Source organism: Aegilops tauschii, chromosome 4, assembly GCF_002575655.3.
Source record: "Aegilops tauschii subsp. strangulata cultivar AL8/78 chromosome 4, Aet v6.0, whole genome shotgun sequence".
Classification (NCBI taxonomy): Eukaryota; Viridiplantae; Streptophyta; class Magnoliopsida; order Poales; family Poaceae; genus Aegilops; species Aegilops tauschii.
Window position 1 is genome coordinate 508,055,048 of NC_053038.3, and position 72,089 is coordinate 508,127,136.

Below are 72,089 nucleotides of genomic sequence, written 5' to 3' on the forward strand. Positions count from 1 at the left end.
GCGCCTATCTGACCCACTGACGAGCTGACACGTGTTTCGTCTGGCCAATAAGAATTTTACACGTGGAAATTTCCCATTGGTCGGGGCTGTTAACGGGTTATCGGATCCAAAACCCGACCCGATAGCTTAACGGCGTTCTGTTACGGTGGATGCCACGTGTCAGTCACCCTTGATGAAAGCACTTCTGTGGCGCGTGATTTATCGTCATGGAAGTGGACACTTCCGTGATGATAATTTTGGTAATGTCATGGAACACTTCTACGACAGCACAGGTATGACTATCTTGATTCTGTCATAAAATCGTCATGGATGTACATGCATGACAAAACACGCGACCTACTGTGACAAACACATATCATCACGGAAGTGTATTTTTTTGTAGTGAGCACACCAACCCACATAGGGCTAGCGCGCCCCTCCTCATGGCAGGCAGGCCTAGGGAAGGAAAGGAAGGAGGGCTAGCCCCTCCTGCCTTCTCCTCCACATGAGAGAAAGGAAAGGGGGGGCGCCTCCCCTCCTGCCTTCTCCCCGAGCGCCAAGAAAGGAAGGGGCGTACCTAGGGCAGGCCACTAGGGCTGGTCGCCGGCCCCTTTAGGGGCGCCCTAGGGCTGCCTCCCCTCTATATATATATATATATATATGAGAGGAGGGAGAGGGGAAACACACACCACGATCCCCAAGCCGTGTGCGGCACCCCTTGTCGGTGTCAAAACCGGCGGATCTCGGGTAGGGGGTCCCGAACTGTGCGTCTAAGGTCAATGGTAACAGGAGACGGGGGACACAATGTTTACCCAGGTTTGGGCCCTCTTGATGGAGGTAATACCCTACTTCCTGCTTGATTGATCTTGATGAATATGAGGATTACAAGAGTTGATCTACCACGAGATCATAATGGCTAAACCCTAGATGTCTAGCCTGTATGATTGTGATTGTCTCTACGGACTAAATCCTCCGGTTTATATAGACATCGGAGGGGCCTAGGGTTGTACAGAGTCGGTTTACAAAGGAAGGAATCTACACATCCGAACGCCAAGCTTGCCATCCACGCAAAGGAGAGTCCCATCCGGACACGGGAGGAAGTCTTATGTCTTGTATCTTCACGGCCCATTAGTCCGGCCCATGTTACATAGTACGGATGCCCGATGACCCCTTAATCCATGACTCCCTCAGTAGCCCCTGAACCAGGCTTCAATGACGATGTGTCCGGCACGCAGATTGTCTTCGGCATTGCAAGGCGGGTTCCTCCTCCGAATACTCCAAAACAGCCTTCGAACACAGAAAACGTGTCCGGCTCTACAAAACAAGTACCACTCACACCTGCAGAGAGTATAATATTTCACTAGTCCAATCTACCGACAACTTTTGTAGCGTGACATCACGTCGCTGCCCGGTCATTATTTTGAACCATTTTTAGCCTCCCGCTCCATGTTTCAAGATGCGGTTTTATTGGCACGTCTTGTCGAAGCAGAGATCGTGTCCCCTTATTGCGGGATTCTCATCAATACGGGCATGGGTAATCCAACCGCGTCGTCTGCACAGCTCTTGGGGAATAGGCGAGTTTTAAGGCAAGTGGGGAGGCGCTTGATATTCGCTGCCTTTATAAGGAGATAAGGATTCACCCTTTTCACCCACGCCTTCTTTCTCTCTGCCTACCCATTCTCGAGCTCCAACACCCAAGCTCTCATCCTCTCCGCCTCAGAAAAGCACTCCGACCATGTCCGGATCTGGAGCACAGGGCAAGTGGATGGTTTCCTCCGTCAAGGAGGAGGACATCAACAAGCTTCGAGAAGCCGGGTACCTAGCCCAGGAAATCACCCATCGGCTTCCAGCAAAGGGGCAGATCATCCCCACCCCGGAGCCCCATGAGAGGGTGGTATTCATCCCCCACTTCGTCCGCGGATTGGGATTCCCTCTCCACCCATTCGTCCGCGGACTCATGTTCTACTACGGGCCGCATTTCCACGATCTGGCCCCCAACTCCTTCCTCAACATCTCGGCATTCATTGTCGTGTGCGAGGCCTTCCTCCGCATCCCACCCCACTTCGGATTGTGGTTAAAGATCTTCAATGTGAAGCCGAAGGTGGTGGGCGGTCAACACGCAGAGTGCGGAGGCGCCATGGTGAGCAAGATGCCCAACGTCTCATGGCCCAAAGGTACCTTCGTGGAGACCGTCAAAGGGTGGCAGCATGGTAGACAAGAACATCAAGCTTGTCAATGTGATCCAGGTGATGCTTGTTCGCCAGATCCTTCCGTGCAAAAGCCGGACTTGCCATTTGTGGGAGTTCGATCTGGCCGAGCACCAGACCTTGCAACAGTTCTTCGGCACTACGCATGAAGACATTTGGAAGGTGCTCTTTAAGGCCAACGAGACGTGGCCGGCGTCGACCGAGGACCGTGGGCACGACCTGGCCCATCCCGCCAGTCCGGTAAGTTTTTCGTATTACAAGGTGTATCCTTTACTTTCATACTCAAGGAAGACGCCTAAGCTTCCCTATTTGTTTTTTCAGGACTGGACAAAGAAGGCGGAGCGGATTCAGTGTCCGGCTCCACTACCCGAAAACCCAGCAATCCCACTTCTAACGAAGATGTTGGTTCCGGCGCCCTACCAAGCGCCGGAGAAGAAGGCCAAGAAGAAGGCCAAGGAGACCAGAAGTGGCCTCTGTCGTAAGGGCACTTCGGACATGACGTACGAAGACGCCGAGACCCACTCCTCCCCCACCAAAGACGACGAGGAGGAGGAAAGCAACTCTCCCCCAAAGGGGGGAAGGAAGAAAAGGGCGGCATCCACGCATCTGGAGGCAGAGGCGTCCAAGAAGGGGAAGGTCTCCCTCGCGGATAACTCCGCGTGGGACATCGATAGCAGCTCCGAGTGGCGCCCCAGGGATAAGCCCCTGGCCGAATCGTAAGTACTCAAAGACGCACTCATATATCCAACTCCTTTACTTCATGGTATTAACATGTTGAATCATGTGCTGCAGCCCGGCCCGTTCCGACCTCCAGCGGTCCTCATCTTCGGGGAATTCGCTGGATCCGAAGGTGATGAAAGCGGGTCCCTTCCGGCGGCCTCCTCTCCCCAGGCCATGGACGACGTCGAGGTGCTGTCCCGAAGGACCTCCCCAGGCTAGGGAGAAACGCAGGGGGCCGTCAGGGTGGCACTAGAGGGTAATACCTCGCCCGTCGAACACATGGGGGAGCAAATCCCCATGGAGACTGGCGATGGGGGCCATATCCAATTCGGCCCCCAGCCGAATACAATTCCGGAGACCTATACAGCTCCGGAATCGGGCAAGCAGCCTCCTTCGAAAGAAGGAGGTGCACCGATTCCACTGGTGACCTCTGTCCATCCAGAGGCACCGGATAATCTACTGGAAGCGCTGCGAAGTGCTTCCATTGTTGATGAACACCGTACCCTCATGGGTACGGTGATTGAGAGGATTCAGTCCGCGAAGAGCGGACTGACTGAAGCCTGCACAAGCCTTCTAATAGGCTTTGAGGTATGAAACGCAATTTATGCAAAAGGAATGTCATAGTATAGACAGTAGCCCCTGAGACACTGTCCGGTGTTCAAAAAGAAAAGCCGGACAGAGGATCAAATAAGTTTCGCAGGAGACTAACCATACGTGTCTATGTGAATAAGCAGGCATCTTTGCTGGCTGCGACCTCTCATGCTGCTGAGGTCTCCGGACTGAAGCAGAGTCTGGAGCGGACCGAGGAAGAGCTCGGCCGTGTGAAAAAATAGCTCGAGGACCATCAGGGTATGCAATGACCTTGTGTAGATTCAGAAAGGATGAATGATTTGTGTTGACCATAGTGACATGATATTTTGTAGGAGCGGCGACCGAGGTGGAGACCCTCAAGAAGGCGCTGGCTGAAGCCCAGGAGAGAGCGCTAAAGGAACAAGCCACTCGCGAGAAAAACGAGGCCAGGGTTGGTGAGGTCCAGCAGGAGCTCCAAGACGCCGTGAAGAAATGCGAGTCCTTGGAGCGCAATATTGCGGATCAAGAGTCTGAACTTGCCAAGGCCCGCCAAAGTGCACACGATGCCCGGGTTGAAGCCCAAGGCGCCCTCCAGGAAATCCAGGAGGCTAGAAAAATCGCGGCGGGTAAGGCCTTTATTATGCAGAGCAAGTATGTGAAGAAAAGGTTCCTCTTACTGACCCGGATTTGGAGTTCTCCAGGGGCGTTTGCGGATCTGCCGCGCAGTGTTGCCGACGCTGCGGAATTCTTCCGAGCCGAAGAGGGGAGCTCAACGGAGAAGCTATTCTGGTCGCAATACCTTGCGCCAAAGCATCCGGTGCCCTTTAGCGATCAGCTGAAACAGCTAACCGAACTGCATAGGGTGGCTGAACTGGCCATGAAGGATTTGATAATCCGTCTATGGCATGCCGAAGCCATACCCAACAGTTACTTTGGGCTTGTGAAGCGGCTAGTTAATGCCTGCCCTCGGCTTGATTCCATCAAGCGGTCGGTCTGCATTGAACGTGTGCGGATGGCCTTCGCCCGTGTCAAGGTGCAGTGGGCGAAGATGGACACCGTCAAGCTCGCGACCGAGGAACCGCCCGCGGGCAAGGAGCACCGCACGCCCGAGCGGTATTTGGATGATGTCCTGAAGGGATCTCGCATTGTAGAGGGCCAGTGTTCAAAAGACATTATCTTTGAATGAAGTCATTCATATTACCCCTTCTTGTATTATGAAACAAAGCCGTTATGTAAATATAATGCTTGTTATTTTTGAAATTTTACCTCTTGTGCGGCCGTTTTGTTAAATCTGAGAGTTGGCCAGTCGTCGGCTTCAGCCCCCACGTAGGTAGTACGGGGGTGTTCGGGATGGAATCTAAACACTCTTGATCCAAAAGGTTGGTCCTTGAAGGAGGTGTTTAGCGCAACGATCCAGGCAATCGGACTATGTGGCTTTATCACACTCACTTAGCCATAGGAGTTTGACAATGAAAATTTAGGCGCATCCCCTGGTTGGGATTTTGTTAATCCGGACTAGGGTGCTGTAGACACCTGATCGGGGAAGCCGATCCATCGCATAATGCAGAAAAATTCGCAAAAGATTTTAACCGCCGAATAGCTGACCAGCTCTCGCCGCATCATGACAGTCAGTTTTCGGCTTTCTCTACTGAGGTGTTTGCTCAGATAAACCAGAAACACAATCGTAGTAGTTCTCCCTTTACTACCCTAGCCGCTAGGGCGGAACGTAAGGTAGTAAGCACAGGAGCCGGGCAACCCAACTATTGACCAAAGACATGATTCGGAGCCGATGCATATAATGCTAAAATTCGGGGTGCCGAACTGTACTGTAAAAAGTGTTCGGACTTTGTTGCCGTAGTATGGAGCATAATGAAGCCCCTGGCGAATTAAAGCATACCAAAGTGTACGGGTGCAATCGATAAGAATAGCGAAATAGAATGAAGTAGTAAGCTAGTGCCACGTAAGTTGGGCCGCAAACTGTTTCCATTATAGTTTGATTAATACGTCAAAGCGTATTTGTACAAATAGTGCGATAAGCAACCTGGCTATTTAACATGCCAAGACCAAGGGGGGTCTGTGTGCGGGTCCTGAAAACAGGTAGAATGATCGTCAAGAAGAACATCTAGGGATTCCCCCACACGTCTGAGCTGTTTTCCGCCTTGGTATATCTATCCTTCGAAAGGACCGATGGTCAGGCCGTCGGGAGGGGCCTATAGAGAAGAAAACCTGAAAAAGGGGGAAAAGGAAAAGGAAGGCATGTGTGCCCAGGTTAGGTTAAGCCGTATTATGGGCCACCATCTAGTTATGCCTCCGTCTCTGTCCATGGTATTTTGAGTGCGTAGTTATGTACGCACGGTACATACGCCGCCATTTGGTCGGGACTGAGACGGAGGCTGGATTGCTAGTCTAACTCCTGACGAGCCAGACTGTCATGCTGCGGAGTAGTCCGGACTCGTTTGACAGTGTCCGGGAGCTTGGCCGCTGAATTAAAGTTCTGCTTAATAAGGCCGCTCTGTACTTCCGCTGCCAGGGCCGCGGTGTGCTCCTCGGTGCGGAGGGAGCACTCCGTGTTTCCATTGACTGTTATGACACCGCGTGGTCCGGACATCTTGAGTTTGAGATAAGCATAGTGTGACACCGCCTTGAATCGAGCAAATGCAGTTCGTCCGAGCAGTGCGTGATAGCCACTGCGGAAGGAGACGATGTCGAAGATCAAGTCTTCGCTTCAGAAGTTGTCCGGGGATCCGAAGACAACTTCCAATGTGATTGAACCCGTGCAGCGGGCCTCTACACCTGGTATTACTCCTTTAAAGGTAGTCTTTGTGGGTTTGATCCTTGATGGATCGATGCCCATTTTGCGGACTGTATCCTGATAGAGCAGGTTGAGGCTGCTGCCACCGTCCATGAGGACTCGCGTGAGGTGGAATCCATCAATGTTTGGGTCAAGGACCAGTGCGGCTGAACCACCATGACGGATACTGGTCGGATGGTCCCTGCGATCAAAGGTGATCGGGCAGGACAACCATGGGTTGAACTTTGGGGCGACTGGCTCTATCGCATAGACGTCCCTAGGCGCACGTTTGCGCTCCCTCTTGGGAATATGGGTAACGTATATCATGTTCACCGTTTTAACTTGGGGGGGGGGGGGCTTCTTCTGTCCCCCTGTGTTCGGTTGACGGGGTTCCTCATCGTCGTCCTCACTATGCGACCCCATCTCCTTGTTCTCGGCATTTAACTTGTCGGCCTGTTTAAAGACCCAACAACTTCTGTTGGTATGATTGGCTAGTTTATCGGGGGTGCCGTGGATCTGACATGGACGATCGAGTATGCGGTCCAAGCTGGATGAGCCTGGGTTGTTCCTTTTAAATGGCTTCTTCCGCTGGCCGGATTTGGAGCCACTGAATCCGGCGTTGACGGCCGTGTCATCGGTATTTTCACCGTTGTTTCGACGCTTGTGCCTATTGCGTCGGGGCTTGCCGTTGCTATTTCTGGCTTCAGAGGTGCCAGGTTCGCTTGAATTATTATTGCTACGGGCTAGCCAGCTATCTTCGCCCGCGCAAAAGCGGGCCATGAGTGCTGTGAGGGCTGCCATGGACTTTGGCTTTTCCTGGCCAAGGTGTCGGGCGAGCCATTCGTCACGGATGCTATGCTTAAAGGCCGCTAGGGCTTCGGCATCCGGACAGTCGATGATCTAGTTCTTTTTAGTTAAGAACCTAGTCCAGAATTTCATGGCTGACTCTCCGGGCTGTTGAACTATGTGACTTAAGTCATCGGCATCCGGAGGTCGAACGTATGTACCTTGGAAGTTATCGCGGAAGGCGTCTTCCAAGTCCTCCCAGCTGCCAATTGAGTTTTTAGGCAGGCTGTTCAACCAGTGCCGAGCTGGTCCCTTGAGTTTTAGCGGGAGGTATTTGATGGCATGAAGGTCATCACCGCGGGCCATATGAATATGGAGAAGAAAATCCTCGATCCATACCGCGGGATCTGTTGTTCCATCATACGATTCGATATTCATGGGTTTAAACCCTTCTGGGAATTCGTGCTCCATTACTTCATCAGTGAAGCAGAGAGGGTGTGCGGCGCCTCTATACTGGGCCAAGTCGTGACATAGCTCGGATGGAGTCCGTCTGTGGTTTTCGGCCCGGACGTGATTATGCTAGTCACGTCTGGCTAGATAGCCGTCGTCACGCGTCGGGGCACGCCCCCGGGATCCGTAGATCGATCTGGTCTGACCTGCTCTACTGTCCAGGTCCTGACGCAGGTCATATGTATATCCCCGAGCTGTTGTATCTCTACCTTTACGACGAGGTAGTGTGGGCTGGAGTTCGGCTTGGATTGCCGTTTTGTCCCTGCCACGTGGTGGTCGGTCAGCCGCATTACGTGCTGATGGTATGGGCTCGAGGGCCTCGTCGTCAAATTGGGGTAGCAATTTACGCTTCGGGTAACTTTTGGTTGGGCGTTCGAGGCCGTATTCTTTGGCTGCCAGGACATTAGTCCACCTATCGTTGAGCAGATCTTGATCAGCTTGAAGCTGCCGCTGCTTCTTTTTCAGGCTGCTTGTAGTGGCAATTAGCCGGCGCTTAAAGCGCTCCTGCTCAAGAGGTTCCTCAGGCACGATAAAATCCTCGTTGCCGAGGCTCACCTCATCCTCGGAGAGAGGAAGATAATTGCTGTCCTCCGAGTCTTTGCTTTTAGCCTGTTCATCAGGGCTAACTTGCCCATCTTCCCGATCGTCCTGTTCGAAAGTTGGCTAGACAGGGTTTTCTTTGTCTTCGGCATCGTCCGGAATGTTGTCGTCTCCTGTGCTGGCATTGCTGTCTTTTCCGCGGCGTGATTTAGAGCGGCGCCGCTGACGTCGATGCTTTGGTTGTATCTCAGGAGGTTTATGCTCAACTGGATCCTCTTTGTCATCGCCGTCACCCTTTTTGGGTGTTTCCACCATGTACACGTCATACGAAGAGGTGGCTGTCCAGCGGTCGGTAAACGGCGGGTTTTGGGCCTACTCTTCTCCGGCATCGTCGTCCATACCGTCGATGTCTTCGGAGCTGTAATCGAGCATGTTAGTTAAGTCCTCGACAGTGGCTATGAAGTGGGTGGTGGGTGGGACATAAAATTCCCTGCTCTCAGCCCCTAGTCTGGGCTGGTCGTAGTTCGGACATTGCTCCTCTGTAATGACGAGGGATCGCATCAAGTCCAGAGCCTCGCTTAAAGGCGAGGTTTTGCCAGGGAGAAGAAAATCCATGGAGTACGGTGGGAAGGAAACTCCTTGGCCGAGCTCACACGATGCTGACTCCGAGGGTTCGGAGCCAGTGTCCGGAGTAGAGTCCGGCTTCATGATGGCTGCCAGCGACACTACTTTTCCCGGCTCTCCCGTACTGGGTGTAGCAGCCGCAGATAGTCCGGCGGGCTTAGTAATCCCGTCTTTGAACCTGGCGATGTGCTCCGGATCTAAGGCCAGAGCGGAAGTTGGGGTCGCGAACCCTTGGAAGATCAAGTCTCCTCGGATATAAGCGACATAGTCCAAATTTCCAAAACTAATCTGGTGACCTGGGGTGTAGCTGTCGATCTGCTCTAGATGGCCAAGCGAGTCGGCCCGTAGTGCGAAGCCGCCGAACACAAAGATCTGGCCGGGGAGGAAAACCTCCCTCAGGGCAGCATTGTTGTAGATGACTGATGGAGCCATCGAACCTTCTGATGACGACGCATCGGAACTCTCAATGAAAGCACCAATGTCGGTGTCAAAACCAGCGGATCTCGGGTAGGGGGTCCCGAACTGTGCGTCTAAGGTCGATGGTAACAGGAGACGGGGGACACAATGTTTACCCAGGTTCGTGCCCTCTTGATGGAGGTAATACCCTACTTCCTGCTTGATTGATCTTGATGAATATGAGGATTACAAGAGTTGATCTACCACGAGATCGTAATGGCTAAACCCTAGATGTCTAGCCTGTATGATTGTGATTGTCTCTACGAACTAAATCCTCCGGTTTATATAGACACCAGAGGGGCCTAGGGTTGTACAGAGTCAGTTTACAAAGGAAGGAATCTACACATCCGAACGCCAAGCTTGCCATCCACACAAAGGAGAGTCCCATCCGGACACGGGAGGAAGTCTTCTGTCTTGTATCTTCACGACCCATTAGTCCGGCCCATGTTACATAGTCCGGATGCCCAAGGACCCCTTAATCCAGGACTCCCTCACCCCTCTCCACAGTTTAGTCCTCCGTCTAGTTTTCCGCAGTGCACGGCAAAGCCCTGCGGGAACGAACGCAGAGGTGCCGTACGTTCGGTACTTGATTGGTTGGATCGCGAAGAAATTCGACTACATCAACCGCGTTAATAAACGCTTCCGCTTTACGGTCTACGAGGGTACGTAGACATACTCTCCCCTCTCGTTGCTATGCATCTCCATGGGTAGATCTTGCATGTGCGTAATGTTTTTCCATGCAACGTTCCCCAACAGTCGGATCTCGGACTTCCAGACCAGACCATGAACAAGATGACTCCCATTGGATGGTGAAAAAGTGTTTGCACCAGCTGGTCTAGATATTCGGTACTCCCAATGGAGTTGCCCTTACTATGCAGTAGACACAACCTGAACATAAACTAAGCAAACTTGTAAGGGCATCTCCAACGATGATCCTCAAACCGCCTGCAACCGTCCGAACCGTGCGGTCGTGTTTTGCCATCCAACGCGGGCCCGTGTCAGTCTGTCGATTGGTCCAGACGTGTTTTTTTTGGGCAAACCAAAAACAAACTTGAGGGGGGGGGGGCTTTGCGGGCGTCCGGACCGCTGCTACCCCCGCTTCTGACTGCCTGGCCCACCCAAAAAACCCTCTCGCCCGCGCCCCTTCCCGCAAGAAGTGGCCAGTGCCGCTCCAGAGCACTAGTGCTGCATTCATGCCGACTTAGAGCAATGCGGCCTCTCCGAGCCGACATTGAAGCGGCGCGCCAACCGAGAGCGCCGCCCGTGTCGTTTCCTCGTGCACGCGACTCCTATACGTTCAAACAACCCGTCGTTTCGCCTCCCTACATTAAACATGGATGATTGCCGAAGAACCTACTCCAGAGCCACCCGTCCGTCCGTTTGCCGTCAACCATTAACCACCCCGGCTCTTGCCCTGTCATCCGTCGACTATTTAAACTCCAACCCCGGCCATAACCAGATTCATCCTCCTCCGCCCCTTCCTCCTCTCCAGTCCACCCCCACCATAGCCTCCTTGAGCTCCAAATCCATTTGGGACAACCTCTCGTCCGAGCAGAAGGCGAAGATCGCCGCCATTGTTGCCGGCTGGCAGGCTGGCAGGCAGACGGAGGCCGGCATTGTGGACGTCCCAATGCAGAACATGGCCAACGACAAGTGGGCATCACCCTCCTCGCCGGTCCATGCCGACATCACCATGCGCGAGTCCCGTGCTAATTACACCAAAATGGTGTGGGCCAAGCGGGAGGCTTTGCTCCGGCAGGCGCTGGCCGACCAGGAGTACAACCTCCGGCACCTCGACGAGCACCGACGCGTGGAGGAGTAGCTCACCGGCGGCACGGCGATCGCACCAGACGTGGGTGTGGCCGAGCAGGAGGGGTTGGTCGACTCTTAGCGCACCGCCAGCGACATCCGCCACGACTGCTAGCGGTACCGCCAGCATCAGGTGGAGTTAGAAGCCGTTTTCAAAGAGAACGACTAGGCGATGAGCGATAGATGAAGTCTACGCAAGAGCGAGGACGACATTGCCACCTCCACCACGACCACGAAGCCGGCAGGTCCAAGGGCGCCGCTGGCAGCTGGGAAGAGTAGAGCATGGGAGGTTGCCCAGGAAGGCCAGTGCCCTTTCGGTCCCGTTGATGCCAAGCTTGGAGGGCTCATCATCGTCGGCCGATTAGCCGCTGGCAGGCTACAGAGGCAGATGCGGAGATTCATTTTTGGGGGCTCATGGTCGGTCGGAGGTGGGGAACGGGCGCCGACGGTCATTTATGCTAGGTTAGAGTTCGGTCTAGTTTAAATATGCCGAAAACCATCTGGTTCTATGTAAAAATTATCCAAGTATGAATTAATGCCATCCGAGTTGTTTAATTGTGTGATGTGTTGTACCCCATGTTCTCATTCTAATTTCTTTTATTAATGAAAGATACACAACCTTTACATATTCGCGAAAAAATAAATATGCATTGAATTTGTTCATTTTTGTTAAATTTGGCCAAAAATGCAATTGAACATATGCGGCTAGCTTTGGATAGCCGCCTTCCGCACCAGTGTCCGGTATGCGAAGAGATGCGGTGTCCGGTTTAGGGATCGGCGTTGGAGATGCCCTAGATAAACATATCACCTCAGGTGTTTCTCCCTCGGGATGGTGCCGTACGTGCGGACCAGCAGCGTCCGCTTCGTCAAACTTCGAAAGAGCTTCAGCTCGTTGGCCGTGTGGTGTGGGTGTGCAATGATGATGGGGCTGTTTGGTTGCCACCCTGAGAGAAAATTGCCTGGCCAGAAGCAAGCCGGACTCTAGCCTGAGCCTTGTTTGGTTGACACCCTGAGCCCTTTCTCCACTTGCCTGACCTGAGCGCACAGGCACGCGATTAGCCTGAGCAGGCGAGCAAAATAGGAGGCCTGGGTCAGGCACGTACATGCAAACATAGTTTAATACTTTAATGATTCATGCATGTACTCTCCATGCTGATAGCAATTAATGAGGGATGTCATTTTTTATTCTCCTAGGCTCAGGCGTGAACCAAACAACATCACACCATAGTTGCCTGGTCAGGCAAAAGGTGTACCAATTTCAGGCTACTGTCAGGCACATATTTTTATCAGGCACGGCGCTCAGGTCGCCAACCAAACAGCCCCGATAATCGTCGACGGCACCATCATCAAGCGAAGGTAAGGGGCAGATCCATCTGCCAATTACCGGCTTGTTAGATGGTGCTGTACGTACACTCGAGTGAAACCTGGAAATCGTCGGACCACATCCACACCAGCAGCTGCTTCTGTGCTGATAGGTAGGTAGGTAGAAACACAAGAGAATGGCCCCCCACGTCCTTTTGAAGGAAAAAAGACGTGACCTACTTCCGGTGGTGGGCACGCATCGCGTTCGCGCCACAGTTGCCTATAGCCAGCCATGCGAGTAGGAGGGTCCCGATCGGGAGTGGGGTGGTGTGGTCCTTTCTCTATTTGTCGCTCAAGGCTTTGCCACGACTGACCGTTTCAGGTAGTCACAACTCACAAGCAAACGGACTTACCGTCGAATTTTATCGGCTCCGTTTTGTTAACCAAACACGTCTTTCTTTTTTCAGGAGAACATCCATCTATGGCCGCTTTTAGATCTTTTTTCGAGCTTTGTTATGGTTTGTGTCCTGCTCAGGAAGGCGAGACGGTGGCGGCTCCCTGAAGATGGAATAAAGGTCTCCCCGCCTAGCCCCCGTTCCGGTGATGCGTCTTGCATAATCAGTGGGCGTGTGGAGGTGTGTATCCGGCGGATCTGTCTTTGGTGGATTTGCTCGGATCTGTTCGTCGTTCATCTTCGTTCGTGTGTTTTCAGGTTGGATCCTTTTGATCTACACACTTCATCCGCGGCGATTGCTGTTCTGGTGCGTTGGTTCTACGGGGCCTTAGCACGACGACTTCCCGACTGTCTACTACAACAAGGTTTGCCCGGCTCCGGCGAGGGAGGGGTGATGACAGCGGCGTGCCTTCGGCTCGCTTCAGTGCTTGTAGTCGTCGCTAGGTGGTTTACGGATCTGGATGTAATTTTTATTATTTCTAGTGTTCGTTGTACTACTATAATTGAAGATGAATAGATTGGAAGTTTTTCCGAAAAAAAAGAAAGCAATCCGAAAAGACGTACCGACGTGCTGCCATGGACGGCGTCAGGAGGAGCATGGGCATGTGAAAAGTAGTACTCTCTCCGTTCTAAAATAGATGACCTAATTTTTTTATACTAACTTTAATACAAAGTTAGTATAAAATTGGGTCATCTATTTTGGAACGGAGGGAGTAGTAATAAATCGCCCGTAGGAGTACTACCACTGGTAATGTGGGACAGCGGGCACCAGCCAATAACGGACGGCACGCACGACAACAAATAGCACGTCCTCGTCTGCCTACGTGTTGTTTCCCCACTGGATATTCCGTACGGTCTTCGGTCCGAGGACGCCGACGGGTATCCGAGCCTCGTACACTGCCGTGGGTCCCACGCGCATCCGATTGGCCATTTGCCGCAGCTCCCTCGTGGAGCGGGCCCCACGGGGACGACTTCCTGCTTTTACCGGGCGCGTCACGTTCGGGCTGGGTGCTGCCATGACTCGCGGGCCCGTCCGTCTGCGCCGTGGTCTGGGACACTGGATTGTTTGGTGCGGGTAGCATTCGTGCAGATGGCGACTCGACGGTGAACCCAGTCAACTTGCAGCTGAGGTAGGGAAGGACGGTGGTATGCATTCAATGGAAGGAGATGTTTTTGTTGATAACGAGATATTTATGGTGACTTTATAAATCTTAAAATGATATGTCTGCGGATGAGTGTATATGTATATATATGAACGCTTGCGTTTGTACTGTGTTAAAAAAAAACTTGCAGCCGAGGTACGAGTATCACTTGTGTACCTCTTGAGCACTACCTCTTGAGCACTGGCAGAGCTTGAAAGAAAAAGCTGGGCGGGCAAAACTAAAAAGGTTTGATTGAAAATGCATGTTCAACATTCGTTGTACAAACTGGAAGTGTAATGAGCAAACAAAATAGTCTGTCAAGCAAATTGTAGATGGTTTGACCTCCTGTCTACACAAGGCATCGATAAAAATCTATCCACAATTACCCCTTTTAACTATAAAACAAGACAGAGAACTTTTGCAGCACCTTCATCCTAAAACGAACTTTTTCAAGCATGGGATTGTGCTAAGATTACAAAAGATTCAGGAGGCTACTGGCTAGCATCTGGGCAGTCAAATCGTTATCCAACGTTGGAGAAGAGAATCATGTAAGCTAATCGGAACCAATCTACAACTAAGTCATGCAGGCTTGAAGTAAATCTGAACACCTAAAGCTCCCAGGATGCAATCGTAAAACAGTAAAAGCAGCACCAGATCGTATTTTTGCACTGAACTTGGCGGCTGTGAAGGACGCGGTCGCCATCTCCTCTCCTCTACCTCTGCTGCCGGCTCTGCGCTAGTTCCACTTGCCCGTGTGCCCCCCTGCTCCTCCTGCTGCGCTGCTACGGGCCGAACTGGGTCGAGACGGGAGAGCGCTGCCTGACTGCAGGTGGGCTGGGCTCGAAAGATGCATAGGTAATTTATTTTTTTGCCAAATTCCTGGGCGGGCCACGGCCCAGTTTGGCCCCTACAAAGCTCCGCCCCTGCTCTTGAGTCATCTGAAGTCCATATTGCGTATTACTACAATGGCACTCGGGCATTCCCCATCTTGACGGTGTCGGCTACGGTGGCGTTGATGGCTTGTTGACATAGATTTTCGCCAGCCTCTTAGATCGGCGAGGCTAGGGTTTGCTGGTGTGGCCGCACGACAACTTCCCTTCGTAGTTAGGTCATTTTACCCTCTCTCCATCATATTAGTATGGCCTCCGGTGCCGATGCGACATTCGTGAGCTTTTCTAGAGGTTATCTTAAATTTGTGGAACTTTTAACAGGGACGGCTTTGACAGTTTCTCTATAGTGTGCTGGTCCGGTATGACTTGGCATTGATGACTTCTCGTCCGTGGTCAATAATGACAGGTTGGATGCGGCGATGGAGAGGCGAAGACAGCGGGCCACGCCCATTTGGGAGGACGATGTCCATCGCGCCTAGGGACGTCAATATGTTTTTTTTTTCATTTTTAGGCATGTCGGTACTGCTGGTTTCAACTGCATATTTGAGACCTTTTCCATAAAAGGCACTCGTTTCGACACATCTCATTCGAGCTATATACATTGCGTGGAAGTTGAAGCACACCTCACACATATTTTTGATTCTCTCTCACAAAAACGGACCCCGAAAAAACAGCACATTCATTCCCAAAAGGATCTACAGATCCGCCCCCCTCAAATCCATCCTTGCTAATATGGTTGGCACTTCACTGAGTGCTTGCATGTCTGCCTCTTTGTAGTCCTCCAAATCAATACTCTTTGCCACACATCTCGAATAACTCATTCTTTAGAAAACGTGAATCAAACATACTAAACCAAACATACACCGCCGTTCAACCTAGTCAAATGATGTTCGTTGAATATGAATGTTTCGAGCGGCCCAACCATTTTCCACATTCTCAAGGCACACCTTAGGCATGGCCGGCCCTCTCAGGTGCGAGGCACCGGGACGAAATTCAAAACAAGGAGCCTACAATTATACTATAATATTTTTTCCAGCCTACATATGTATAATGCAAAAATTCATGCAACAAAGTGTTATGAGAAGATATATAATGCACTAACCCATTTTCCACGCGAACCAACCTGTGGTTGGATGGTTAGGAGGACAGTGGTATACCCAGCCCATCAGGATTCAAATCCCGGTGCTCGCATTATTCCAGGGATGAGTGTATGCGCGTATATATGAGCACCTGCGTCTGTACTATGTTCTAAGAAAACCATCTTCCACATCATCAAGGCTCATCAGGGCTAGTGGCGGGGCCCTTATGCGAGAGGAACTAGGGCAAAAATAACTCTACAAGTATACTACAATCTATATCTTTCACTTGTATACATATATAGTCCAAAATACCTGGTTTTGTTTTTAAATTTCAGTGCTAAGCATGAGGTTAAGACCTCCCGTAGTGACAATATAATAGCAAGTATCATGCAACCTATGCAATGCCAACTAGTCATATTGCCGACTTGTCATAGTATTAAGTGAAGAAAGAGAAAGTGCTGGTATGACTGACATATATATCATATTAAATCTCTACTATCAGAGAATTGTTGGTCGTTGCGAACCAATATGTGGTTAGATGGTTAGGAGGACAGTGATATCCCCAGCCCACCAGGGTTCAAGTCCCAGACTGGACACTAGTGCTCGCATTTCCTTGTATTTATTCTAGGTCTTCCGGCGATGTGTGTTCAGTCGGACGAGATGTTCTCGTCAACTATGAAGGCGCCTGTGACGACTTCGTCAATCTCAAGATGTTGTGTCGACTCAGTCTCTCGAAGGTTCTCATAGGGGGAGGTTGTGTGTGCGATCATATGTGTGAGTGTATGAGCGCCTGCGCCTGTATCGTGTTAAAAAGGAATGCTGGGCGCTCTACATTCGTCTTCGCCTCCACCCCTCCCCATGCCCCCCTTCACGTCCTGCATTAACTCAATAAAATTAAATCAAATCTAATCAAAACCTCAACTAAATCAAAAAAAATTCTTGCCTTCCTCTACCCATACCCAAATCAAATCAAATATTACCAAACCTAACATAAATCAAAACTTCCTTGTCTTTCCCCACCCATACTCCAATCAAAATTTATCGCAATCGACAAGATGACGCGCGTAAGATTTATGTCATACCCGATTGGCATTGAACCAATAGAATATGCAATGCCCCGTTGCAACGCATGCGCAATTAGTTAATAATGCGTTAATATGAGTCATGAAAATAATAATAAATGCATCTAAGTAACTTATGATACTATGCACCATGAAAATAGTATCATGCTATGATTTAGTAAGTTACGGTACTACCCACTTGGCGCGTCGCATGCGAGGTCACCAGGGCGGATCAGATCCTAGGTCCAGATCATAGGACCACATCGTACAATTACGCCTTAAACATCATCATAGATCATGTGCTGTGCACCCCTGATTAAGCAAATGTTCTTTTCGGGTGGATTCTTAAAGGGAAACTGTACGAAAACCATAACCCTAATCCCAAGTTCATTGAATGGATGTTGAATTCGTAGTCCTCCCTCAAGGGAATTGATTCACCACCCACTGAAGCGCCCAAATAAATAGTGCGTGTCCCAGGGCGGTTCACCGCAAAAAAAAAAAAAAAAAAAAAAAAAGCGCCCGCCTGACGGCCTTTATTTTCCACCTATGGAAAATTTTGCCGTTTGTTGCCCAGCCCCCGGATCTCCATAGAACGGCAGCTCCACCGACCCGAGCGCCCCACCCCACCCCACCCCACTACCAGCACACAAAATTTCCTTTCCTTTTCCTCTTGTTGCCTTGCCCCGGTGCCTCCCCACCGGCCACTGGTGACGGCGTCGCGGCAACGCCGTCAGGGCCAGGGACCGAAAAGGAAAGCCAAGGTGGAGGAGAAGGAGGGCGAGGGTGGGTGGGTGGGCGAGGAGGGAGCAGCGGCCAGCTACGGCCGAACCCTACACCGCAGCGACCTCACCGCGCCGCGCTTGCCGTTTTTGGTCAGTCTCCCCTTGCCGTCCTGGCCAGATCCCCTTCCTCCTCGCGTGGGTGGGCTGGGGTTTTCCACTTTTCGCCCTCCCCTCGCCGCCCCAATTAGGATAACAGTGCCCACCTTTTATTTACCTCTCCCCTCTCCTCTATTTGTGTTCGTTCCGCAGGCCGGCTGATCGGAGGAGGGAGATTTTTCTGGTTTGGTTTGGTTTCCGATTAGATTTGTGGTGGGAGAAGAGAAGAGGGGCGAAAATGGTGCGGGGGAAGACGCAGATGAAGCGGATAGAGAACCCGACGAGCCGGCAGGTGACCTTCTCCAAGCGCCGCGGCGGCCTGCTGAAGAAGGCCTTCGAGCTCTCCGTCCTCTGCGACGCCGAGGTCGCGCTCGTCGTCTTCTCCCCCCGCGGCAGGCTCTACGAATTCGCCAGCTCCAGGTAACCCGCTCCGCTCCCCCAATCTCCCCTCCCTCCCGATTACGCGACTAGTTAATTCGCCTTGTCTTTGTTTACTATTGCCGCTTGTTTCCTGGTTGGGGCCAGAATGCGCGTGGGAATCCCACTAGTTTACTCTGCGCCTGCGAGAAATCCGACGGATCTTCGCGTGCCCCCCCTGCGCCAACTCCTGTAGCGGCGCAGGCGCACGCAGCTCGCCGGCCAGTGCCCAATGGGGGGCGGAAGCCTCTGCTCCAGTAGTCTCCTCCGCCCGTGATGCGCCCTTCCTATCCAGCCACTTGGCCGGTGGCTCCAAGTTTCCCCACTCCTCCATCCTCCTTCGCTGCGAGAATCTTGCCTCGGTTGCAGAGAGCACCAGATTTTTAAACTGATAAATTTCTGCTCCGTACGTCCTGCTATCGCTGCGAATTGGGCTAAACGTTAAAGTGCCTCAGGATGAAGGACGATTAGTACATGTAGCCTACTCAGTGCCCTATTGCCTATTGGCCTAAGTTTTTTATCAATATGGACGTACTAGCCAATAGAAGAATTTGGGATGAATCGAAAATGAAAAATACTTGTACTACTATTGGCCAGGCTAGAATTAGCTGGGACGCAATACATGCTTGTCTGGACATCGGTTTTCGGGCCAACCTTAAGACTGTTTGTGTTGCTGCTAGAGCTAGTTTTCTGTTCAGAAACAAGACCAGTGCATGCGATATGGTGTACTTGAACTGTATGGAGCGTACCTGTTTTTTACTCATGGTCAGGTACTCAGTTTGCTGTGGAACTAGCGAACCAGCATTTATTTTTTAATTGTTCACTCTAGTTTAAACAGTTTACACAATGGAGCAGAAGTTAAACAGAACATTTGCCCTCGAAATAAAACTAAATATGAAACTCGACGTCAACCAGTTACTCAGTGGCGCGCGGCCAACCAGCCCGCCACCCGCGTTTTAGCCCTAGGCTCTGCAGTGCGTGTGTCTGGTGGTTTCTTCTTAATAAATTGACTGGTCTCGTTTTTAAAATTAAACAAAACAAAACTCAGCCTTTAATTTACTAGGAATTGTAGTTGTGAACAGATTCAATTTTCCCCCTCTCAAACAAGCCCCCAAACGTGTTTCATTTTGTATTAGAAGAACACGCCAAAATGGCACAACAATATAAAGGGACTGAAAATGTTGTTCGGATTTTGGTGCAACAAATACACAATAATTAAAATTTTGGGGCAGTCAACTTGTTGTGTATATGTGTTTTTTTTTGTGAGAAAAATGTGCTTGTTTGACATATAAGGTGCTAGTGTTGTATGCAGGAAAGAATAGCTTCTTGTCATAAGCTGAGTCAAGACTAAACTTGTCAGGCTTCCAAAATATGGTTTCTAATTAAATTATGTAGCTTTCTTAGATAAGTGAACTTACAATTTTTTTATTAGCAGATATTTTATGGTTTTGTCTATAGGTAACAGCCATACCAAAATCAAGGGAAAGAATCACCATGATTGTAGGGCGTCCACTTTTATTCAGATAAGGCAGATCATGGTCGTAGGGTGACAACTGAAAACTAAATTAGTCATGGATTTTGCAGTCCCCAGCCCTAGGTTACAAAAAAGAACCAATCATGAGCTAATTTGGATAGTAGATTTATTCTCTTCATTTGAAGCAATATGATCTCCCTATTTGGGTATGTTCTGAATTTTGTAAGTGTAGAAATATACAAATTTCCTGCCTGTGCTGATTGCATGCAATAACAAAAGAAAAATCTTTTGCTTTGCGCATAGGAAATAGAAAGGTTGTTCCTTAACCCGCATCATGTTTTTAGGAAATATCCAACATGTATTTTCAGGTTCCGTGGGACGATATACATACATGTCCATGTGTGGTAAATAAGCAGCAAAGCACTTATACAATGGTGATATTACATGACTAATAGATACAACTACACCCTGCCCCCTCAAACTCAGGGTGGATCCACACCAGTAGTTTGGAGAGATAAAAACTGTGTTGTTCCAGTCCGGGCCTTCGTAATGACATTCACCCAGTGTAAAATGGAAGGCACATACTGAAGAGCAATTACCAAATCCTACACACCACATCGCACAAAAAAAGCATCAACACCAATATGCTCTATGAGCTCATGCTTCACAGGGTCGTTTGTAATACTAATATCACATATTTTGTCTGACACCGGGGGGGGGGGGGGGGGAGTAGGTGTAGTAACAGAAAAAACAAAATCCTAATGTAATCATAATCAAGTCACCTTTGTCGTCAAAAGAGCCATAACTTGCAAAACCTCCTCACACTAAGGAGAAATTGTAGCCTATTTCTTTGTCTTCTAGGAAATAATAGAACCACCGAGAAAAACACGGCAAGAGAAAAGTGAATGATGGTCAGAGGGATCACTAGCACACGTAGCATCCGAATAGGCCTGAAGTTGTAACGAACTTGAGCGGGGAAGAAAAGATGGTGAGAAATCGTGCCACAAAGATATCGTAGAATGCGAAGAATGGGAGTATAGTAAACCGAAGTGGGACAAAAAAATAAACCGGTTCAAAATATGGATAGGATAGGAGATATGCGGACGAGTGACAGCTAGATAGACAAGTCTCCCAACAAAATGATGATTACACGTTGGATCAGACAGGTGTCATCGTCAGAAGCAGAGGTGAACATTGAGCTCCATGGGATTCTCAACAATACACTCACTTGTAAGAGCATCAAGAGTAAGAAGATCCTGAATGTACTTTCATGGGGCAGGTAGAACAAAACTCAATCCCAAGAAAGTAGCAAAGAGGGATTAAACATAAGAAAATGCTCACTAAGACGTGTCTTCACAAAGGCAATGTACTCAGGGTCATCACCAATGATGATCATGTCATCAATATATAGAAGAAGATTCCGACCATGAGCAGAAAGGTGGAAAAACATCATAGGATCATGAGCACTCGTCAAAAGAGTAGTTGTAGTCACCATGGAGGCGAAATTCAAACCAAGCACGAGGGGCTTGCTTAAAGCCATATTGAGAGCGAGGAAGATTGGATACCATGCCATCAGGAACAGAATACCCATGCGGTGATTGTATGTAAACATCCTCACACAACTCACCATTAAGAAATCTATTCTTAACATCAAGCTAAGGTACAGACCAATGGCGAACAGAGGCCACAACAAGAAGTGTCTAGACAATTGTCATATGGGCCGTGAGCAAAAGTCTCATCTAATCATGACTATGCTCATGCCAAAAGCCACAAGCCACAAGACGAACTTTGTAGCGCTCAAGAGAATTATCAGAGTAAGTCTTAACCTTGTAGACCCACTTACAAGTGATAGGACAAACATGGGGAGGAAGAGAAACAAGATTCCACGTGTTAAGTGTGCTCAAGAGCACCAATCTCCTCTGCCATTTAGGATGAACAACATCATGATAAGAAGCTGGCTCAAGAACAACTACTTTGTAGCGCTCAAGAGAATTATCACAGTGAGTCTTAACCTTGTGGACCCACTTACAAGTGATAGGACAAACATGGGGAGGAAGGGAAACAAGATTCCATGTGTTAGTGTGCTCAAGAGCAACAATCTCCTCTGCCGTCGCAAGCTGCCATTCAGGATGAACAACATCATGATAAGAAGTTGGCTCAAGAACTATGGCAGAAAAACCATAGGGGTCAATGGTAGGGCAAGACCGATCACAAAGACCATAAGTTTGCTGAGAAGATGTAGATGGCCATCAGTAGACCGATCCACTACACGTAGAGGACAACTACAATAGTGAGGGAAAGAGGGGAAAATATGAGGAGGGGCTACTAGAGTAGACTCGGGTGATGGAGACGGAGAATACACCGGAGATGAAGGTGCAGAATCATGTGACAAGGAAGAAGAGGAAACCCTAGGAGATAGCGGTGTCGAATCTGCAACAGTGAAATGAGTAGGAGTAGGATGGCGGGGCAAAGTGAGATATGTGTCGAGAAAAATGAGGGTGCAGAATCATGTGACAAGGAAGAGGAAACCCTATGAGAGAGCGGTGTCGAATCTGCAACAGTGAAATGAGTAGGAGTAGGATGGCGGGGCAAAGTGAGATATGTGTCGAGAAAAATGAGGAAAGAGATATCCTCCACCAAAAAGGTCGCGGAAGATGGGTTTGGGTAACAGAGACGAGACTCATCAAAATTGACATCTTAAGAAATACGCATCCTAGGATTGACCGGGTCCCAACAATGATAGCCCTTATGGTCATAATTGTGTCCTAAGAAGATACACTCGATAGACTAAGCAGTCGATTTGGTTCGTTCATGGGGGCAAGAAGGCATAGCAAACATAACGGAACAAACGAAGCACCGAATAATCAGAAGAATGATAAAAGGCGCTTGAAAGGAATGCCGCCCTGCAGAGAAACCAAGGGTTGAATGTTGATGAGATAGGTGGAAACTGGAACGGCCTCAACCCAAAAGGAAGCGGAAGAGAGGCGTTATTGTTACGCACAAACCTTCTCAAGAATAGATGACCCTTGCGCTCATCCACACCATTATGAGTGTGAGTACCAGGACAAGAGAACTAGGCAAGTGTACCATGCTCAGCAAGGACATCACGCAACTCCAGGAGATATACTTTCCAACAAAGTCAGCACTAAACACGCGAATAAGCATATATATTGTAGTGTGGACCATGGCAGCAAAACACTTATATCTGATTGCGAGAATACCTAAAATAAAACAAAGTGTAGCGAGAATTATCTATAAAAATAATAAAGTATTGATGGCCCGCTTTCGAAGTGAATGGAGCCAGACCACATACATCAAAATTAACCAATTCAAAAGGCCACTGACATTGACTCACTAGTATGATAAGGTAACTGAATCCGTTTGCCAAGCCTACAACCCTGACACTCTAAAGAGACATCTCCTGAGATAGAACTCAGAAGACTTCGATGAACTAAAGACGACAAAAGAAACCATAAAGATGTCCAAGTCGATGATACCACTACTAGAAAGGGTCGGTGGCTGGTGCAACAGATGTAGTGACTGGCGATAGTGGTGGCAATAGAACGAATGTGAAGCCAGTCTAACTCCCTAAAACCATAAGGGTCATGGCGACGAGGTCCATTCCCAATCAGGGTGTGCGTGTGAATCAATGTCAAGAATGACGCGATAACCAGAGTCGGTAAGTTGACCAACGGAAAATAGGTTCTTGGTAAGTCGAGGAAAGTGAGCTACATCGGGCACAGAAAAAGAACTAGTAAAAGTGCCTCAACTAGCAAAATAAAGAGTAGTACCATCAGCTATGAGAATATGAACATGAAAATTGAGAGATCTTAGAGAGGACAAGGTGGAAGAATTAGAAGACATATAAAAGGAAGCTCTAGAAGCATCAGTGCTAGAAGCTGACTGTGTAGGCGGTGGTCGCTCAATGCTAGAAGCATCAGTCGTAGGGATGTACCTGACTGTGTAGGCGGTGGTCGCTCAATGCTAGAAGCATCAGTCGTAGGGATGTACCTGACTGTGTAGGCGGTGGTCGCTCAATGCTAGAAGCATTAGTCATAGAACCTGCAACACCCATTGAAGAAGAACCTAAAGTGACAAGCAGACACTTAAGCCTCACAATATATTGCTCAGCCAAAGCAATGGCTAAGGATGTCGAAGTAAACGCACGAGTCCCAGAAGAAGATGTGTGCCCCTTGTTACGCATGTGTCGCCTAGAAGTAATCTGACACAGGATGACCATCCTTGTTGCAGTAGCCGCAGTGAGTAACAAAGCAACCCTCACCATTAGGAGGAGTGTAGAGGCACGACGGAGCACTGGAGCGAGAAAGAGTCAATGCAGCAGATGGCATAGCAGGGGATCGAGCAACAAGCAGAGATAGAACCTCAAGTAAACCAACACCACGAATCCCAGTCCCTCAGCATGAATGTAAGAAAGCACCTCCATAAGACAAACACGACCACGAGCTAAAAGATGAGCATACTGCAACTCAAACTCCTTGTAGAATCGAGAGAAGAACTCGTAGACACACCGAAACTATTCTGACCGCACACCTGGCAACACTGGCAAGAAAACAAGGAGTAGTGCGAAGAGAACTGAGGTGGTGCCAGATAGCAGAACTATGTGCGTAGAAGTCGTCAACAATGGAGTCACCCTGCTGAAGAGCATGCTCCTGTTGGATGACAGACAGGGATACGACATCACTAGAGGGCTGATAGTGCTCTCGAAGATGGGTCCATATATCAAAAACAGTATTGAGACCCACAAGCTCAAGACAAATTGAGGTAGAACACTGGAACTAATTAAGAACAGAAGCAACACAAGCATCATCTTCAAACCACTTGAGTGTAGGCAGTCATCTCACAATATATCTGAAGGGCAATAACAACATCAACAACAACCTTGGCGCCATTCCTGTTAACACGAGAAGCATCTCGACAAATACCCGAGGCGTTAGTGGAGTAGGAGCCACAGGAGGTATAGGGCGAGGCAGACAGAGATTCGAGAGAGCGCTCTAGAGACGAAGGGCACACATATGAATGTACATAAAAGCAACAAACTCGATCTAGTTAGTATACCATACAAAATAACCGGGCAACGAGTGGTGGCGACATAGCCTGGCGGCAATGTTATTGTACCTGCTTTCTTTCTTTTTACTAAGGGTCAAACAACCGAATTATGAACCTATTTTTTTTAGTATGCTTCCTTTGTGTTTGGTAGTTTGGTGGACTTTATCTCCCATGGACTTGTCACAACAAGTGACGCCAAATTGAGATAATTTCTGTTGAAGTTATGATCACCAAATGCAATATCGTTAGATATCTAACACATGGAAATTATGAGGCCCATCGTATCAATCCAAGGGGTCCAAGATCACCTCCATCCGAATCCATTTGCAATTGGCCACAAAATACTAAACCCCACACTATGAAGCCGACCTAGATTCGATTACCAAGGTCATACCCACGATCGTATTACACACATTGAAGTCATGGAATTTGCCATAACTTTCCATTTCAACACCTATTTGGGCATGGTTTGTTTTCCTTGATGATTGGCAAGTTAATGAAGAAATTGGGAGAGTTCTATTCACCTTCCAACCCTTCGATCAAAAGAGGGAAGGAGGATCAACTATGAAGTGGATTAACTTATTCTTTATACCGTCTCCAAGTGATAACTAACCCTAATCCAACGAGCAACTCATCACCCCCCTCTGAATCACATCCAAAGGAATTTGGGGGTTTTGTCTCACCATCCATTTACGTCCTTGATGGAGGAACAAGGAGAAAAAACTAAGAGGGTTGTTATACAGGTTGGGCATGACCATATGGTCGGCGCCACCACCTTCACCGCATGCCACCGACATCATCATGGCCTCTTTGATGGGTTATAAGCTTGAGACCCTTTTAATGTAATTAATATTTAAGTAATTGTTGGTTCTAGGTTGAGGTTGATATTGTACATAAAATTATATTGTAGTTCTGCTCTCTTATGCGTGCTTTCTTTATGTTATGAAATTTTGGGATTGAAGGTGTCCAATCCATCGATGTCGTTGGAAACATCTAACCCCCTTGCTGCACATAGAGTAGATAGAGCTGGGTGTGAATTGATAGGCCTCAATGTGTGGGACACTTTGGTATCTTGAGAGAAGCACATTTCATGTGAGTAATGGCTCTATAAACATAATGCCTTGTTCCGCTCCTTGTGACCTTAATCCTACTATGGCCGCACAAGTCGGTGATGACCCAAAGGGGTCAACTGTGGTACGTTTGTCAAATAGATATTAGGAGGAGATGTGGCATATGGTTTTCTGCATGAGTATGGCCGTGATTATGATGGAACATTTCCTCCAAATGGACCACATGGCCACTATTTGCACCCTTCTCGCTATGGCTTTTGTTTGCCACTAGTTTGCATCTAAGCTTGATGTCAACAATGCCTTTCCTAGTGATGAGTTGCGTCGAGAGGTCTACATGCAGCAATCACCAAGGTATTCTGTTACTTATGGCATGGTCTACCATCATTGTCGCTCTCTATATGGCCAGCCCCTCATGCCTGGTTCGAGCGCTTCTGCCTCTGCAGGCTCACTACTGGCTTTTTGGTGAGTGGCTTCTGATGAGTGTTATTCTTTTTGTTGAGCTTCATGGACAACCAAAAGTTTGAACTGGTGGAAAGGGCTACGCAATCGACATACACACTTCAACACCCCCTTTCACGTGTGATGCGGAAAGTCAACACGTGGATAGACTCAGAGGTATGGCTCAAGAGGCCAATAAGTGGACACAAAGGAGGGAACAATAATTTTTGGGAAAACTTTGTTTTTGCCACTCTAGTTTTTGCCCACTTTGCTTATGCCACTCTAGAATTTGACATTTCACTTTTGCCACTCTTATCTTTTGACAATATATCACTTTTGCCATTCAGTGGCAAAAGCAAAAATTTCAGAGTGGCAATTGTGATACATTGTCCAAAGCTAAGAGCGGCAAAAGTGAAATGAAAAATTATCGGTTTTGCCACGGAATGGCATTTGTGATGTATTGTCAAAAGCAAAGAGTGGCAAAAGTGAGATGTCAAATTCTAGAGTGGCATAAGCAAAATTGGCAAAAGCTACAGTGGCAAAAACAAAGTTTTCCCATAATTTTTGAATAAATTCTAAAAGCCAGGACTTGAACTCAAGACATTGGGCTCTGATACCATGTTAAGCTTCATGCACTAGCCAACGGAACCAAAAGTCTGAACTGGCAAAGGGGGCTAGGCAATTCACATACACTTCAACACTTTCTATCAGTGTCCGTCTTTTCCTTCGGCCTCCTCTATTGATGATATTTCTTTCTTGGCTTTTCTGACACACCTGTAGCTACTGTATTACTCTCGTTCATCCATCCCACTTTGTATGCACGTACTTCTGTTGACCCGCCGACATCCCCATTTTGTTTGTCACTTGAGGCTTCCCTAGCTCATTCGTCTCTTGACTCTTCCCCGATGGTCCCCCTCCTATTCTTCACTAGGACCGTTGTCTACTTGTTCCCTTGTTTTCTCCTAACACGCCTTCCTCTCCTCTCTGACACATTGCCTTCTCATGACGTTCCACCTTCCGATGAGCCATCTTCTGCTGATGAGCTATCTTCCTTGACCGCTTCATCATCCTCTGCCGGTGATGCACTGCCGCCTCCTGCCCATGGTTTCCATGCCCTCCTGCCCGCTTTTGGTCGTTGATTGCTACGGTTTTTCTGCCGCCGCTCATCTCAAGCCAAGTTTTCTTATGGTGATGTTGTTCCTCCCGAATGGTCTCATATGATGGTAGAGGAGATTCCTGCTTGATAGCACTGGCATGTGGGGGATCTTGTTCCCCTTCCTCCTCGTGTTCTTCCTAGCACTAGTGAGTGGGTCTACAAGATAAGATTCACTCTAGTGGTTCTCTTGGGCTACACAAGGCTCATTTTACGACTCATGACTTTTAGTAGGTGCATGGTCATGACTAAAATTAGACATTTGCTCATGTGATTCACATGACCACTGTTTTTGCACCCTTCTCGTTGTGGCTTACATTCGCCACTAGTCTGTCCCTCAACATGATGTCCAATAATGTCTTTCTTAACGTTGAGTTGCATGCGTAGGTCTACATGCATCCACCACCTACGTATTTCCTAATGGCATGATGTGTTGTCTTCGTCGCCCTAAATATGGCCTTAAGCAAGTTCCTCGTGCCTGTGTTGACCTCTTCTCCTTAGCGATCAATGCTACTGTTTTTTCAAAGAGCAATCATGAACTTCCGCTCTTTTCCGCCTGTCCTCCCATGGTTGGGCTCTTCTTCTCGATATCGACGAAATGATCATCATTGGTGATGACTTTGAGTAATACAACTTGATACTCCTACTAGTTTCATCGCACCATGATGTTGCACACTTGTACAATACCTTTCACTGTACAAGTACTATTACAAGAGAAAATTGCATTGGAACTTGCTATGTCCACCTTCTCAGATCCACCCCTCAATATTGCACTAACTATGTCCACCTTCTCAGATTCACACCTCAGTATCCCCGTTCTATTTGGAATTTTCTGCATATTTTCCATGCTTGTCTGTGTATATATACTGACATTTGTTCCATGGAAATAACTTGCATACTCCTACCAATTTCATCTCACCATTATGTTTTGCACACTTGTGCAATACCTCTCATCACAAGAAGTACTATTACAAGAGAAAATTGTGTTTGAACTTGCTTACTATGTCCACTTCGCAAATTCACCCTCAATATATCTGTTAGCCTAACAGTGTAAGAGCAATGTGACTATGGAGACAAGTCATGAACGCTTAGATGAGATAAAATAAGTTAAAGGAGCTAAGTGAGAAAACAGTTTAGAGTGTTCAAGTGCAATTTCTTCTACTACAACTCTGCATTGGAAACAAACCTAAAGATTCAACCTTAAAATTCTGGCAAAACAAATGCTCATACTATGTAAAAAAATTCCTTTTTTTTGCAAGACTAAATTTTAATTTTGACTTTGTAAAACCTACAGTTCTATTGTGAGCACTATGATCAAATCACAGTTATGTTGTATATTTTTCTAGTTTCTTGCAAGGACATGCTACTATGTCAAAAATTTCCTTTTTTGTTGGATTGAAGTTTAATTTTGATTTTCCAAACCATATAGGTTTTATTGTAAGAATTATGACCAAACCACAACTATGTTAAATATTTTCGTATTTCCTGCAAGGACAAATTATGTGGCAGTTTTGTTATTTTGAAAGAACATGAGGCCTTAAAACTGTGGTGAATTTTCTGCAATTCAAACTGAATTCTGTAGAACATCATTGTTTTCAGAAATTTACACTGGAAAATTTTATCAGGGACGACCAAAATCATAGTGTTAAGGCTGGGCTAAAGGTGCATCACACTAGTCGATAGAAGTATTGGTCCTACAGGAACGACTCTACTATGTATAGTGGGATAAGTAAATTATTCTGGAATTGACAACTGACTAGCCCTAAAGTATACCCTTGCAATCAAGACCGTCGTGTTGTACAATTGCACTACCTTTTCTCAGCTTGTCCAACGACTGGACTGGCTTACCCGGCAGTTGGACAGGCACCCAATGATTGCTGAAGAATGCAAATCAAACAGACTAACATTATTTTGAATACTCACTCAAAGAGAAGGTTCACAAATAAGTTCAGTGAATCATAAGCCCATGAGGTTTGAGTTAATATATAACACAGCCGTTGTGTTTTTGTCAAGACATACACTTAATTCTACACAAGATCTAGGCTACTAGGTATTATATGGGGGTAACAACTTATTGCATATATCCAAAAGATAATAGGTAGATAAATAGTTGATGTTCAACTCTGTTTTTCCTAAGTACTGTATTGTATTTCTATCAAGATCATCACAGCATGATAGGTAAGGTGAAAACCCCTTTATGAGGTGTAGAACAGTTTCGCACGCCCTTTACTTTATCTATATTTATGACACCAATGAAGGGGAACACAACATCATTTTTTATGCCAGTATTACATATTTAATGCCTTGTGCTTGTCTAAATTAACTGTTGTTACTATGTCATATATAATTTACATTTTACATTTTAAATTCCAATTCAGCATGAAGAACACAATTGAACGTTATAAGACAGTCACAAAGGATAATTTGGGCAGACAGACGGTACAGCAAGATATAGAGGTACATAGTTCTGCTTGATGTGCTTACTTCACATTTGGTCACATAATTTCAATTTGGAGATAATCCCTCCGTCAAAAAATAAGTGACTCAACTTTACACTAACTTTGTACTAAAGTTAGTACAAAGTTGAGTCACTTATTTTGGGACGGAGGGAGTACTTATGTAGCTAAATGGTGAGAGATGGTGTATTAACTGAGAGATTAAGCTAGTCAGCAACGCAGCACTGAGAAGCCTGCGTTTTAATGCTCCATTTGGTTTGCAACCATTTCCCAGCTGATGATGGTGCTACTGAAATGTGAAAACTATCGTATGGACTAAAGCAGCACAGTTCAATTAGTATTGCTGACACTAAAAAAAAATGACACGATAGTACATTCTAGCAGTTATTTCATGTTTGATAATACATAGTACTAACTTAGTTCAGGTATTATCCTTGTGACCTCAACTGCAGAAAGTAAAAGCTGATGCTGAGGGCTTGTCAAAGAAGCTTGATGCTCTTGAAGCTTGCAAAAGGTAACCACTTCGGCTTCCCAAGAGACCGCTATCCCTGTAACTAGCCAAAACTGAGTTGTCACCATCTGGTATCACTGAGATGCAGCAAACTTTTGGGCCAAAATTTGGAAGAATGCTCTATTGAAGAACTGCAAAGCTTAGAGGTCAAAATTGAAAGAAGCCTTCTAGGCATCAGGGCAATGAAGGTTAGCACAGTATGAAAGAGTAGTAATAATGTATCTATCTGTGCACATAATAAGCTTACACAACCATGTAATGGTGCTTAATTGTCTTCCTCTTTCATGGCAGACTCGGCGGTTCGAAGAGCAGCTCTCTACGTTGAGGCAGAAGGTAACCTCTCTGCCCCAGAAAACCTGAAACAAGAGGGAGTGTGTATAGACAGAGTTCCTTACATGGCTGTTGATTTGTCACATGGACCTGGAGCAGGAGATGAAGTTGCGGCAGGACAATGAAGAACTATATAGCCAGGTAAAGATGGATGGGCAGTGAAGTTGCTGCCTGGTGGACTGAAACGGCCAAACTTACCATTACTCTGAACGCGTACCTCATGCGATATCCTATGCGCATCCCATTCCCAGCAGAGATCACCCATCCTATCCATGATGCATCCTCTGATCTGCTACCCTGGCTAACTTGTGCAGTGCCAGAAGGAACAGCACTCTGCGTTGGAGGCGGCCGCGCCCCCTGCTCCGGCGACCTTGGCGGCGCTCCCTGCTCCAGTGACCCTGGCGGAGCAGGGCCAGCAGGTGGTGGATGTGGAGACGGATCTATTTCTTGGATTGCCCGGCACCGGCCGCTCCTGAGATTCAGGCAGGCTGACAACGCCTGAGAAAAATGCCCAGAATAAGCTGGCAATGGAGTTGCAAGCAGCAGCAGGCAATGGATGCGGACGGCGTATAGATATAATATAAACCCTGTGCAGCGGAAACCTCGAGAGTACATACATGAATTAGTTGTTGTTGTTGATGTTTCCCCGGGCTCTGGTTGTGATGTGCCGATGTCGTTGATGAGAGGAACGGATCGTCCGCCATAGATCCTCTGGAGAAGAAGGGTGGCGGAGGGAAAGCTAACGGATATTTATGGTGGCACGCGGGCGAAGGAGCAGGAGCAGGTCGCCTCTTGGGCGCGCGACGGAGGTGTTGCGTGGGGCGAAGCGACGTTTGGATTTTGCGTCTGGTTGCCAGCTCCCTCTGCACTTCCATGGTCGGCGACGAAACGCGTCGGGCGCGCAGAGGAAAGCAGCTCCTCGTTTCCTGTTCCGTCTCACTCTGCGAGTGGGAAATGAGAAGGGCTTGGCCGGCGGTTGGTAATAGAGATCGACACGACTCTCTATTGCCGAAGTTTCGAACCTCTTCCCGGGTGTGCACGCGTACATGTTCCAGGAGGATCGATTTACCTTTGTGAACAAAACGATGAAACTTATATTTCAGTAAAAAGAAAACGACGGAAGTGATGAGGATAGAAAAGCTGGGCCAAAATTGGAAACGGGCCTAACTGTCAGAATAGTGGTCGGTATCCAAGCCTGACGAACCGGCCAGCGGCCTCTTGTGAACCGGCAGACCCTATTTGACGCTCGTTACCGTCAAAAGGTTCTGCTTTCGCTGAGGCGAGCTGCCTGCTGGGCCGGCCCATATATGGGGTTCGCGTTTCTCCGTTCGGTACAGCTTCCTTCGCTGTTTCGCGAGTTTTTTCGTTTCTTTTCTTTACTTTTGTTAAGAAAATGTTTCACCGTACATTATGAAAAGGTTCACTATCATTATGAAAAAAATTCAGTGTGTATTACTAAAATGTTCATCGTGCATTTAACAAAATGTTCACAATATATTTAGAAAATGTTCATTATGTACGTGAAAAATGTTCAGTGTATATCACAAAATGTTTAACGCATATTTAAGAAAATCTGTGTATATCACAAAAATGTTCAATGTATATTTAAAAATTGTTCAGCATATATTAAAATGATGTTCAATGGTTGTTTTTTTGAGTTATTATCTGCCGCTGCGCATAGTTCTTAAAAATACTCGCACCCTACTAATCACTAACAGTGGTCAGCTCAAACTGGTAAAGAAGACTTGCTCTGGACTTTTGGTTGTGAGTTCGATTCCTCAACTGAACATTGTTTTTTTGCTATTTTATTATAAGTGCAGCTTACAGTGACGCCACCGAATGGGCCGGCCCAATTCAATGCACGCCCTGTGCGAAAGCTCCTCCTGTTGACGCTCTGTTGTGAACCCAAGCGGCAGCGATTCACATTCTACGAAACCCTATTCTCTCTCTAAAAAAATAAAATAAAACAGAAAGCCCTATTCTCACTAACCCATCGGGGTTTAAGTCCTATACAGCGTTGCTCACATTTTTTTGAATATAGTCCTTTCGATGACGTGTGTTCAGTGCAAGGGGATGTCATCGTCGACTACGAAGACGTAATCTCAAGATGATGTGCCGACTCAGTCTCTTAAAGATGCCCATATAGGAGAGAATGTGTGTGCGTGCGTTCAGAGGAATGAGCTTATGTTTGTATGAGCATCTGTGTCTGTACTGTGCCCAAAGTGTCACCGATTCACATAGAAACGGTCGACCCTATTTTATTATAAGTGCAGCTAACAGTGACGCCTCCGAATGGGCCGGCCCAATTCAATGCACGCCCTGTGCGAAAGCTCCTCCTGTTGACGCTCTCTTTTGAACCCAAGCGGCATCGATTCACATTCTACAAAACCCTATTCTCTCTCTAAAAAATAAAATAAAATAGAAAGCCCTATTCTCACTAACCCATCGGGGTTTAAGTCCTATACAGCGTTGCTCACATTTTTTTGAATATAGTCCTTTCGATGACGTGTGTTCAGTGCAAGGGGATGTCATCGTCGACTACGAAGGCGTAATCTCAAGATGATGTGCCGACTCAGTCTCTTAAAGATGCCCATATAGGGGAGAATGTGTGTGCGTGCGTTCAAAGGAATGAGCTTATGTTTGTATGAGCATCTGTGTCTGTGTTGTGCCCAAAGTGTCACCGATTCACATAGAAACGGTCGACCCTATCTAGCAATTGGGCTTTCTCCTTCCACTTTTGGAAACTCCCAGCCAATTTTTACCTATTTTGTAAACCATCTAGAAGGTTCCTGAACCGGTATTTTTCTTTCTTTTACTGGCTATTATAGTTTTTAATAGTTTTTCATCAATTCAAAATTTTCACTAAAATCAAATCTTAAAAAATTGTTTGAAAATCACAAAATTTGTTTGGTTTTCAAAAATCTTTGGTATTTCAAATTTATTCGTATTTAAAACATGTTTAATTTCTAAAATATCATTTTTTGAAAAAAATCAAATCTTAATAATTTTTCGAAATCTACAAAGGATACTTGCTTTCCCCAAAAGTAGTGTGAAATTTCAATGTTTTGATATTTTTTATATAATGAACAAAATTTTAAAAATTATTCAGTTTCAAAAAAGGTTTAAATCTTCAAATTTTGTTTGAAATTGCTAAAATGTATGGATTATTATCACTTTTTTATATGCTTTTAGAACACATTAACAATTTCGATTTTTTTCACTTTTTACAAAAAAATAGGAATTAAAAAAACTCAATTATAAATTTTGTTCGTGTTTAAAAAAATGCTCACTATTTATATTCGGAGTTCCATTTTTTGGCTCATGTTTTTTGAAAAAATGGTTGGTATTTTAATTTTTTCTCACATTTTTCAAAAAAAAATCAGATAATTGAAAAAAATTATAGTACAAGATACCTTATACGCTATAATATGCGGCTGAGTATATGCTATTATACATGACACATACTCCCTCTCTCCAATAATAAATGCTCCTAATATGTTTTTTGAGGCTAACCTTGAGCACATGTTAGAGTAATAATATATGACATGCAAGTTACACAAAGCATATCATCAAATTCATACATGAAAGGAGCTTCCAGTGATATAACTTTCAATCTATACATCTCATATACTATTAATCTTATCAATAGTCAAAGGCAGTCTAAAAAAATGCATTAGGCCATATATATTGAGGGAGTAATACACAAAATAATACATGTTGCAGATGTTTTAAATGTTAGATTTTTTCTAAACTAAGCAAACATTATTTTTCCATCGATTACGCATTTTCTAACAAATATATGAAAATGTTTTTTGAATGCGTGAACATTTTAGAAAATGTTGTTATAATTCAAAAAGAAACATTTGTGCATTTCTGAAAAATGCTCTCTTACATTTCGTCAACACTTTTTAAAATGTATGATAAACACTTTTTAAAAGTTGATTAAATTAGTATATGAAATACATGTATCTATAATATTACCGAAATATAAGGAAATTTTCCAAAGGAAAATAAATAAAATCAGCGAACGAAGCCACAGAGCTGGCCCACTAGAGGTTGCACTGATGCAAGTGCATCGTCTATCTCGATGCGTGAGAGCTTTTTTTCATAACACGTGCAAGAGCTATGTCTCGCATTAAGCGAGATGGTAGCAACTCTCGTTGAATGCATTTACAAAATGGACGTGCGAGAGCTATGTCTCGCATTAAGCGAGATGGTAGCAACTCTTGTTGAATGCATCTACACCGTTGTCTCGTTGATGGTGTGCAGCAAAGCTAGCCGGCGCGGTAATCGCCACGTTCGTGTTGAATACCAGGGCACAACCTACTTATAGAGAAAAGAGCCGTTTTTTCATTGTTTTTGGGCTTATAGTTTTTGCTCGGTTTTCTTTGTTTCTTTCTCTAGTTTTACTGGTGGTTTTTTTTTCTTTTCTTTCTTCATTTCTTCCTTTTTATTCGGTTTTCTTTGGTTTCTTTTTCTTTTGTTTATTTTCATTTTTCTTCTCGGGATTTTCATTCTTTTTGCATTTGTTTCTTTGGTTTTATTTTTCATTTTATTTTTTGGTTTCCTTTGCTTCTTTTGGTTTTCATTCTAATTTTTTGTTGGGGAACGCAGTAATTTCAAAAAAATTCCTAAGATCACGCAAGATCTATCTAGGTGATGCATAACAATGAGAGGGGAGAGTGTTGTCTACGTACCCTCGTAGACCGAAAGCGGAAGCGTTATGACGACGCGGTTGATGTAGTCGTACGTCTTCACGATCCGACCGATCCTAACACCGAAGGTACGGCACCTCCGTGATCTGCACACGTTCAGCTTGATGACGTCCCACGAACTCTAGATCCAGCTGAGGTCGAGGGAGAGTTTCGTCAGCACGACAACGTGATGACGGTGATGATGAAGTTATCGATGCAGGGCTTCGCCTAAGCACTACAACGATATGACCGAGGTGGATATCTGTGGAGGGGGCACCACACACGGCTAAGACAACTGTCAACTTGTGTGTCCTAGGGTGCCCCCCTGCCCCCGTATATAAAGGAGCAAGGGGGAGGCCGGCCGGCCCTCATAGGGCGCGCCCCAAGTAGGATTCCTACTAGGAATTCTATTCCTAGTAGGTTTCCAACAAGGGAAGAGAGGGAAAATGAAGGAGAGGGAGAGAGGGAGAAGGAAAGGGGGGCGCCGCCCCCCTTCCCTAGTCCAATTCGGACCCAAGGGGGAGGGGGCGCGCGGCCTGCCCTAGCCGCCCCTCTCTCTCTCTCCACTAAGGCCCATGTGGCCCATTAGTTCCTCCGGGGGTTTCCGGTAACCCTCCGGCACTCCGGTTTTATCCGAAACTTCTCCGGAACATTTCCGGTGTCCGAATATAGTCGTCCAGTATATCAATCTTTATGTCTCGACCATTTCGAGACTCCTCGTCATGTTCGTGATCACATCCGGGACTCCGAACTACCTTCGATACATCAAAACACATAAACTCATAATACCGATCGTCATCGAACGTTAAGCGTGCGGACCCTACGGGTTCGAGAACTATGTAGACATGACCGAGACTCACTTCCGGTCAATAACCAATAGCGGAACCTGGATGCTCATATTGGTTCCTACATATTCTACGAAGATCTTTATCGGTCCAACCGCATAACAACATACGTTGTTCCCTTTGTCATCGGTATGTTACTTGCCCGAGGTTCGATCGTCGGTATCTCAATACCTAGTTCAATCTCGTTACCGGCAAGTCTCTTTACTCATTCCGTAATGCATCATCCCGCAACTAACTCATTATTCACATTGCTTGCAAGGCTTATAGTGATGTGCATTACCGAGAGGGCCCAGAGATACCTCTCCGAAACACGGAGTGACAAATCCTAATCTCGATCTATGCCAACCCAACAAACACCATCGGAGACACCTGTAGAGCATCTTTATAATCATCCAGTTACGTTGTGAAGTTTGATAGCACACTAAGTGTTCCTCCGGTATTGGGAAGTTGCATAATCTCATAGTCATAGGAACATGTAGAAGTTATCAAGAAAGCAATAGCAACAAACTAAACAATCAAAGTGCTAAGCTAACGGATGGGTCAAGTCAATCACATCATTCTCTAATGATGTGATCCCGTTAATCAAATGACAACTCATGTCAATGGCTAGGAAACTTAACCATCTTTGATCAACGAGCTAGTCAAGTAGAGGCATACTAGTGACACTCTGTTTGTCTATGTATTCACACATATACTAAGTTTCCGGTTAATACAATTCTAGCATTAATAATAAACATTTATCATGATATAAGGAAATATAAATAACAACTTTATTATTGCCTCTAGGGTACATTTCCTTCAGTCTCCCACTTGCACTAGAGTCAATAATCTAGATTACATTGAAAGATTCTAACACCCATGGAGTTTTGGTGCTGATCATGTTTACTCGTGAGAGAGGCTTAGTCAACGGGTCTGCAACATTTAGATCCGTATGTATCTTGCAAATCTCTATGTCCCCTTCCGACACTTGATGACGGGTGGAATTGAAGCGTCTCTTGATGTGCTTGGTTCTCTTGTGAAATCTGGATTCCTTCGCCAAGGCAATTGCTCCAGTATTGTCACAAAAGATTTTCATTGGACCTGATGCACTAGGTATGACACCTAGATCGGATATGAACTCCTTCATCTAGACTCCTTCATTTGCTGCTTCCGAAGCAGCTATGTATTCCGCTTCACACGTAGATCCCGCCACGACGCTCTGTTTAGAACTGCACCAACTGACAGCTCCACCGTTCAATATAAACACGTATCCGGTTTGCGACTTAGAGTCATCCGGATCAGTGTCAAAGCTTGCATCGACGTAACCATTTGCTACGAGCTCCTTGTCACCTCCATAAACGAGAAACATATCCTTAGTCCTTTTCAGGTATTTCAGGATGTTCTTGACCGCTGTCCAGTGATCCACTCCTGGATTACTTTGGTACCTCCCTACTATACTTATAGCAAGGCACACATCAGGTCTGGTACACAGCATTGCATACATGATAGAACCTATGGCTGAAGCATAGGGAATGACTTTCATTTTTCTCTATATCTTCTGCAGTGGTCGGGCATTCAGTCTCACTCAACTTCACACCTTGTAACACAGGCAAGAACCTTTTCTTTGACTGGTCCATTTTGAACTTCTTCAAAATCTTATCAAGGTATGTGCTTTGTGAAAGTCCAATTAAGCGTCTTGATCTATCTCTATAGATCTTGATGCCCAATATATAAGCAGCTTCACCGAGGTCTTTCATTGAAAAATTCTTATTCAAGTATCCTTTTATGCTATCCAGAAATATTGTATCATTTCCAATCAGCAATATGTCATCCACATATAATATTAGAAATGCTACAGAGCTCCCACTCACTTTCTTGTAAATATGGGCTTCTCCAAAAGTCTGTATAAAACCATATGCTTTGATCACACTATCAAAACGTTTATTCCAACTCCGAGAGGCTTGCACTAGTCCATAAATGGATTGCTGGAGCTTGCACACTTTGTTAGCATCCTTTGGATCGATAAAACCTTCTGGTTGCATCATATACAACTCTTCTTCCATAAATTCGTTCAGGAATGTAGTTTTGACATCCATTTGCCAAATTTCATTATCATAAAATGCGGTAATTGCTAACATGATTCGGACAGACTTAAGCATCACTAAGGGTGAGAAAGTCTCATCGTAGTCAACTCCTTGAACTTGTCGAAAACCTTTCGCAACAAGTCGAGCTTTGTAGGCAGTAACATTACTGTCAGCGTCAGTCTTCTTCTTGAAGATCCATTTATTCTCGATGGCTTGCCGATCATCGGGCAAGTCAATCAAAGTCCACACTTTGTTCTCATACATGGATCCCATCTCACATTTCATGGCCTCAAGCCATTTTAGGGAATCTCGGCTCATCATCGCTTCCTCATAGTTCGTAGGTTCGTTATGGTCTAGTAACATGACGTCCAGAACAGGATTACCGTACCACTCTGGTGCGAATCTTACTCTGGTTGACCTACGAGGTTCAGTAGTAACTTGATCTGAAGTTTCATGATCACTATCATTAGCTTCCTCACTAATTGGTGTAGGAATCACTGGAACTGATTTCTATGATGAACTACTTTCCAATTCAGGAGAAGGTACAATTACCTCATCAAGTCCCACTTTCCTCCCACTCACTTCTTTCGAGAGAAACTCCTTCTCTAGAAAGGATCCATTCTTGGCAACGAATATCTTGCCTTCGGATATGTGATAGAAGGTGTACCCAACAGTTTCCTTTGGGTATCCTATGAAGACACATTTCTCCGATTTGGGTTCGAGCTTATCAGGTTGAAGCTTTTTCACATAAGCATCGCGGCCCCAAACTTTCAGAAACGACAACTTGGGTTTCTTGCCAAACCACAGTTCATAAGGTGTCGTCTCAACATGAATGCAGCCGTCTCTAAAGCATAACCCCAAAACAATAGCGGTAAATCAGTAAGAGACATAATAGATCGCACCATATCTAATAAAGTGCGGTTACGACGTTCGGGCACACCATTACGCTGTGGTGTTCTAGGTGGCGTGAGTTGTGAAACTATTCCACATTGTTTCAAATGAAGACCAAACTCGTAACTCAAATATTCTCCTCCACAATCAGATCGTAGAAACTTTATTTTCTTGTTACAATGATTTTCCACTTCACTCTGAAATTCTTTGAACTTTTCAAATGTTTCAGACTTATGTTTCATTAAGTAGATATACCCATATATGCTCAAATCATCTGTGAAGGTTAGTAAATAACGATAACTGCCGCGAGCATCAACACTCATCGGACCGCATACATCAGTATGTATTATTTTCAATAAGTCTGTTGCTCGCTCCATTGTTCCGGAGAACGGAGTCTTAGTCATCTTGCCCATGAGGCATGGTTCGCAAGTATCAAGTGATTCATAATCAAGTGATTCCAAAAGCCCATCAGCATGGAGTTTCTTCATGCGCTTTACACCAATATGACCTAAACGGCAGTGCCACAAATAAGTTGCACTATCATTATTAAACTTATATCTTTTGGCTTCAATACTATGAATATGTGTATCACTACCATCGAGATTCAACAAAAATAGACCACTCATCAATGGTGCATGATCATAAAAGATATTACTCATATAAATAGAACAACCATTATTCTCTGATTTAAATGAGTAACCGTCTCGCATCAAACAAGATCCAGATATAATGTTCATGCTCAACGCTGGCACCAAATAACAATTATTCATGTCTAAAACTAATCCCGAAGGTAGATGTAGAGGTAGTGTGCCGACTGCGATCACATCGACATTGGAACCATTTCCCACGCGCATCGTCACCTCGTTCTTAGCCAATCTTCGCTTAATCCGTAGCCCCTGTTTTGAGTTGCAAATATGAGCAACAGAACCAGTATCAAATACCCAGGCGCTACTGCGAGCATTAGTTAAGTACACATCAATAACATGTATATCAAATATACCTTTCACTTTGCCATCCTTCTTATCCGCCAAATACTTGGGGCAGTTCCGCTTCCAGTGACCAGTCCCTTTGCGGTAGAAGCATTCAGTCTCAGGCTTAGGTCCAGACTTGGGCTTCTTCACTTGAGCAGCAACTTGCTCGCCGTTCTTCTTGAAGTTCCCCTTCTTCCCTTTCCCCCTTTTCTTGAAACTCGTGGTCTTGTTGACCATCAACACTTGATGCTCCTTCTTGATTTCTACCTCCGCGGCTTTCAGCATCGCGAAGAGCTCGGGAATTTTCTTATCCATCCCTTGCATATCATAGTTCATCACGAAGCTTTTGTAGCTTGGTGGCAGTGATTGAAGAACTCTGTCAATGACACTATCATCAGGAAGATTAACTCCTAGTTGAGTCAAGTGGTTATGGTAGCCAGACATTCTGAGTATATGTTCACTGACAGAACTATTCTCCTCCATCGTGCAGCTATAGAACTTACTTGAGACTTCATATCTTTCAATCCGGGCATTTGCTTGAAATATTAACTTCAACTCCTGGAACATCTCATATGCTCCATGATGTTCAAAACGTCGTTGAAGTCCCGGTTCTAAGCCGTAAAGCATGGCACACTGAACTATCGAGTAGTCATCAGCTTTGCTCTGCCAGACGTTCTTAACGTCATGAGTAGCATCTGCAGCAGGCCTAGCACCTAGCGGTGCTTTCAGGACGTAATTCTTCTGTGCAGCATTGAGGATAATCCTCAAGTTACGGACCCAGTCCGTGTAGTTGCTACCATCATCTTTCAACTTAGCTTTCTCTAGGAACACATTAAAATTCAACGGAACAGTAGCATGGGCCATTTATACAACAACATAGACATGCAAAATAATATCAGGTACTAAGTTAATGATAAATTAAAGTTCAATTAATCATATTACTTAAGAACTCCCACTTAGATAGACATCCCTCTAATCATCTAAGTCATCACGTGATCCAAATCAACTAAACCATGTCCGATCATCACGTGAGATGGAGTAGTTTTCAATGGTGAACATCACTATGTTGATCATATCTACTATATGATTCACGCTCGACCTTTCGGTCTCAGTGTTCCGAGGCCATATCTGCATATGCTAGGCTCGTCAAGTTTAACCCGAGTATTCTGCGTGTGCAAAACTGACTTGCACCCATTGTATGTGAACGTAGAGCTTATCACACCCGATCATCACGTGGTGTCTCGGCACGACGAACTGTCGCAACGGTGCATACTCAGGGAGAACACATATACCTTGAAATTTAGTGAGAGATTATCTTATAATGCTACCGCCGAACTAAGCAAAATAAGATGCATAAAGGATAAACATCACATGCAATCAATATAAGTGATATGATATGGCCATCATCATCTTGTGCCTTTGATCTCCATCTTCAAAGCACCGTCATGATCACCATCGTCACCGGCTTGACACCTTGATCTCGCCAACTATTCCTATCACGACTATCGCTACCGCTTAGTGATAAAGTAAAGCAATTACATGGAGATTGCATTTCATACAATAAAGCGACAACCATATGGCTCCTGCCAGTTGCCGATAACTCTATTACAAAACATGATCATCTCATACAATAAAATATAGCATCATGTTTTGACCATATCACATCACAACATGCCCTGCAAAAACAAGTTAGACGTCCTCTACTTTGTTGTTGCAAGTTTTACGTGGCTACTACGGGCTTAACAAGAACTGTTCTTACCAACGCATAAAAAGCCACAACGATTTTTCGTCAAGTGTGCTGTTCTAACCTTCAACAAGGACCGGGCGTAGCCACACTCGATTCAACTAAAGTTGGAGAAACAGACACCCACTAGCCACCTGTGTGCGAAGCACGTCGGTAGAACCAGTCTCGCGTAAGCGTACGCGTAATGTCGGCCTGGGCCGCTTCATCCAACAATACCGCCGAATCAAAGTATGACATGCTGGTAAGCAGTATGACTATTATCGCCCACAACTCTTTGTGTTCTACTCGTGCATATAATATCTACGCATAGACCTGGCTCTGATACCACTGTTGGGGAACGCAGTAATTTCAAAAAAATCCTACGATCACGCAAGATCTATCTAGGTGATGCATACCAACGAGAGGGGAGAGTGTTGTCTACGTACCCTCGTAGACCGAAAGTGGAAGCGTTATGACAACGTGGTTGATGTAGTCGTGCGTCTTCACGATCCGACCGATCCTAGCACCAAAGGTACGGCACCTCCGCGATCTGCACACGTTCAGCTCGGTGACGTCCCACGAACTCTAGATCTAGCTGAGGTCGAGGGAGATTTCGTCAGCACGACGGCGTGATGACGGTGATGATGAAGTTACCGATGTAGGGCTTCGCCTAAGCACTACAACGATATGACCGAGGTGGATATCTGTGGAGGGGGGCACCGCACACGGCTAAGACAACTGTCAACTTGTGTGTCCTAGGGTGCCCCCTGCCCCCATATATAAAGGAGCAAGGGGGGGGGCGTCCGGCCCTCATAGGGCGCGCCCCAAGTAGGATTCCTACTAGGAATCCTATTCCTAGTAGGTTTCCAATAAGGGAAGAGAGGGGAAAGGAAGGAGAGGGAGAGAGGGAGAAGGAAAGGGGGGCGCCGCCCCCCTTCCCTAGTCCAATTCGGACCGAAGGGGGAGGGGGCGCGCGGCCTTCCCAAGCCGCCCCTCTCTCTCTCTCCACTAAGGCCCATGTGGCCCATTAGTTCCCCCGGGGGGTTCCCGTAACCCTCCGGCACTTCGGTTTTATCCGAAACTTCTCCGGAACATTTTCGGTGTCCGAATATAGTCGTCCAGGATATCAATCTTTATGTCTCGACCATTTTGAGACTCCTCGTCATGTCCGTGATCACATCCGGGACTACGAACTACCTTCGGTACATCAAAACACATAAACTCATAATACCGATCGTCATTAAACGTTAAGCGTGCGGACCCTACGAGTTCGAGAACTATGTAGACATGACCGAGACTCACTTCCGGTCAATAACCAATAGCGGAACCTGGATGCTCATATTGGTTCCTACATATTCTACGAAGATCTTTATCGGTCCAACCGCATAACAACATACGTTGTTCCCTTTGTCATCGGTATGTTACTTGCCCGAGATTCGATCGTCGGTATCTCAATACCTAGTTCAATCTCGTTACCGGCAAGTCTCTTTACTCGTTCCGTAATGCATCATCCCGCAACTAACTCATTATTCACATTGCTTGCAAGGCTTATAGTGATGTGCCTTACCGAGAGGGCCCAGAGATACCTCTCCGAAACACTGAGTGACAAATCCTAATCTCGATCTATGCCAACCCAACAAACACCATCGGAGACACCTGTAGAGCATCTTTATAATCATCCAGTTACGTTGTGACGTTTGATAGCACACTAAGTGTTCCTCCGGTATTGGGGAGTTGCATAATCTCATAGTCATAGGAACATGTATAAGTTATGAAGAAAGCAATAGCAACAAACTAAACGATCAAAGTGCTAAGCTAACGGATGGGTCAAGTCAATCACATCATTCTCTAATGATGTGATCCCGTTAATCAAATGACAACTCATGTCAATGGCTAGGAAACTTAAGCATCTTTGATCAACGAGCTAGTCAAGTAGAGGCATAATAGTGACACTCTGTTTGTCTATGTATTCACACATGTACTAAGTTTCCGGTTAATACAATTCTAGCATGAATAATAAACATTTATCATGATATAAGAAAATATAAATAACAACTTTATTACTGGCTCTAGGGCATATTTCCTTCAGTCTCCCACTTGCACTGGAGTCAATAATGTTGACATTTTTTGGAAATGCTTCACATTTTTTCAATACATGATTAATAGTTTAAAAACATGTTTTGAACACAAAATTGAAATACAGGTTAAACATTTTTAATCACACCTTGGAACTATGCAAACTTTTATTTATAGTGTGTGGACATTTTCAAATGATCTAAACATTTCTGAACTATGCAACTTTTTTTACCGTGTACAAACATTAATTGAAAATTTGCAAAACATTTTTGAACTCATTATAATTTTTTAAATAAATGGATCATATTTTTTAATTATACAAACATATTTTCTACAATGCATAAGAAACAATGTACACAAGATTAATATTTTTCATACACATGATTAACTTTTTCTACTTTTTTATTCTTATTTTACATATTTCGTATACATGAAAAAAAATCCTAAACAAGTTTAACATTATCCATATGTAAGATTATTTTTAAAAATTTATAAAGTGAATATTATATTATATATTTATATTGTTTCGAAATACAAAGAAAATTAACAAAAATAAAAATGCGAACGAGTTGTGCCTACTAGGCCGGCCAAAAACCTGCTCCTTGAAGGTGTGCCCCAGTAGGACTCGCACAGGGCGATGCATAGCCAAGCTAAATTGCTCCTCCTCCCAACATGCACTGCACCAAATAGGCGCTCCCGTTGGTAACATCCCTGTCCGCGGATCATATTTAGCGCCTTCTGCGTTATTTATGGTGTAAACGGTAGATTTTCTATATGTGTTCAGTTCTTTCCAGGTTTCTAAGTTGGCCGCTCCATCACGGTGCCCAACATACGTAGGTTCTCTATATATGTTCAGTTTTTCATGTTTTACTCCAATAGTTTTTCCATTGGTTTTCGTTCCTTTTCTCATCTTTTTATTATTCCTTTTTATTATTTTCATTCTCTTTTTAACATTTTCAAACCCGTGAAATTTTTCACAATTCTTCAACTTCTTCAAATCCCTGATTATTTAAAAAACTGTTTTCCAAATCTGTAAACGTTTTTCAAATGTGTTTCTTAGCTTTCGAATCTGTGTACTTCATTGTGAATGCATGATTTTTTTAAAAAAATCATGGATTTTTTAACTCTTGATCTTATCTTCAAATTCATGAATAATTTTTGAATTCATGAAGCTGTTTCAATCCATGAGCGTTTATTGAATCTGCATAAAAATCCAATCCATGAACATTTTCAAATCCATCAGCATTTTTTTTCAAATCGGTTGACTCTTTTCGAATTGTTCCAAAGTCATCAACGGTTACTTGGTCATCCGGCCAATGGTTGACGGTCATAGAGAGCAGAGGGAGCACGACTATGTGTTACCTTCAGCGAATCCTGGCTTTGGACTCCTTGGAGCGCGGGAGGCCACAACCCCTTTTCCGTATTTTTTTACATTTTACTTTTTCTGTTTTCTTTTTTGCTTTTATTTTTATACTTCTGTATATATTTGAAAATATTATATACAAAAAAAATTCTTCAAAAAATATTGAGCAAGTATTTGAAAACTACTGTTGAACAAGTATTTGAAAACTACTGTTGAACAAGTATTTGAAAAAATGTTGATCATGTATATAAAAATGTTGAACAAGTATTTTAAAAAATGTTGATCATGTATATAAAAATGTTAAAAAAATATTTGAAAAATGTTGAACAAGTATTTGAAAAAATGTTGAACATGTACATAAGAATGTGGAATCAAAAACAAAAAGGAACAAAGGAAAACCAAAAGAATGAAAACCGAAAAAGAAACAAAATAAACCAAAGGAAAAAAAGAAAATGAAAAAAAGAAGAAACAAATAAAAAGACCCGGAGAAGAAAAAAAGAAAAGCAGTCTCTCTTTCTCTATAAGTAGGGCGCACCCTAGCATTCATCACGAACATGGTGCAAACTTAGTGGTTAGCTTCGCTGCTCCTCATCGGGGAGACCGAACTTTGAATCCTGGGTCGACCCCACCTATGCTCGCTCCCTTTTTCGAGAGCAACTAGTTAACGAGTGCTCCTTTGGGAGCCTCGTAACGATCAGCGTCATTTGACGCGCTCTCAGCCATTCGCCACGTGTCGCGCTCTGGGCACTCCCTCCGGATTTCTTTTTTCCGCACACGTTTTTGGCTTTTTTCCGGTTTTTTTCAACATTTTGCTTTTCCACCGGTCTTCTTTAGCTTTTCAATCAAAAAATTTTGAAAAAAAAATTATTTTGCGTGAAAAAACATGTTTTTTTCCCTTCGCGAGAGTCACGGTTTTGCTTCCGTGAGAGGCACGGTTTTGCTTTCACGAGAGTCACGGCCGTGCCTCTCGGAAAGGAAAAAAACGCGTTTTCTGCCTTTTTTCTTTCACGAGAGTCACGGTTTTGCTTCCGCGAGAGGCACGGGAGTGCTTTCGCGAGAGTCACGGCCGTGCCTCTTTCGGAAAGGGAAAAAAACCCGTGCTCCCGGTTCGGTTTTTTCGTCTGTTTTTTTTCGTCCGTTTTTTCATAAAAAAAAGGTTCGTCAAAACCTATTAACATGGGATCTAGTTTTGAAGATCTCGACGCGAGGAATCCAACGGTGAAAGCGTTTTGAGATTTGGACGCACGGTTTGAGAGATAAAACGTTTTAAAAAAAGATCTACGAAAAAGGAAAAAGGAAAAACTTCCAGGTTGAGATTTGGACGCACGGTTTGAGAGATAAAACGCACGATTTTGACTCTTTTGTGTCCCCCTGCTTTTCCGCGCCTTTCCCCCGCTTAATAAATTTTCACCTTGACACCTTTGCATCCTCCACTACCACCACACCCACACAGATGCTGCATGCACCCTAGCAAGCCGGCCCCGTGGGACTTTGGATGACGCTCACTTTGCGTTAACATCACTTCTTGATGCTGCAAGTTATCTGGAACGCACGCAATTGAGCAGCACGGCAGCAAACATTTCCTGTCCATCGTCTAGTTAGGGAACGCTAACTAGGTGTACTTGTCCCTGTGTCGCCCCATTCTCGCCCTAGGGCGTCGGTGTGCGTCCAAATGTGCATCTTTGGGCCGGCCCAGTATGGGTTGCAGTGTGTTAAGGCGCCTATCTTTCTTTTAGATTTCTTATTTCATTTTTTCCTTACTTTAACAAAATTGAGAAAAGATAATGAAATAAGAAAATAAAAATTGGGAACTTTTGCACAAATTTGAAGAAATGTTTGTGAGTTTAAATTTTTTTATGAACTTGAATTTTTTTTGTGTTAGAATAAAATACTTGTGAATCTGTAAAATGTTTGCGCATTTGAATTATGATCACAAATAAAACAAAGGTCCATGCATTTTAAAAATGTTCCTAGATTAATAAATGTTCACGAATTCAATTTTTTTGATGGATTTAAAAATACTCATGAATTTCAAAAAAATGGGCACAAAATCAGAAAATGGTCTCTATATTTAAAAGCGTCCAAAATTTCAAAAAACATTGTGTGAACGTAAAATTTGTTCATGAATTTCAGTAAAATAAAAAAGGAAAAAACTTTTATCACAAAGCCAAAATTTCAAAAGGATTCTAAAAAAAGAATGAAAAATCCAAGAAAAAGGTACCATAGAACATTAAAAAGCTTAAAAAACATAAAGCGTTAGAAAAAGGACTAGAAGAAAGCTAGAAGGTTCCCAAAACCGAACGATGTGGCACACTTGATACAACTGAATGAGGTTGCCCATTCTCACTCACTGGTTCTTCTTTGTGTGATTACGATTGTCCGGCGACCTGACGCATTGTTAGGACAAGAGAGCTTGTATGGGCCGATTGGCAAACACTTAAACCTTCTGTACGAGCTGGCCATTGGTTTTATACATATATGTTAGGACAAGAGAGCTTGTATGCTTCATTATTTTTGAAATTTTATGAAGTTAGAAAATTTTGTCAAAAATATATATTTAAGGAACAAATTTTTAGTGTAAAGTGGCTCAATCTAATGTTTTAAAATATATGTATAAAATATATTCATGTCTTTTTAAAAAAAATCGTGTATTTGAAGAAAGAGTTATTATTTCAAAACAAATGTTCACACCTGTGTGAATATGTGTTCGTATGCTTCGGAAAGAAACTTAGAAAATAAAAAAAGAAGAGAAAATGAAAAGAAAGAAAAACTAAAGATATATATGAAGGAAAATGGAAATGGGCTGTACCAGGATAGATAAGGGTGCGTGTTTGCCCAACATTTTGTTGGGACGGGTGTGGAGTACTTTTTTTTTTGTATCGAGCGCAAATTAGAGGTGTGGTATATGTATGAAGATTTCCCGCCCGATACACGTACTACACTTAGCCATGACACTTTGATCTAATCGATGTGACCTTTGTTTCCACAATACAATGGGCCTTTGTTGCCTATGGTGGTGTCGATTTTCTTTAGTTTCTTCACTCGCACTATTGCGTAAATAGACGGATTGTCAAATAAAACAAGGTAAGGATTCTTAGGTTGCGTTAGGATTTCTCATGATTTCTAGGAATTCAACTTCAGAAAAAGAAAGATCCCCTCCAATTTTTAATAATGTCAGGCTCTACGTCAGCTACGTACAGAAGACAACTACTGGCGACAAAGACCTCGAGGGTCAACCTTCTCTTAGCCTGACAAAATCTCGTCAGAGTAGAATATATCCTCGAGATCAGGGAGCATATTCCATCACAACGGACGTACGCACTCGATGTCACTACGGACGAGCGACATATACGCTGATGACGTGAGGCGATAACCAGTTGTGTCTCTGGTGATCTGGCGATGCAAGCCCGGACACTCTCTCCAGCGGTGAATGAAAGCGAACGAATGGAAGAATGCACTGTCGTTTGCACTGATTGACACGCAATCGTACGTACACCAGCATTATCTTTGCTCGACCAGTTAGCTTCTTACCACAAGTCAAGGAGAGAGAAGATACTATACTCGTTTCAAATCAAGATGCTCAATCAATTGAGCATCGTGGTGCATACAGAAACATGGCTTAAGTGATCTGTCAGGCTGTGTAGTTTAGTGTTGCTAGCATTTCAAAGTTTTACGTTTGTTTACTACATGTTGACTTGCGTCGTATGCAGCTTGTATATAGGGAATTAATGTATGCAGCTCTTTTGTTGTTTATGTCCGTCCGGTGTTTGCTCGGAAATTTCTCAAACAGCGACGGTGATTTTTTTACTACAATCACCCCTAACATTTCGGAGTGGACCTTTAGATAAGATCATTGGATCAATCCATAAAAAAATAGATTTGGAAATTGTAATGGTATAATTCTGGGTTAGATTGACTACTCCAAAATTTCAGTCTACAGTTAGAGCAAAAAAAAAAAAAAAACTCAAATGTGAATAGTGTCACCTTTGACTGACTAGTATTTGGCACTATTTACAACTGATTTATACTTTTATTCTTGTAGTGTACGTCAAAATGAAAGCTATAATTTTTGGGGCTGTATATATAACACCGATGTATGTGGTTGGATCCTTTTTTAAATCGTTCAACATGTTTTATATGACGAAGAATGCAGTACGTTCTAAAATAAGTGATGTGGTTTTAGTACATGGAGTGCTTATTACTGGCCCATAATTTGTGGACTTTATTATAAAAAAAACGTGATTGGTTTTTCTTTTTGAGGGTACAAACGTGATTGGTTGTGACAATGAAAGTCAGAGACCGCCACGAACGAAAGCAACCTGACGGTCAAGCGCGTCTACCTGACCTGTGGCGATCCTGGAGAGGATTGCTACGCCTCGCCCTCTCCTAGGCGCGTGCACGTCCCCATCGTTTTGACGTGTTCCCGCCCGGATGACGATTGACGAAGCCGCTGCACCCGTACGTACGTGGACGAGAGCGATACCACGACCGAGTCACGTCGATCCACCGGTGTGGGCAAGGACACGTACGCTACAAGCCGGGCGCGGTGCACTCACTCGCCAGCACGTGCGTGCTTTTTCTTTGAGCGGTCACGAGCACGTGCGTTCGTCCCTGCTTATCTAGTCCTTATGGTCGTGTACATCCAGGAACCAGTGAGCGACTTTAGCTAAGCTAGCTACTGGACGCGCATGCGTCGTCGCATAGCCACTCGCATGGGCCGGCCCCCAACTCGTGCCTATCCTCTACATGGGCACCGTGTAGCTCACAAGTATCTTCTATGGCCCATGAGCAGTGCTCACCGACCTCTTGACTTGACTCAGTACTGATCGATCCTCTTCTGCCGGGTGCACCATGACCATGAGCCGTTGGAACCGCGTCACGTTTGCGAGCTAGGGTGGGCACGTGGAGCGGCACTGTTCCGGCAAGCATTGCGCGGTGCAGCTTGCTTGGCGCGTCAGCCGTGCGGCATGTGATCGATGTAGATGTATCATATCGTAGGTAGTACGTTTCGGTCGTCGGTTCTATCCGTCCCCGTCGCGCGCATGGGCGGAACGCAAAGCAACACCACTCACCGGAGATCCAGTCCACTCCGCGGGGTACTCCGGCCGGAATCCCCGGAAGATCTTCTACTGGCGGTGCCGTCGGGGTCGGAGTGGAGTGTGACAGGGCGAGGCCACCCGGCGACTTTTTCAAACGGCGGTGCGCCGGTGCCGCCCGGATTAACCAAACGGCGGTGCGCCGGTGCCCACGCCTTTGCCGACGACAACAAGGAGGAAAAGGGAAAGCTAGCACTAGATCGGACATGCTAAATCGCACGTTCCCTAATTCCGGTGACACTTTTTCGCTGCCGTGGTAACTTTGGAGTAGATGCTATAGGCCCATCCCGTCGTTGCCAAAAAGGTGAAAAGAAAGAAGAAAGATCGAGTCTAACCCTGCCGCTTAGTTGTAGTTGCGTTCACTTTGCCGGCAAATAAAGTTGCTATATTCATGTCAAACGGAAAAGGTTACCGCATCGACTGATCCATGTAATGTGAAAGAAAAAAGGTGGCGGCATCCAAGATATTTTTCGAAAAGTGCAGCACCCAAGATGACTGGAAAGTAGATTAGCGTGACCTGTCAAATTCATATCGCAAAAGAGATTCGTGGGAACCAACAAACTCCAAGTCTGAGGGTATCTCCGACGTGGGTCATCAAAATGTCTAGACCAGACGATTTGGATATTTTCAGGCCTTCAACGCTATTTATCAAATATCTAGGTCTAGAAGCCTGAAATTCCGCTTACCGTCCCTAAACCATGGGTAACTTTTGGGTGAGTTAGACATTCTTCTGGCCCTGAATCATGTCTCTCCACAGCCCACGTCTCTCGCTCGGTTCGTCTGGGGCACTGTCGGTCATAGCTCATAGTCTAGACTTGAGGAACATGGTTGAATGGCCGGGCTGTCTACGGACACATCCAAACGTATCCGTGAATATTTGATAAGGTCCGTTTGGTGATCCACATTGGAGATGCCCTGAGCTCAACAAGGCAAAAACTACCACTGATACTAGCGACTCCAAAGTTCGCGAGGACGGTGCATCCAAGGACTTTATTTCAAATGATTCAAAAATTATCTTTCCAAGTTAAAAAAAATGTAAAAACTTATACATATTCCTGATGAATCAAAAATATTATGATTTGCAAGTTACAAAAAGAAATCCCGGCCGAATAACAGAAAATGGCCATTTTCATTTATGTATTAGTTTTCATTGTCTACGCCACGTATGAAAGTATATTGCCATGAAATTCTTCATGAACGTGTTATGTATGTACGAAAACATACGATATTTTTGTGATGTAGAACTATGTTTTTTTTAAGTCCTCACAGGAGCCCGTCCTTCGTTGACACTTTTCGCGACCCTAGCTGACTATTGTAGCACTAGATCGGACATACACATACTGAATCGCACGTTGTCTAATTCTGGTGACAGTTTTCTCCCTCTGCCGTAGTAACTTTAGAAGGAAAAAAGATTGACGAGATAGTGTAAGTCTAAACCTGCCCCTTAGTTGTAGTTGTGTTCACTCTGCGGGCAAATATAGTTGCCGCATCCATGTAAAAGAAAAAGTGTTAGTTGTATTTTTCGACAAGAGCACACCATCTTCTTCCGCACTTGTTGCAGCTATCAAAGATGAAGCTCGCTCCTGGGCCGCGGCAGGAGCTAGAGGAATGAACACATGCATCCCTGTAACTTGATTTTTAGCTCTGGGGGCTCAGCAACCCCTATGTCCTCTGCTCTAATTGGTGCCATGGCCTCGCCATTCGTGTGTATGCGGCTGTGGCGCCACCCTGTACTCTCTTTTCATCCCCTATCAATGCAATGATATGCTGCTATATGTATTCGAAAAAAAAATGTTCTAAGTTTCGTGGAAGCCAACAAACTCGGAGTTTGAGCTCAACAAGACAAAGGTAGGACGTGTTTGGTTCGCGGAAAAAGTAGCCACTTCAGATTCCAGCGGTTTCTAAAACCGTAGCTAGCATTTGTTTCGAACATGATGGTTTTCGAAGTACTCCCTCCATTAAAAAATATAAAATGTTTTGATATTTCAATATGAACTACAAACAGACTAATATGAGTGAAGAAACACACTAAAATGTGTTTATACACATCTGAATTAATAGGCGGGTTAGCTCTAAGATTTTACTAGATAGATGGCCATATAATTTAACACAATTATCTCCATTAGTCATCTAACACATTGTTCCGAAGACAAGAGTGATCCGAAATGATTGTCCGAAAATTATTCTCTTTTAAAAAATATTTCTTGTCTCCTGGTAAGCCTATTGATCTTTTGGATAAAAAATAACCGGCATAACATCGGCAGTGTAGCGGCGGACTTCACCCCTTCTAAAAATAACAGTGTTTATGGGAGTTGGTTTACACAAATCTAAACATGCAACTTTATTTCATTATTTTCTAAAATTGATGAAATATATGCCATGAAAATAGTTTGAAAATATATAATATAAATCTTTATAAAAATGTGTTCCCCCAGATCCGAATTAATTGACGCAGCATCTATACAACGTAAATTAATTCTCGAGCAATAAAAATGGCAGAGGGAGAGACTGTCAGAGGTCATGCCATTTGACAAGTGATAATTTCCCGTGACGTTTTCTAGCCAGGCTGAACTTATTCGGCCGTTATTTGCACAGTAACTCTATATGAGATCTCGAGATGTAGATGCATGCATCCGGGCAAAACTCACAAGGTGAAAAAGAAAGAAAGAAGATTGACGAGATAGTGCAATGTAGGCAAGTCTAATCGTGTCGATTAGAGTGTGTGCGACTGTGACAGAGTGCGCACCCGTTCTACATGCGTTCCTTCCATGTCGGCAAATGTCGGCAAATAAAGTTGTCGCATCCAAGATGACTGGAAAGTAGATTAGTGTGAACTGTAAAACCTGTACCGCACGCGGCAAGACCAAAGGCAACACCGTTCAAAAGAAAAGGTAGTTTAAACGTCGAGTAGAGTAATTACCACAATGAACCATCTGTAGAACTATATCTCACCCTAAAGTACTTGTTGTTTTTCGCAATTGTAGTTTGACAATATTTGCATTGATCGTATTCCGCAGCATATAAAGAGTACATGAGCAGGGATATCTCAACCGTATCCACTATACAAGGAAAGGATCGGGAAATATCTCTAGACTAGGAAACAATAAACACAATCCTAACTACCTGATGTACAAGTGATAATGCCCCCCCCTCCCCCCCGTAGTCGATATGTCACCGGTGACGCATAGACTAGACATGAACTCCTCGAAGGTAGACACCGGTAATCCCTTGGTCAAAACATCGGCAAACTGCTGCGTGGTGGAAACATGCAGGATGCGAATGCGTCCGAGAGCCACCCGCTCACGGACGAAGTGTATGTCGAGCTTGATGTGCTTCGTGCGACGATGATGAACGGGGTTGGCGGAGAGGTAGACAGTGGAGATGTTGTCACAATACACGAGTGTGGCATGTGATACATCATGATGCAACTCCTGAAGCAGTTGCCGTAGCCAGGAGCACTTGGCGACGGCGTTGGCCACCGCTCGGTACTCTGCCTCGGCGCTAGAGCGGGACGCCATAGGTTGTCGTTTAGATGACCTAGAGATGAACGACGGCCCAAGGTAGACGCACTAGCCAAAGGTAGAGCGCCGAGTGTCCAGACAGCCGGCCCAGTCTGCATAGGAGTAGGCGACCATGTCGGTGGAGGATGTTGCCGTCAAAGTGAGTCCAAGAGCCATAGTACCACGGATGTACCGAAGAATCCGTTTCACCAGGTTCCAGTGACTGTCCCGTGGAGCATGCATATGTACGCACACCTGCTGCACCGCATACTGCAAATCCGGCCGGCTGAGGGTCAAGTACTGCAGAGCGCCCACGATAGAGCTGTGACGCCCGGATAATTAAGCTACAGTAACCCTCTACTAATGATGCCACGTCATCACTGTTATTGTTACTAAACTCACTCTGGTTCAAATCCCGTTCGAATTCAAAATTCGAAATCAAGTCAAACAATAAAAGTTTTCAAATATTAAAACTAAAATGTCCGGAGTAAACCAAATATTGCATAGATAATTATGGTGGAGAAACCACACCTTTATAAAATGTTTAAATACTATCAGATGAATAAAACAACATCATAAATAATTATTTAAATACCTTTTGTAATTAATAAAATGTCAAACTAAATTATTTGATGACTAGACTTTTTGTGACAATGGCCTAAATTGAATTACTAAATTAGATGCCAAGTATATATTTTACAAAAAAATAAAACAATAGGAAACAAAGACAAAAAAAAGAAAAGAAAACTAACAAAAAAAAAGAAGGAAAAGAACCCCCCGGGCTCCGGCCCAGCAGGCCATCAACCCCACTGGGCCAACCCACCAGGCCCAGCCGGCCACACCTTATCCCCTCACCCCCCGCAAACCCTAACCCCACGACCCCCACTCCTCCAACTCTCTCCCCCCGATTGGATCGGGGGCTCGACCCGCCTCGTCGCCGCGCCGACGCCGTCCGGAGCCCGCGCCGCCGCCTGGACCTTGCCGGACGCCATCGCCGGCCTGCCTCCTCTCCGTCACGCCGTCTCCGTCTCCTCCCCGCGCCCCACTGCCACGTTCCCTGCACCCGCGGTGAGGCTCGGCCTCCACCTCCCCTCTCTCCCGCGCCTCACGCCCGCTCCGACCACCACCTTGCCACGCCGCTCGTCCCGCCCCGCAGCCCCGCTCGCGTGCTGCCCCGCAGCCCCGCTCGCGTGCTGCCCCGCGCCTGCATGGCCACTCACCGGCCTGGCCGCACCACCCCGTCACCCCCCTGCTGCCTGCGCCGCCGCCCGCCTCGCGCACGCGCTCGCCTCCCGCGCATGCGCTCGCACCGCACCTCGCGCTCGCACTTGCCCTGCACCGCTGCCACACCTCCCTGCTCCGCCGCCCGCCGCACTGGCTCCGCCACGCTACTGCTGCCCCGCCGTGCGCGCGCGCACGACGCCGCCCCTGCCTACGGCTGCTACGTCCGTGGCCGCCGCTGCCCGTCCCTGCCGCGGCTCTGCTCCGGCCAAGCCGCCGCACGACGCCACTCGTCGCGCGCCCGCCGGCGCCCTGCCGCCCCGGCACCGCCTCCGGCCTCCTCCGGCGACCGCCCGCTTCGCTATGGCCTCGCCCCGCCGCACCCCCTTGCGGGCAACCGCACGCTGCGCCCGTGACCCACCGCCCGTTAGGGCCCCTGGCCCAATGACAGCCGGGGCCCATCCCAGAATGTTTTAGAATAAAAAAGGAATTAAAATAAATAAATAAATAAATAATAAAAACAATTAATTAATGAGTTAATTAATTCTTTAATTAATTAACTAATTAATTAATTTTGATTAATTAAACTAAGCATCTAATTAAACAAATTAAACATTAGTTACCTAATTAACCTAATTAGTTAATTAGCTAATTAAGTAGTCGCTGACTAGTGGGGCCCACCCCTAATTAATCCTGGTTAGGTTAATTAAAACTAGTTAGTTAAAATGTGTCACTCACAGGTGGGACCCACACGTCAGGTTGACCAGTCAACTCCCGTTGATTGCTGACGTCAGCATGACATCATGCTGATGTCATAAATCCAATTTTGGATTAAAATAATTAAATAAATGCTAAAAATGATTTAAATCTTTTAAAATCAATATAAAATAAACCGTAGCTCGGATGGAAAAACTTTGTACATGAAAGTTGCTCAGAACGACGAGACAAATCTGAATACGCAGCCCGTTCGTCCGCCACACATCCCTAGCATAGCGAACACACAACTTTCCCCCTACGGTTCATTTGTCCGAAAACGCGAAACACCGTGGATACTTTCCCGGATGTTTTCCCCCTTCGCCGGTATCACCTATCCCCGCGTTAGATTACCCCTGACACCGTGTATTGCCTTGTTATATTTTGTGTGATGCTTTGTTTGCTCCGTATTTACTGTCTCTCCCCCTTCTTCTTCTCCGGTAGACCCCGAGACAGACGCCACTGCTACCCAGTACGACTACGGTGTTGACGACCCCTCCTTCTCGGCTGAGCTTCCAGGAAAGCCCCCCCCTGATCACCAGATATCGCCTATTCCTTCTCTCTACTGCTTGCATTAGAGTAATGTAACATGTTACTGCTTCCGGTTAATCCTATTCTGCTGCATAGCCTGTCATTGTTGCTACAGTTGTTACCCTTACCTGCTATCCTACTGCTTAGTATAGGATGCTAGTGTTCCATCAGTGGCCCTACACTCTTGTCCGTCTGCCATGCTATACTACTGGGCCGTGATCACTTCGGGAGGTGATCTCGGGCATATGCTATATACTTTATACTGTTATATTACTTATGATACTGTTCGGAGATGGGGGCTGAAGGGGCAGGTGGCTCCATCCCGGTAGAGGTGGGCCTGGGTTCCCGACGGCCCCCGACTGTTACTTTGTGGCGGAGCGACAAGGCAGGTTGAGACCACCTGGGTGAGAGGTGGGCCTGGCCCTGGTCGGCGTTCGCGGATACTTCAATTAACACGCTTAACGAGATCTTGGTATTTGATCTGAGTCTGGCTAGGCTAGGTCTGCTTTCGGCCGCGTTCGCAACGTGCAGGTGTGCATTGGGCGATGGGCCCAGACCCCTGCGCCATAGGATTTAGACCGGCGTGCTGACCTCTCTGTTGTGCCTAGGTAGGGCTGCGACGTGTTGATCTTCCGAGGCCGGGCATGACCCAGGAAAGTGTGTCCGGCCAAATGGGATCGAGCGTGTTGGGTTATGTGGTGCATCCCTGCAGGGAAGTTTATCTATTCGAATAGCCGTGTCCCTCGGTAAAAGGACGACCCGGAGTTGTACCTTGACCTTATGACAACTAGAACCGGATACTTAATAAAACACACCCTTCCAAGTGCAAGATATAACCCGGTGATCGCTCTCTAACAGGGCGACGAGGAGGGGATCGCCGGGTAGGTTTATGCTATGCGATGCTACTTGGTGAACTTACCATCTACTCTCTTCTACATGCTGCAAGATGGAGGTGGCATGAAGCGTAGTCTTCGACAGGATTAGCTACACCCCTCTTATTCTGGCATTCTGCAGTTCAGTCCACCGATATGGCCCTTTACACATATACCCATGCATATGTAGTGTATCTCCTTGCTTGCGAGTACTTTGGATGAGTACTCACGGTTGCTTTTCTCCCTCTTTTCCCCCTTTCCTTTCTACCTGGTTGTCGCAACCAGATGCTGGAGCCCAAGAGCCAGACGCCACCGTCGACGATGACTCCTACTACACCGGAGGTGCCTACTACTACGTGCAGCCCGCTGACGACGACCAGGAGTAGTTTAGGAGGATCCCAGGCAGGAGGCCTGCGCCTCTTTCGATCTGTATCCCAGTTTGTGCTAGCCTTCTTAAGGCAAACTTGTTTAACTTATGTATATTGTTGCTTCCGCTGACTCGTCTATGATCGAGCACTTGTATTCGAGCCCTCGAGGCCCCTGGCTTGTATTATGATGCTTGTATGACTTATTTATGTTGTAGAGTTGTGTTGTGATATCTTCCCGTGAGTTCCTGATCTTGATCGTACACATTTGCGTGCATGATTAGTGTACGATTGAATCGGGGGCGTCACAAGTTGGTATCAGAGCCGACTGCCTGTAGGAATCCCCCTTCCACACTCCTTGGCCGAAGTCGAGTCTAGATATTACAAAAACTTTTACTAACATGGCTGTGCGGCCCATGGGCCCACATCGCCATTGGGTGGTATTAGGATATTTTACTCCTTGATCTTTACTCTGGGACTCTGAGCTCTCTTCTATTCAGGTTAAAATATTTTGCTAAAAACAAAACTAAGTTTAGGTTCTCGAAAATACTTTCTGCCGGAGAGCCCCTCACTTCAGATGATCGCCTGCTGCACTAGAAGATTCCGAAGTTACTGTACGATGTTCTCTCGAGTCTTTGTGACATCACATTTGCGATTTCCTTCCACCGTCAACCCCTATGAAAACTGCATACACTTGCCATTCATACAATCATTCCCCGTTGATCTTGTTATTACAAGATGTCCCGAAATACTCTCTGTTGTCCCGAGAATCCTTTGAGCTTACTGCCTTGCAGTTCTTTACCACATGAATACCCCTACGAATAAATCCTCGCACTTGTCGAGTATCCGCTCATCCGTAGTTGATCATGTGTTTCACAAAAGTCTTCAAAATACCATTCGATCTTCCGAAAATCCCCAGGAGCCTTTGCTCTTGAAATTCTTGCTTACTTGCATTATGATTAATCCCATAAGTCTAGTAATCTTATTGACATCCTTTGTCATTATCATTTTGAGTCTGTTGATTCAATATGTTGCGGTTGCTCGCAATCCTCAACCGAATCGTAGAATTCACCCTTCTGGCTTAGACGCCAATTTTAAACATGAGATGGTTCTCGCCGAATCAAATTGCCATCGATTGTATACCTAAGCCTATTCAACTTATCCATCTTTGATCAGACCGTTTGCTTCTGATCTCTTGATTTGGAAAACATAATTCCTTTGCATTTGATTGAATTAGTCGGTTGTTTCTATAATTTGATCTCCTTGCATTGTATCTTCCTCTGATTGAGTACCGATGCTCACATCAGATCCCTTGAGGACCACCGGATCCTTTGTGGGATTTTATCCGATAGCGTCCTTCATATCCAATCACTTTGGAAGTTCTTTCTCCATTGGTAAATCCTCTCCTCTGATTGACCAACCATGCTCTGCTTTCGAGCTTGTGTTATTTACTCCTGAAGTTTGTGGTATATGTTCCTAAGAGACCCTGATGGGTTGAACCTATGCCTTTTCTAATCTGTGTGAACCCGGAAACTACTACAGGTCATACTCTACTGTTGTTATGTCAGATAAAATTTCAACACAACTTCGTTGAAGGCGAGAAGTGAATGAAAGGTTATGCATTAGAGAAGTGGGAGTCGACCTTGAACTTTGTGTTCATGCCCATGGACACGATGTAGATCCTATCATAAAAGCTTCTTGTAATAATAATTGTTTCCTTGATATAATATCATATGGTATCTGAGAATTGACCCCTTTGCAATCGTGGTTCCGGCCATGTTCTCCTTTAAATACCATTTCTCGGACAAGTTGAAGTACTTGTCTTCTGCAGATCTTTGCACCTGTCCAACCTTTACTTTGATCTACCATCGAGTATTACACTCTGGTATCTCGAAATATCATGGAACTGCATAACTTCTTATGGGTTCTTCATCAACTGTTATTTCTCACCGATTCCAATTTTCCTGGGTTCTGGGTTGTCGTCAACCGAGAACACCGATATGTGAACCGATTCCGCATTCCGGTTCGATAACCCTAAGTAATTTTTGTTGCTTATGAGTTTAATAATCCTTCAAGTCATTCCTAGCCTGATTGGCTATATCATTATCGTGCTGATTTTAACTGTGCTACCTGGTCCTTCCCGGAGCACAAATTTCATCAGTGAGCTAATCTTACGTCGATTTTCCTCGTCATATCATTTCTCCTTGGACAACAAACTTGATTTCGAGTTTGTGTCGTACCCAGGTTCCAATAGCCATTCGCTTCATCATTTCTTTGACTTGATGTCATCGCCGATTGATTACATCTTCATGAAGTCTCCCGACCATTGTGTCATGATCATCATCAACATTCTGAGCTCTTCCAGGATATCAATCAAATTCATGATGTGAAATACCATCCTTGCGCTCGATGAATTGTATTATCATCAACCACTTTATTGCCTTCCCACCAACACAAACTTGTTCATGTTTGGTGTTATACCTTGAGTTCCTTGCTATCCAGCAATTGTTCTTCTTTACCTTGGAACATTACCATCTCTTATGTCATCAATGTTGTGAGAATTTCACCACCTTTTAAGAATTCGTGATACAGTGATGCTTCTCGCCATCACCATTCTTTTCTTGGTCCCCGTGTTGAGTGAACTCTGTTGTGCGAATTTAATATCTCTAGCAACCCTATTGCTTCAGAGTTATTGGACAATAATTCCAATTTAGAGTGTTGGTTGCTCAATCGCCATTCCGACGTTGGTCGTGCAACCCAGCCCATATTTCGGGTGTACCTTTCAACCAATGTTTACTTGCGTATGTTTTCCTCAGGCATACATCATTATATCATGTGATCTGACAAATGTTATCTCCTTGTTCACATGATTGTGGAAATCCATCTTTTTGGAAATCTCGAGGAATTGTCGCTGAGTCCATCAGCCACCCCCTCATCCTCTCCTTGGTTTACTGATGAACTCTTGTTTTGGAACTCGCTTCCATAGTTCATTTCCCGAGAATCTTACAATGCCATCCCGTCAATTTGTGTTGCACCTCTCATCTCAGGCATCCTGAGTCTGAGGTATCCTGACACCAATCAGATCTGAATCCCGGTCAGATATGATGGTTGGAACATATTTCCAAGAGTTTTAACATTGGTCTTTATATCTCCCGATAAGGCGATTGCCTAGCACACCTGGCTGGAGGACTATTATTACAGTATCTCTTTTGGCAAGATTAACCATTTTCACATAAGGAAATTGTAAGACTTATTCTATAAGTTGTTTCCGATGGATCCTTTGTATCCAAAGTTTGACCTTTGCTTGAAGACCATGCTAATGCTATCTTGAAGCATGTCTGTGCTACTCCGATTTTCAATAAGAACATTTGAAGCACACTGCTATAATTTTCTTTATCAATTATCCTAACACCGTTGTTTGGGTAATGTCATGAACTTCCTCTCCCCTTACCTAAATGGTTTTCTATGATATATCCTGTCATGGATATCATGCTCTGATTGTTCTTGGGAAGGATATACCCCTGAAATATGTGTTTAAACACATTTTCTTTCCATTGTTCTGATTAAATCTGATGTACACTTTTCCCTTTCCATTGGTTTGTTTAAACCCTTATTGTGATATATATATATATATATATATATATATATATATATATATATATATATATATATATGATATAAGCAGTAATAATTCCCTGCTTGTGCAAACACTTCGGTGTACAACTCTGTCAGTAAGACCCTATTACTATTGTTGATAACATTCGGGTAACCACCGCTGGACGAGAACTTTGCCTTATTGGTCTGCCTCGTTCAACGAGCAGGAAAATAGTTCTCTTCGTCCCTCGCCCTTGGTACCAATGATGCTGCCAACATAACTGACCGGTTATCCTCTGACATGCCTTGCTTACATGATTGTGCAAGATGTCACCGCCCTTCCTACTTTTAACCCACATGGTGGGCCCATAACCCACAGTTCCACATGATCGAAACCTGACTCTCCTATACACCCCTGTTCCCAAAGTCAATCCTCACGTTTGGCTTCGTATGTAATTCATGGGTCACCTTCCTAGTGATCTATTCTGGGATCAGACACAATACTTATTCCCGTTGTTTTGAACCCCTTTCACGCCCTGTTTCAGGCATCGGGCGATTGCCTGCCCGCTCGAAACTTCCCACGATACCTCCTTTATTTACTCTTGATATTTTCTTAAGTTTCAATTCGAGAGTTACTTTCCACCTTCCCCCGATGTTATAGACCAGATAGTCAACCTTGCAGAGGTCCGTTCTCCCGGGATACCCACCCTTTATTCTTTCGTAAGTACGATGGAGTTCCCGAAGCAGAGAAATGAAGACATCAACGTAATGAATTGACCTCTTCGAGAAGAGTAACCAAGACCAAGAAGACTCGTTAGAATTCGTAACCAGATCTTCCCCCTTACTCCGCCTCCTAAATCTCGGGACGAGATTTCTTGTAGTGGAGGAGAATTGTGACGCCCGGATAATTAAGCTACAGTAACCCTCTACTAATGATGCCACATCACCACTGTTATTGTTACTAAACTCACTCTGGTTCAAATCCCGTCCGAATTCAAAATTCGAAATCAAGTCAAACAATAGAAGTTTTCGAATATTAAAACTAAAATGTCCGGAGTGAACCAAATATTGCATAGGTAATTATGGTGGAGAAACCACACCTTTATAAAATGTTTAAATACTATCAGATGAATAAAACAGCAGCATAAATAATTATTTAAATACCTTTTGTAATTAATAAAATGTCAAACTAAATTATTTGAGGACTAGACTTTTTGTGACAATGGCCTAAATTGAATTACTAAATTAGATGCCAAGTATATATTTTACAAAAAAAATTAAACAATAGGAAATAAAGACAAAAACAGAAAAGAAAACTAACAAAAAAAGAAGAAGGAAAAGAACCCCCGGGCTCCAGCCCAGCAGGCCATCAACCCCACTGGGCCAACCCACCAGGCCCAGCCGGCCACACCTTATCCCCTCACCCCCCGCAAACCCTAACCCCACGACCCCCACTCCTCCCACTCTCTCCCCCCGATTGGATCGGGGGCTTGACCCGCCTCGTCGCCGCGCCGACGCCGTCCGGAGCCCGCGCCGCCGCCTGGACGTCGCCGGACGCCATCGCCGGCCTGCCTCCTCTCCGTCACGCCGTCTCCGTCTCCTCCCCGCGCCCCACTGCCACGTTCCCTGCACCCGCGGTGAGGCTCGGCCTCCACCTCCCCTCTCTCCCGCGCCTCATGCCCGCTCCGGCCACCGCCTTGCCACGCCGCTCGTGCCGCCCCGCAGCCCCGCTCGCGTGCTGCCCCGCGCCCGCATGGCCACTCACCAGCCCGGCCGCGCCACCCCGTCACCCCCTGCTGCCTGCGCCGCCGCCCGCCTCGCGCACGCGCTCGCACCGCACCTCGCGCCCGCACTTGCCCTGCACCCCCGGCACACCTTCCTGCTCCGCCGTTCGCCGCACTGGCTCCGCCACGCTACTGCTCCCCCGCCGTGCGCGCGCGCACGACGCCGCCCCTGCCTACGGCTGCTACGTCCGTGGCCGCCGCTGCCCGTCCCCTGCCGCGGCTCTGCTCCGGCCAGGCCACCGCACGCCGCCACTCGTCGCGCGCCCGCCGGCGCCCCACCGCCCCTGGACCGCCTCCGGCCTCCTCCGGCGACCGCCCGCTTCGCTATGGCCTCGCCCCGCCGCACCCCCCTGCGGGCAACCGCACGCTGCGCCCGTGACCCACCGCCCGTTAGGGCCCCTGGCCCAATGACACCCGGGGCCCATCCCAGAATGTTTTAGAATAAAAAAGGAATTAAAAAATAAATAAATAAATAATAAAAACAATTAATTAATGAGTTAATTAATTCTTTAATTAATTAACTAATTAAGTAATTTTGATTAATTAAACTAAGAATCTAATTAAACAAATTAAACATTAGTTACCTAATTAACCTAATTAGTTAATTAGCTAATTAAGTAGTCGCTGACTAGTGGGGCCCACCCCTAATTAATCCTGGTTAGGTTAATTAAAACTAGTTAGTTGAAATGTGTCACTGACAGGTGGGACCCACACGTCAGGTTGACCAGTCAACCCCTGTTGACTGCTGACGTCAGCATGACATCATGCTGATGTCATAAATCCAATTTCGGATTAAAATAATTAAATAAATGCTAAAAATGATTTAAATCTTTTAAAATCAATATAAAATAAACCGTAGCTCGGATGGAAAAACTTTGTACATGAAAGTTGCTCAGAACGACGAGACGAATCCGAATACGCAACCTGTTCGTCCGCCAGACGTCCCTAGCATAGCGAACACACAACTTTCCCCCTCTGGTTCATCTGTCCGAAAACGCGAAACACCGGGGATACTTTCCCGGATGTTTTCCCCCTTCGCCGGTATCACCTATCCCCGTGTTAGATTACCCCTGGCACCGCGTATTGCCTTGTTATATTTTGTGTGATGCTTTGTTTTCTTCGTATTTACTGTTTCTTCCCCCTCTTCTTCTCCGGTAGACCCCGAGACCGACGCCGCTGCTACCCAGTACGACTACGGTGTTGATGACCCCTCCTTCTCGGCTGAGCTTCCAGGCAAGCCCCCCCCCTTGATCACCAGATATCGCCTATTCCTTCTCTCTACTGCTTGCATTAGAGTAGTGTAACATGTTACTGCTTTCGGTTAATCCTATTCTGGTGCATAGCCTGTCATTGTTGCCACAGTTGTTACCCTTACCTGCTATCCTACTGCTTAGTATAGGATGCTAGTGTTCCATCAGTGGCCCTACACTCTTGTCCGTGTGCCATGCTAAACTACTGGGCCGTGATCACTTCGGGAGGTGATCTCGGGCATATGCTATATACTTTATACTGTTATATTACTTATGATACTGTTCGGAGATGGGGGCTGAAGGGGCAGGTGGCTCCATCCCGGTAGAGGTGGGCCTGGGTTCCCGACGGCCCCCGACTGTTACTTTGTGGCGGAGCGACAAGGCAGGTTGAGACCACCTGGGTGAGAGGTGGGCCTGGCCCTGGTCGGCGTTCGCAGATACTTCAATTAACACGCTTAACGAGATCTTGGTATTTGATCTGAGTCTGGCCACTGGCCTATACGCACTAACCAACTACGCGGGAACAGTTATGGGCACTCGACGTCGTGGTATCAGCCGAAGCCTTCATGACGTCAGCGACTGAGCGGCGCGCGCCGGATTGGACTGGAACGCCTGCTAGGCTAGGTCTGCTTTCGGCCGTGTTCACAACGTGCAGGTGTGCAATGGGCGATGGGCCCAGACCCCTGCGCCATAGGATTTAGACCGGCGTGCTGACCTCTCTGTTGTGCCTAGGTAGGGCTGCGACGTGTTGATCTTTCGAGGCCGGGCATGACCCAGGAAAGTGTGTCCGGCCAAATGGGATCGAGCGTGTTGGGTTATGTGGTGCACCCCTGCAGGGAAGTTTATCTATTCGAATAGCCGTGTCCCTCGGTAAAAGGACGACCCGGAGTTGTACCTTGACCTTATGACAACTAGAACTGGATACTTAATAAAACACACCCTTCCAAGTGCCGGATATAACCCGGTGATCGCTCTCTAACAGGGCGACGAGGAGGGGATCGCCGGGTAGGTTTATGCTATGCGATGCTACTTGGTGAACTTACCATCTACTCTCTTCTACATGCTGCAAGATGGAGGTGGCCGATTAGCTATCCCCCTCTTATTCTGGCATTCTGCAGTTCAGTCCACCGATATGGCCCTTTACACATATAGCCATGCATATGTAGTGTAGCTCCTTGCTTGCGAGTACTTTGGATGAGTACTCACAGTTGCTTTTCTCCCTCTTTTCCCCCTTTCCTTTCTACCTGGTTGTCGCAACCCGATGCTGGAGCCCAGGAGCCAGACGCCACCGTCGACGACGACTCCTACTACAACGGAGGTGCCAACTACTATGTGCAGCCCGCTGACGACGACCAGGAGTAGTTTAGGAGGATCCCAGGCAGGAGGCCTGCGCCTCTTTCGATCTGTATCCCAGTTTGTGCTAGCCTTCTTAAGGCAAACTTGTTTAACTTATGTATATTGTTGCTTCCGCTGACTCGTCTATGATCGAGCACTTGTATTCGAGCCCTCGAGGCCCCTGGCTTGTATTATGATGCTTGTATGACTTATTTATGTTGTAGAGTTGTGTTGTGATATCTTCCCGTGAGTCCCTGATCTTGATCGTACACATTTGCGTGCATGATTAGTGTACGATTGAATCGGGGGCGTCACAAGAGCGATAGAAGGGACCGTCCGGAGCCGGGAAGCCCTCAAGGGCGGAAAGCTTTGCCCTCATATCAATAGGAGTGGCGACGAGCTTGCAATTAAGCATGCCGCCGCGCTCAAGGAGCTCATGTGCGTACTTCTGTTGATGAAGGAAGAAGCCATCAGGTCGCCGAATGACCTCGATGCCGAGGAAGTAGTGAAGCGGACCCAAGTCCTTCAATGCGAACTCGGCACTAGGACGAGCAATGAGCTGCCTGAGAAGCTCATCTGAGGAGGCCGTGAAGATGATGTGGTCGACGTAGAGAAGCAGGTTGGCAGTCGCATGGCCGTGATGATATACAAATAGGGAAACGTCAGAGCGAGTAGCTGGGAAGCCCATCTGTTGTAGAAAAGCGGTGATGCGCTGGCACCACGCTCTTGTCACCTGCTTCAACCCATATAGTGAACGAGAGAGCAAGCACACATGATCAGGATGAGCGGCGTCAACGAATCCAGCGGGCTGCTGGCAGTAGACCTGCTCGGCCAGATGGACGTGGAGGAACGCGTTGGAGACATCTAACTGATGCACCGGCCATGCACGGGACACCGCAAGGAGGCCGGTGTCGCGGCAGCCAGGGCGGATGAGCCTGAGTCTAGCGTGGCCGGGGCAGACGAACCCAAGTCCAGCGGGGGTGCCGAGGTCGGAGTTGAGGCAGCCGATCCCGAGGCGTCCGAACCCGAAACCGCAAGGGTCGGGGTTGAGGAGGCGGAGTCCTGTGCCGGGTTGGCTGAGGCTTCTGAGGCCGCACCAGAGGCCTCGGAGGACTATCACATCGGTGGAGAACCATCCGAGTACGGGCGTCCTTCACAGAAAAAGCACATTTGTCAAATTCAACGGTAATAGGATTTTCATGAGTAAGACGACGAACAGAGACAAGATTTTTGATTAGTTCTGGAGAATAAGAACGTTAGACATATTGATAGGAATAGAATTAGACGAAAAAGATGTATGACCAATATGTGTGATCGGGAGAGAAGAGCCATCCCCGGCGGTGATGCAAGTAGAAGTGTTCGTGGGAAAAGAAGTGGTGAGGTTACCAGGATAGGCTGACATGTGGGCAGTGGCCCCAGTGTCCATGTACCAATCACCTCCACCGGTGTAGGAGTTCGGCGTGGGAGCAGAGTGCAACGCCACTAGGGGAGTCGGGTCCCACAACACGGGTGGTAGTGATGGCGCGCCGTGCCATAGAGGGGGGCGCCGGCCTGCTGGTAGGAGGACGCCGGTAGCGCCATGTAGGCCGTGGCCGACTGTGGGCCGTGGGAGCCAACAAACTCCAAGTCTAGGGGTATCTCCCACGTGGGTCATCAAAATGTCTAGACCACACGATTTGGATATTTTTAGGCCTTCAACAAATATCTAGGTCTAGATGCCTGAAATCCCGCATACCGTCCCTAAACCAAGGGTAACTCTGGGTGAGTTTGGACATACTTGCGGCCCGGAACCATGTCTCTCCAGAGCCCACGTCTCTCACTCATCTTTTTTGCCTCTCAGTTCGTCTGGTTCACTGTCAGTCATAGCTCATAGACTTGAGGAACATGGTTCAATCGTGGGGCTGTCCGCGAACACATTCAAACGTATCTGCGAATATTTGATAAGGTCCGTTTAGTAATCCACATTGGAGATGCCTTGAGCTCAAGAAGGCAAAAACTACCACTGACACTAGCGACTCCAAAGTTCCCGAGGACAGTGGATCGAAGGACTTTATTTCAAATGATTCAAAAAATGATATTTCCAAATTTGAAAAAAATAAAAAAACTGTGAAAACTTATACATATTCGCAACATATGAAAATATTATGATTTGCAAGCTACAAAAGAAATCCCGGCCCAATAACCAAAAGGCCAATTTTCATGTATGTATTAGTTTTCTTTGTCTACCCTACGTATGAAAGTATATTGCTATGAAATTTTTCCTGAATGTGTTACGTATGTATTTGTGTATGTACAAAAACATACGGTATTTTTGTGATGAAGGACTATGCTTTTTTTGAAGTACTCACTGGAGCCCATCCTCCGTTGACACTTTTGGTGACCCTAGCTGGCTATTGTAGCACTAGATCGGACATACACATATTGAAAAGCACGTTGTCTAATTCTGGCGACACTTTTCTCCCTCTGCCGTAGTAACTTTAGAAGACCCTCCCTAGGGTGGGTAGTGACCATACTCCCCTAGTGGTAGATACAGGGGCCATCCAGCCACCAAAGAACAAACAGTTTAGGTTTGAAAACTGGCGGCTAGAAGTGGAGGGCTTCGAAGACATGGTTAAAAAATGTTGGAATGCTCCATGCTCTATCAAAGACCCCCTAGATAGATGGCATTATAAAATTAGATTGCTTAGGAGAGTGTGTAAAGGCTGGAATGCCAACTATGAGGCTGCCCAGAAAAAAAACAAGCAACAGCTAGTTGCTGATTATGATTTGCTAGATATTGAATCTGAGACTAAGGTGCTTTCCCCACCCTCAAAGAACAGGATGGATAAAATTGCCTCAGATCTCCAAAATATATGGAGGTTGGAGGAGATTAAATCCATACAAAGATCTAGAGAAAGAGATATCCTGGAGGGGGGTAGAAATACTGCTTATTTTAATGCTTTAGCCAATCATAGGAGAAGAAAAAGCAAATTAATATGCTAAATGGCCCAGATGGGCCTGTGGAGAATACTAGTGATATTATTAAGATTGTTGTAGACTACTACAAGCAATTATTTGGTAAAGAAGATACCTTAGATATTTCCTTGGACAAGGAATTCTGGGATCCTTCTGAAAAAGTTTCTGATGAGCATAACAAGCTCTTAGAAGTTGACATTACTGAGGAAGATGTTAGAAAAGCAGTCTTTGGGTCATATGCAGAAGGAGCCCCTGGCCCTGATGGCTTTCCTTTTCTCTTCTATCAACATTTTTTGTCTACTATTAAGGGAGACCTAATGTTGATGGTGGGTGCTTGGAATAATGACTCATTAGATTTATATAGGCTAAATTTTTCTCTTTTAACTCTAATTCCAAAAGAACCTGAGGCAAACATTATCCAAAAATTTAGGCCAATTGCTTTGTCTAATTGTAGCTTCAATTTTTTTGCTAAATGTGTGGCTAATCAATTAGGGGACATTGGTATGAGATTATCTCACATAACCAAACTGCTTTTATTAAGGGCAGATTTATTGTAGAGAGTGTGGTAACAACTCATGAAATTATTCATGATGTTGTGACTCATAATAAAGAAGGGTTTGTCTTTAAACTGGACTATGAGAAAGCTTATGATAGAATTTACAAAGAGTCTATTTAAAACTATGTATCAAAGGGGGTTTAGCTCCAAATGGATGAGAAAAATTAAATCCATTTTATATAAAGGTTCAGTAGGAGTTAGGATAAATGATTGCAATAGTGTGTTTTTTGAAACCTTTAAAGGGGTGAGACAAGGTGATCCTGCCTCCCCTTTGCTATTCAACCTGGTGGCTGATGTTTTTAGTAGAATGCTTAACAAAGCTGCCCAAAACAACATGCTGACAAGGTTGATGACTAATGTTTTCCCCCAAGGAGTAACCAGTCTGCAGTATGCAGATGACACTCTACTCTTATTGGAAAATAACCTGGACTCAGCCAAGAACTTGAAATGGCTTTTATCTTGTTTTGAACAAATGTCTGGACTTAGAATTAATTTCCATAAATGTGACCTGATCCCCATTAATGTTCTAGAGGAAGAGGCTCATATGGTAGCTCAAGCTCTGTCTTGTGGGCTTGGGTCTTTTCCTCTAAAATACCTGGGGTTTCCTCTACACTACACAAAGCTTAAAAGAGAGGATCTACAACCTGTGGTTGACAAGGTGCTGAAAAGAGTTGTTGGGTGGAGAGGTAGATTATTAGGATATGAAAATAAGCTGGTGCTAGTTCAATCCTGCCTAGCTAGTATTCCCACATATCTGATGAGTATGATCAAATTCCCCAAATGGGCTATTAATTTGATCAACTCATAGATGGCTCACTGTTTTTGGGATAATTATGAGGGGCACCACAAGTATCATCTTGCTAACTGGGGCCTAGTTACCCAAAAAAAGCAATATGGTGGCTTGGGGATACCAAATAATGCTGAGATGAACTTAAGTCTGCTAGCTTCTTGGGTTTATAAATTCCATAATGGTGAGAATAAGATGTGGAAATAGAAAATTGACTCTAAATATAGAGCCAATAATCCCAATATCTTCTCTTGCCCAGATAGAAACTGTTCTCCTTTTTGGAAAGGGGTTTTGTGGGCTGCTAAAGCTGCCAGACATGGACATCAATGGAAAGTGGGCAATGGTAAGAGAGTCAGGTTTTGGGAGGACCACTGATCTGGGTCATGTAGTTTGGCTATCCAATTTTGGGAACTATCTGATATGTCTATTTTGCATCATGTTTTCTTACTGTTATTTATAATGTTTTTATCCATAATAATGCTTTTTGGAGTAATTCTAATGCCTTTTCTCTCATATTTTGCAAGGTACACACCAAGAGGGAGAATTCCGGCAGCTGGAAATCTGGACCTGAAAAAGCTACGTCAGGCCACCTGTTCTGCACAACTCGAAATGAGCTGAAACTTCACAGAGATTTTTTATGAACTATTTAAGAAATATTGTAGCCAATAAACACCAGAGGGGGGCCACCAGGTGGGCATAACCCACCCGGGCGCGCTAGGCCCCCCAGGCGCGCCCTGGTGGGATGTGGCCTCCTCGGCCCACCTCCGGTGCCCATCTTCTGGTATATAAGTCATTCTAACCTAGAAAAAATAAGGAGAAGACTTTCGGGGCGGAGCGCCACCGTCTCGAGGCGGAACTTGGGAAGGGGCACTTTTGCCCTCCGGCGGAGCGATTCTGCCGGGGGAACTTCCCTCCCGGAGGGGGAAATCATCGTCATCATCATTGATACGTCCATTTTGCATCATGCTTTTATATTGATATTTATTGCATTTTGGGCTGTTATTACACATTATGTCACAATACTTATGCATATTCTCTCTTATTTTACAAGGTTTACATGAAGAGGGCGAATGCCGGCAGCTGGAATTCTGGGTTGGAAAAGGAGCAAATATTAGAGACCTATTCTACACAATTCCAAAAGTCCTGAAACTCCACGGAAGTCATTTTTGGAAATAATAAAAAATACTGAGCGAAGAAAATACCAGAGGGGGCCCACACCCTGGCCACGAGGGTGGGCGGCGCGCCCCCTGCCTCGTGGGCCCCCTGGCAGGCCTCCGGTGTCCATCTTCTGCTATATGAAGTCTTTCGTCCGAGAAAAAATCATAAGCAAGCTTTCAGGAAGAAACTTCGTCGCGACGAGGCGGAACCTTGGCGGAACCAATCTAGGGCTCCGGCAGAGCTGTTCTACCGGGGAAACTTCCCTCCGGGAGGGGGAAATCATCGCCATCGTCATCACCAATGATCCTCTCATTGGGAGGGGGCCAATCTCCATCAACATCTTCACCAGCACCATCTCCTCTCAAACCCTAGTTCATCTCTTGTATCCAATCTTTGTATCAAAACCTCAGATTGGTACCTGTGGGTTGCTAGTAGTGTTGATTACTCCTTGTAGTTGATGCTAGTTGGTTTATTTGGTGGAAGATCATATGTTCAGATCCTATATGCATATTAATACCCCTCTGATTATGAACATGAATATGCTTTGTGAGTAGTTACGTTTGTTCCCGAGGACATGGGAGAAGTCTTGCTATTAGTAGTTGATACGTCTCCAACGTATCTATAATTTTTGATTGTTCCATGCTATATTATATTCTGTTTTGGACATTAATGGGCTTTATTATACACTTTTATATTATTTTTGGGACTAACCTATTAACCGGAGGCCCAGCCCAGAATTGCTGTTTTTTGCCTATTTCAAAGTTTCGCAGAAAAAGAATATCAAACGGAGTCCAAACGGAATGAAACCTTTGGGAACGTGATTTTTGGAACGAACGTGATCTAGAGGACTTGGACCCTACGTCAAGAAACCAACCAGGAGGGCACGAGGTAGGAGGGTGCGCCTACCCCCTAGGCGCGCCCTCCACCCTCGTGGGGCCCACGTTGCTCCACCGACGTACTTCTTCCTCCTATATATACCTACGTACCCCCAA

At 45.7% G+C, this 72,089-nt stretch overlaps 1 protein-coding gene and 1 long non-coding RNA gene across 2 annotated transcripts; one reads left to right on the forward strand and one right to left on the reverse strand.

Annotated features, from left to right (window-relative positions):
* Positions 1 to 17,485: 17,485 nt before the first annotated feature.
* On the forward strand, positions 17,486 to 31,353 carry LOC109746507 (MADS-box transcription factor 50). The gene is made up of 8 exons (XM_020305632.4): positions 17,486 to 17,792; positions 17,952 to 18,218; positions 29,796 to 29,874; positions 30,326 to 30,387; positions 30,473 to 30,572; positions 30,676 to 30,717; positions 30,814 to 30,855; positions 31,029 to 31,353. The coding sequence occupies exons 2-8, from the start codon at positions 18,037 to 18,039 to the stop codon at positions 31,188 to 31,190; spliced, it is 669 nt and encodes a 222-aa protein (XP_020161221.1). The 5' UTR covers positions 17,486 to 17,792; positions 17,952 to 18,036; the 3' UTR covers positions 31,191 to 31,353.
* On the reverse strand, positions 30,245 to 31,172 carry LOC141021395 (uncharacterized). The gene is made up of 3 exons (XR_012182663.1): positions 30,913 to 31,172; positions 30,637 to 30,740; positions 30,245 to 30,421 (listed from the first exon to the last, which is right to left on the reverse strand). It is a non-coding gene; the product is annotated as an uncharacterized lncRNA (long non-coding RNA).
* Positions 31,354 to 72,089: the final 40,736 nt, after the last annotated feature.

What these genes read in the sequence shown, in the direction of transcription:
- LOC109746507 (XM_020305632.4), top strand. Translation starts at nt 18,037, where the DNA reads ATGGTGCGGGGGAAGACGCAGATGAAGCGGATAGAGAACCCGACGAGC. An exon ending in GCTCTTGAAGCTTGCAAAAG is followed by an intron (nt 30,388 to 30,472) that starts GTAACCACTTCG and finishes ACTGAGATGCAG; the next exon opens with CAAACTTTTGGGCCAAAATT. An exon ending in TAGGCATCAGGGCAATGAAG is followed by an intron (nt 30,573 to 30,675) that starts GTTAGCACAGTA and finishes CTTTCATGGCAG; the next exon opens with ACTCGGCGGTTCGAAGAGCA.